The sequence below is a fragment of the Suncus etruscus genome, chromosome 3 (assembly GCF_024139225.1).
Source record: "Suncus etruscus isolate mSunEtr1 chromosome 3, mSunEtr1.pri.cur, whole genome shotgun sequence".
NCBI lineage: Eukaryota > Metazoa > Chordata > Mammalia > Eulipotyphla > Soricidae > Suncus > Suncus etruscus.
The window spans coordinates 99,945,843-100,017,931 of record NC_064850.1 but is presented as its reverse complement, the minus strand read 5'-3'; the positions used below and the strand labels follow the sequence as shown (position 1 = coordinate 100,017,931).

The 72,089-nt window shown below is 35.2% G+C and overlaps 1 non-coding gene across 1 annotated transcript; it reads left to right on the top strand.

Annotated features, from left to right (window-relative positions):
- The first annotated feature begins 52,085 nt into the window (after window positions 1-52,085).
- LOC126005065 (U1 spliceosomal RNA) lies at window positions 52,086-52,250 on the top strand. Its single transcript, XR_007494247.1, has one exon. It is a non-coding gene; the product is annotated as a U1 spliceosomal RNA (small nuclear RNA).
- The last annotated feature ends 19,839 nt before the right edge of the window (window positions 52,251-72,089 follow it).

Below are 72,089 nucleotides of genomic sequence, written 5' to 3'. Positions count from 1 at the left end.
TGCAGGAGTGAAGGTAGGTTTTAAATTAAACAGTAGTTATGACTGAAAATAAGTTTGCACTAATGGACTGATAATCAATGGCAGGTTTCTTTTTACCAAATAAAGTACTTAAACTGGTAAAATTTAAGGGCATCCTTTGAAGGTGAATTACATCCCAAAGTTTTTTGTTGTAGTTACTGACAAGTTGGAGTCAACATTGTTTGCAGCTAGATTAAGAACAGTGCTGATAGGTATACCAGCTTATTAAGTTAGTATTTAAAACTTACTATAAGGCTCAAAGCTGGAAATTATGAAAACTGCCTTTTTCAATTAATATAATTAAATGCTAAATTTTTATTAAAGACTTAAAATTAGTTTCCTAGATGTACCATTTTTAAGATGACAATAAAGTATCATTATAATTAGATAGCATTTTAATATTATTCTGACCAATGTTAATATCATGCTTAAAGTTATCATATGACTGAGATTAAATTTAAAACTGTCAATGAAATTAAGTTCTTATCAATATCATGCACTCACAAAGTTAAAGATGAGTTACATATAAAAGATAGAAGAGAATGAGAAAAATATGTGGGAAATTTTTTGGATGTCTTCAAACTTTCCTGGGTATACATCAGAAAAAAAAAAGAAAAAAAATTGGAAAAGAAGGCCTTTTTAGAAGAGAAGAAGAGTCGGCTCTAGTTAAAAGGTAGTTTTAGAAGAAATAGAAGAAATTATTAAGTGCATTTATTTATCTTTAAATTCTTAGTTGGTAAATTTCTATTTTTGTTGTTGATCAGCTATTACCTGTAATTTTTTATAGATACACAACATGTTTATTTTTACATATCATTGAGCAGAGACTTCAGTAAAACATTACTCATTTTTAGATGTTAGTTATCAAGATGTTTAGACACATTTTTAGTATATTTTTTCCATAAGGTATATGGTAAGTGAGGAAAAATATAGGGCTGGAAAGTTCCTTTGCTTACACCATAATCTCAAGTTAAAATAATTGCAATTTTTGCCACATAAATTGCTAATCCTAGGCCCCTCAAAGGAGATGAAACATGTTGAATAGCCCATAAATAGGGCCAGTCCTTTTGAGCAGTGACTGGGCGTGGGGATGACCCCAAAATTAGTTTTTTCTTTTTTGCTAAGGCTTATCAGTTAGAGAAGTGCCATTTTTATGGTATTTAGAATGGCAATCCTTTTTCCAATGCCTCCCCTTCATGAAGCGAGGGCAAGGACCTGGAGGATCAGAATCAGGGTCAGTTCTATGAGCCGTATTCCTCCTTTCTGGGAATTCTTTATCAGAATATCCCTCCCTCCTGCGGCCAAAATGCCTTGTCCTGCCCCTGCCTCTGGTCTGTTTGGTGGAATATTGATTAAAAGACTGACCATTAAGGGCAGCCGCAAAAGCCATCCCTTGGATGACAGCAGAAGAGACATCAAGGAACGCAGGCCTTAGGAAAATCTTGGATAGTTGCTGTATTACAAATAGGGTGAAGAAGAGACTGACAGTATGGATACTCCTGATCACTTGTTCTCCTATGAAGACCTACAGCTGATTCTTGTCTGAGCTACGATCACGACTATGCTCCACTTCTGGCCTAGTTACCTGAGCTGGTCGTTCTAATTCACATCTCTCATCAACTTCCCGAATCTGTGTCCAGATTATGCGAATAAAAATCTGGATGCCACTAGAGCCATACTGGTCATAGATGTCTTGAATATCCCCTTTTACCAATAGGCAATCCTCCAAACATAAGTACCTCTCTCAAGAAACCAGGGAGTATTGGTGTTTAGAAATCAAATGAATTCCTGTAACTATTGCTGTGTTATTCTAGAACCCTTGGCTCTAATAATATGCTTTATAGTATTAGAGATAATTTGTTCCTTAGAATAACCTTGTTCCATGATACCCGTGTACCTATTCGTCAGTTTTTAGGTGAGGTTCAGGTCCGTGCACCTAAAAAAAAACTGAGGAAAAAAAAAAAAGAAGAGAAAAAGACAGTTTACTCTCCCCTCGAGGGCCCCACGTTGGGTGTCAGTTGCTGCAAGTGGCTTGTGTCTTGCAGCGCCAGTGGGATTTCAATGAATTCACTTCAGGGAGAGTGGGTTGCCTGGTCTGGCGTAGGGATAAATATGAAATATGAAATAAACCACACAGAGTATGTGGGGTCAACATGTCTTCTGTCAGGAGTGCGACAAGTTTATTTTCCAAACAAAGGTTTTTATAGGGGTAAGTCAGTTACGGTGCAGAGAAGAATATTTACAATAACAAGGTAAAGTTAATTGCAAAAGAAAAGGTAACACTCAGGACAGCTTTTAACAACCAACCTTAATTGCAAAACAAGGATTAGGAGGAAGTATGAAATATTTAGAAACTTGATTTTTCTTGGCTGGGCTCTATTGTTTTTGGGGTCAAGCACAGAAAGAAACCAAATTTCCTAAAGCGTGTTGTCCTATTTTCTGAACAGAGTCAATTTCGACCTTGTTCACCAGAAACTTCAGCTGCAAGGACATATTTGAAACATTGCCTTAACTTTTAGGGTTATACATCTCCAGAAAAAGGGTTTTCTTAGTAATCATTGGTGCTGAAATTTTTGAGCCAAATTATTTGATAGAGGCCACAATTTTGCCTGAGATAATGCCAAGAATTTCTTCGGAAATTCCTCAACCATCCATGCAAGGGAATAAGGAGTCCACAGCGGGCCTTTTGAGGAACCCCGTGGGGGATATTTCAGTTCTCCCCACCAGGAAAATCTGAGGATACATCTGGTGGGCTGAATTCCCCTAAAGGTTTATGATGCAATGGCAGTAGAGATAAAATCCAAAGCACAGCTTCAGCCTGTGACATGGTTTTATAGAGTCTGAAAAATGGCTTGTAGCAGTTGCAGATCAGGAAATGTCCTCAAACCGAGAGACTCTTAAAATCCGAATCCAGTAGTGAACAATAGTCAACAGTGAAGGGAGGTGGGATTAATGGGACCTACAAGAGCAAATCAGCAGCATCTGCTGCTGCAGCTTCTTCCCATGCAGAGGCAAGTTGGGCTGCGATGCTGTCCTTTCCATTTGGGAGCTGGCTAGTAGTGGGTTGGAGTGGAGGAATTCCAGTTCCTGAGGAGTTAAGAACTGATTGTAGGGCCGGAGAGATAGCATGGAGGTAAGGCGTTTGCCTTTCATGCAGGAGGTCATCGGTTCGAATCCCGGCGCCCCATATGGTCCCCCGTGCCTGCCAGGAGCAATTTCTGAGCCTGGAGCCAGGAATAACCCCTGAGCACTGCCGGGTGTGACCCAAAAACCAAAAAAAAAAAAAAAAAAAAAAAAAAAAAAAAAAAAAAAAAGAACTGATTGTAAAATGGGTTAAATAAGAAGAAATATCAGACCATTGGGGAGAGTGTGAAGGGACAGAAAAGGATTTGTCAAGTGGTTAGCAGGGGAGGGTGAAAAGGAAGGATTATATATAACAGGGAGAAGGGACCACATAGACAGGCATTATGTACAATGCAGATGGATACTAGATATAGAGGTTTCCACCTCACACACAGTCTCTCTCTCTCACACACACACACTCACACACACACACACACACACACACACACAATGAAGGTCTATCCATAGGTTTCAGTTGAAAGACTGACTCAGAACAGGTCACAGCAATTAAAAAATTTAAAGTTGGCAACTAAGCTGGAAAGATTTTCCAATTCCTAGGCAAATCATCATCGGTGAGGGTAAACTTTGCTGAAGTCAGGCTTTCTGGGTGAGATTTTACATAAGGCATTCTTAAAGCAATCATAATTTTTAGAATACTAACAATATGGTAATGAGCATTGTATAAAGAGTCAACTTCATGAAGTATTGTCTAACAGGTCTTGAGTATCCAGGTTCCTTTTTTGGAAGCAAATTGAAAGCACGGGCATTGTGATATAATAGTAAACTAGTTTGAATTGAAAATAAACTGCAAAAATATACTCAATGAATGAGCGCTGCAGCAAGAATCTATGACATGCAGTTGCCTATACCAATGTTATCTATAGACATAAACATTAGATCATAATAGCAGAAATAACTAAATAAAAAATGAAGGATATATTAGAATATTTATCAAGATACTATAATGAGTTTGAAAGCATTATTACAGATATATTAATATTAAAACAAAACATTCTTATAGTGAGCACTATATCAGAAGTCCATGGCTTCCAAATGCATTCTGCACCTGCTTCTTTGGATAAAAGTATCAGAACATTATTATAGATATTTCTAAAGAGCTGTTACTTGAACACCTGCACAATCTAAACAGCTGTATTAGTTGCTGCAGTTCTCTTTGAAGTATAAAATAGAAAATAAGCTTTTGTATTTCTCCTCTTCAACTCAGTTTGTTTCCTTCTCCTCTCAATACTCTGGAACCAATCGTGTTCAAAACAACTACCATTTAAAACATTTTATTTCTTTGTGAAATTATTTTAAATACCACATATAAGTGATATCATTTGATATTATCCTTCTTCTGGCTTACTTCATTTAACATATTGTCTTCTAGTTCCATCTATATTGCTACAAGTTGCATAACTGATCATTCCTTACAGCTATGTAGTATTCCATTGTATACATGTACCACATTTCATGATCCACTCCTCTGCTACATAATTCTTTCACAGAATTTTCAACAGATGTTCTTAAAACTATGTCCTCTTCAACTCTCCTCTAATGTCTTTCTCTTTTCTTTTTCCTTAATAAAATTTTCCATTCAGTCACCATTAGATATACAATTAAAAAGATATTCATAATTGAGTTTCATTTGTAAAATGTTCCAAGACCCGTCCCTTCACTAGTGCATATTTCCCACCCCCACTGTGCTCAGTTTTCTTCCCTCCTCTATGCTCTATGGCAGACATTTTCCTCTCTCTCTCTTTTATTTTATTTTTAAAAGATAAAAATTTTTTAGTTTTAGACACTGTTGGTTTGCAATATAGTTACTTAAGGGGTATCATGCATATCATTTTTCTTTCTTTCAACACTTCTTGTATAGAGTGACCATTTCCAATACTCCTTACCATAGTAGTTCATTCTCTACCTGACTGTACTCCCCCTATTATCATGCTCCATATTTTTTAATATCCCCAAATGACTGTGATCGTTTTACGTTTGTCCCTCTCCCTCAGACTCATTTCACTCAACTCTTCCTCCTTTCTCCCTTTTCTTTTTTTACAGTAAAACTCTTTCTCTTTTGATCTGTTTGTCTTATAGAAATACCTCATAATAAAGTCCTATTCTTCTGGACTGGGAAGTTATAAACATATTTTCTTCAACAATAATAAATTTGTACGGGCTCAGTGTAGTGGCACAACAGTAGGGTGTTTGCCTTTCACGCGGCTGACCCAGGACAGACCTAGGATCGATCCCTGGTGTCCCATATGGTCTCCTAAGCAGGAGTTATTTCTGAGCTCATAACCAGGAGTAACTTCCGAGCTTCACTGGTGCCCCCCCCCCAAGAATTTTGTTCCTGAGCAGAAGTTTGGTGCCAATTGTGATATTTGTGTAAAATATATTCACATTCACATAGAATTTTGTTTGTTGATAAAGGGGCCACAATCCACAATGATCAGAGGTTACTCCTGGCTCTGGGCTCAGGATTTAAAACCTAGCAGAGCATGGCAGATGCCATTGATGAAACCTGAGTAAGCTGTGAGCAAGGCAAGTGCCCTACCCAATGAACTATCAATACAGTCCCAACAAATACAAATTCTTTTTTGTTGTTGTTCTATGTTGGTTTTGTTTGTTTATTTGCTTTCATTTTGGGCCACACCTGGCGATGCTCAGGGGTTTCTCCTGGCTCTGCACTCAGGAATTACAACTGGCTAGTTTAGGGGACCAGATGGTATGCCAGGAATCAAACCTGCCAACAAGAAGACTACTTAACATATATTGTCTCTATATGTTAGCAATATTTTCCTATGAGAATTCGAAGATATGTATTAAAGAACTTCATTAAAGAAAATAGAATATTAAAAGAAATAGGTCAATAGTTTTCAACTAGAAAAATATATCTAGTTATGTTTTGTTTTTAGTTTTTGGGAAACACCCCATGGTGCTCAGAGATTACTCCCTGACTCTGTGTTCAGAAATCATTCCTGGCAAGCTCAGAGGACCTTATGGGATGCCAGGGATCAAGCCCTATGGGATGCTTGGATCCATCCTGGGTTTGCAGCATGCAAGACAAATGCCCTACCGCTGTGCTATCACACTGAACCCAAAATATATCTACTTTTTCTAAATTGTGGTCCTACATTATTACATTGATTAGAATTTTTTAGACAAGCTTGTACAGTTAGAAATAAATTCTAATCTGGGGCCAGAGCGGTGGCACAGCAGTAGGGTGCTTGCCTTACACGTGGCTGACCTAGGACTGACTGTGGTTCAGTCAACTGACCTAGTCCCATATGGTTCCCCAAGCCAGGAGAGATTTTTGAGCCCATAGCCAAGAGTAACCCCTAAGCATCAGCAGGTGTGGCCCAAAAACTAAAAAAAAAAGGGGGGGATATGTTCTATTCTATTGTTCACCTCTAAAAGGATTACAGAAATAAAAACATCTATTAAATTCTTCTTAGGAAAAATAGATCAAATAGAGTATAATTTTTATTACTTAAAATATTTCAATTGGATCTCTGCTACTCACTATGTGATTAATTTTAATAACAAGTTTATTTCGTTTTGAGATTAAAATAGAAAGATATATTTCAGAGAAACAAAAATCACATGATGTATGTAAATGTGCCTTCAGGTTTTTTTTACTGGATAACTGAATCCAATTAAAATTTATTGGACCTTATTTTTGGACATAAATTCTTGACTTCCTTATCAGGGCAAATATCCCAGGGGATTGCTATAATGGAATTAAAAGTATCGTAGTCACAATTTTTAAGAACTCAAGACTATAACACAAAGCATATATTTTCCAGCTACTGGAGACAAATTTTGATTTAAATAATATAGAAGAAACAGAAAGATTAGATTAATTTTTTCAAATTTAAGATTAGATTAGATTAAATTTTTCAAATTTAACAAGGTTAATTTTTATTACAATCAAATATTTGAATGTAAATTTTTATTACATTTAAATATTTGTAACACTACTTTGATATCTTCTTTAGACAACCTATATTTTGAGGAAGGTTTTAATTTCTTATTGTATAATTAATTCTCACTTTTCTGTTTCAAGCTCTATGTATATAAAGCATTTCTGTTCAAATTTCTGTTTCAGAAACACTTTTAAGATAACAGAATACATTTCATTACCTTTTAATCTGAAATTTAAAAATAGATGTTGGAACACAAAAGAAACATGGATTTTGTTTCTGTGGTAATGCATAAGTTTATATATCCTACTTTCATATTTTTCAGAACAAACATTCTTTGCTTCTTAACTCTTGCATCAAATAATTAAGGATGGGGCTGGATGGCAATGGATGGAGGCCTTTGTGCTTAGGCCCCAGCCACATGGCTTCATCCCCCATCCAGCCAGCGAGTCCCAGGCCCAGGTGATCGGCGAAACTACTCACTCACATGCAGGCATTAGGAAGCATTATTTTTATTCATGCCCTGACCACCACAGGTGTGTGGCCTATCTCATAACCTTTCAAGCATTCGGCCATTCTTAGCCCTGCATCTTATAATTCAGTCATCTTCCTCCGAGAACCCAACAGGGCCAAAAGGCAAAGACCCTTAATCCCCTGGCTTCCGGGTTTATCTACCTATTCCAAGACCCCTCCCAGGAATGGGCCGGGTCTTGCAGGTAAGGTCACACCTATTATCCGGTTCCCAAGACCCCTCCCAGAAATGGGTGGGTCTTAGATAGGTACCCTACACTTAACTAAGTGACATACAATCCTATTGACATCATTCCTTCTCTACAAGTCAATGCTAACAAAACTCTGGTTAATAATACTTTGAACTATTAACTAGTTTCATAAATTTTAAGAAAATGTGTTTTTTCCTTGTTAAATATCAACTGTAGCCTAGTCCTCTAAAAGCCCATTATTGAAAGATCTTAGGGAAAGTTCCCTGTATGGAACCACAAATCCAACTGCCAAAAAATCAATGATGGCTGAATATGTCTGCGTTTACCTCCTCCCACAATCACAGCACATCTATACAAATATTTGTTAAATCAGCGCAGGAACTAACCTCTACATAAAACCCAAACCATTCACAAAGGGACTAAAAGACAGGATGCAGGTAGACACCAGGAAGAGAGTAAAATTTTTGTCATGAAAACCCATTTCGGGAACAGAAACTACTCCTGGGAAAATATTTTTAAGATGTAATAGTTTAACATGGGAAACAGTGGGTTCTAACAGCTAAAGACTTTTTTTTTTGCTGTTATAGTTTTGAGGTCACACACTGTGTGCTCATGGGTTATTTTTGGCTCAGCACTCAGGAATCATTTCTGTAAACCTTGGTGGACCATACAGGATTAAGATCGAACCTGAATTGGCTGCTTGGCAGGCAAATGCACTACTCACTTACCTCTCGACCTTCATCCCCAAACCCAAATTCTTACAGAAGATATAACTCTTTCCCCTCATTTTTCTCTAAGTAAATTTTTTCCTGAAAATTACTAAAATGTATTTTTAAAATGTTCAATCAATAACAATCAAGTAAATGCAAAAATGATGATATATAAATAAAAATCAGTATGTTCTATTTCAAACACCCAAAGATATTTCAATGAGGGAGTAGAACACATGCATTACTGAATTTTACTCCATGATACTGAATGAACCTAATCCTCATCAAACTCTACTGCACTTGGAATAGCCCTGCTAGTACCACTATACAGTCAATATTGTCCTGGTGGCCCTCAGCCCATCCTGACAGCAACAGTATAATTTTTTGAAAAATATTATGCCCATATTATCAGACCAACAACCACTAAAAGAGGTATCTGGGTGTTCAAAACACTATTGAGAAGCCACGACTTCCAATGTTCTAACATTGAAAGACACAGTCTAGAAACAAATGTATGGAGACACTATAGAAAAGACAGAAGTCTTGCACACTCATTTTTTGTATTTAAATTCTTTTATTTTAATACAAAATATTTAAGCACCATGATTACATGATTGTAGTTGACTTTCAGTTCTTGCACACTCTTGATAGAATTATAAACTCATTCAATCATGGAAAACAGTACAAATCTTTCTTCAAAATAGTATAAATAGAACTAACATGTGACCCAGTAAGCATGCTCTTAGATGTAGATTCCCCAAAAGCAAAAATCCTAATCCAATATATGCATATGCATAATATATGCAGTTATAGGTGTTCATTCATAATAGTCAAGTTATGGAAATAGCAAAAGTGCCCTTTGACATATGAGTGGATAAAAATGTGGCATATGTAGACAATAGAATACTCAGCTATAAGAAATGATGAAGTCTTGTCTTTTGAAACAACCTGAAAGAAATTTTGTAGAATCAAACTAGGTAAAATAAGTCAAAATAAAAACAAAAATTCTGTATGATCTTATTGATATGTGGAACATAAAGAAACAAACAAGGAAACAAAGCTAAATAAAAATAAACTCATAGATTCAGACATCAAAATTAAGTATAGTAATAGTGTAGGAGGTACATTATTAAAAGGGCAAAGAAATGCAATTATCTATGTAATTATATTGGTAAATTGGTGGTATGTATAGCATAGTTAAATCTGAATTAATCTTTTAGGTATGAATCTGTACTCCTAAAAGATTTACAGTCTTGTCATTCTTGCAATAATAACTTTCAGACACAAAAAAAAGAGCTGGAAGTTACAGCTCACCTCATGAAGCTCACCACAAACAGGGATGAGTTTAGTTAGAGAAATAACTACGTTTTGAACTATCCTAATAATGAGAATGTATGAGGGAAATAGAAAGCCTGTCTAGAGTACAGGCGGGGGTTGGGTGGGGAGGAGGGAGATTTGGGACATTGGTGATGGGAATGTTGCACTGGTGATGGGTGGTGTTCTTTACATGACTGAAACCAAAGCACAATCATGTATGTAATAAAGTTGTTTAAATAAATAAATAAAAATTGAAAAAAAAGATTTACAGTCTTGTAAGCAAATTCTTAGCTGAATTGTTTGAAGTGTATTTCAAAATTCAGCTAAACAAACATGCCTCATAAATAAAATTATTTTTTGAAAACCCTTTTTAGTGAACTTTAGCTCCAGGATTTGTCTTTTATTTAGTGTCATACTTTCAGTTTAAAACACAGAACTTTATTATTATTAGAACTGCTAAGCCAACCATGCTATGATGGAAAACCTAGATTTTTTTTCTGGTCATATCATTTTCTCCATGCCAAGCAACTACCTTTTCTCGAAGAACTTTAATGTTAGCTTATTTCTGCTTAGAAGTGTTCATTTTACTATACTTTCTCATCTTTCTTGTATCTTAGTCCTTCTAATCATGGTCTGCATAACCTGGACTGATAAAAAGGTTTATTTTATTAGGAAATTAATACTTGAATCTTTAATAAATCTAAGCTCACCTAATTATCTTTATGTTATTATATTGAGGATTACTTTATGTTTATAAATGGATCATAATGTAGTTTATATAAATCCAACTTTCTTTTTTGTTTCTGCTTGAAAATGCTCTACTCTCATCAAAATAGTTAAGCCTGAACTTCTAAATTGTTGTACCTACGGTTCTAATTTAAATTTTAACTGTTCCAAGACCTTATAATTAACTAAAAAGCACCAATGTATCAGTGGGAGGTTATAATAAGATATTTTGATACGGACAAGAATCTCATGAACTATGGGTAACAACACTGGTCTAAAGTACTTCAAATTGGCTCCGAGGTTCTGGGCCAAGGACAGATGTCATGTGGGTGGACAGCTAGTGAAGGTAGTCTAGGCTTTATCCCAAGCTTCCCACTCACTCTGAAGGCAGCAGAATGTTACTGATAGAACCATGACTATTATTACATCAGAAGTGTAGAAAAATATGGAAATGTAAGACAAAAAGTATCAATAAATTCAGAAGGATTCCCAAAATTTTCATTCAGCTAACATTAAATTTTACCTAAGGAGAAAAGCTTCTGCCTTTTAGCCAAGTGGAGACAGATAAGAGCAGGGTTTATAAAATCAGATGCCTGTGCTTCAAGATTGATAAGCTATATAAATTAAGCAATTTCTACTATATGGTTAAGTGTGGAGGGATATGTAAAAAGTACATATGAAAACATTTTAATTGACATTATGTCTCAGTGTTTGGGGGGAAGTATAAAGTGATGTCAGTAAAGTGATTATCAGATAAAAAATCATTAAAGTTGCATAAATGATCAACTAAAAATATGGGTCCAGAGAGATAGCAGAGCAGTAGGGCATTTGCTTTGCATATACCTGATCCAGGACAGAAGGTTTAAATCCCAAATGGTCCCCTGAGCCTGCCAGGAGTGATTTCTGAGCACAGAGCCAAGAGATTTATCTATTTGTAAATTTTTTTTGTCTTCTTTTTAAAGTCTTTTTTAAAATTTAAACACCAATCGTTAAAGATTGTTCACAATAGAGTTGTTTTGTTTTTATACAGATAAAGTTGTTTGTGATTGATTTATAGTCATATGGTGTACAACAGTCATACAATGTACAGCAATTTTCACCAGTGCACATTTCCCACCACCATGTCCCCAGTTTACCTTTAACCCTTTCTTATACCCTCTCCCCTTTCTGCCTCTTGGGCATACATTTTTCCATTTTTCTTATCTCTCTCTTTTTCTCTCTCACTTCCTTTATTTCTTTTAGGCAATTTGATTTGCAGTACATTTCCTACCATCATTGTCCCCAGTTTCCCTCCCATCAATCATCCACTGCCTGCCATCAGGCATTTTATTTCTCTCTTTCTTTCTCTTTTTATATCTTCTTTTCTCCCTCTTTATCTTTTTATCTCCTCCTCTCTATATCTCTCTGTCTTTTTCACACACTTCTTTTTGATACTGTGGGTAGTAATAATTTTAATGAAGAGGTGCCATGCATGTCACTTTATCCCTTTTCAATATTAATTTCTGACAAGAGTGATCAGTTCCAACTATTACTATCATAGTAGACTCTTATCTTCTCTAACTGCACTATTCACTATTTATGGCAAGCTTCTTACCATGGACTGGTCCTCCTGATCATTATATCTATTGTCTCTTGATATTATTACCATACTGTCTTTTGTATGCCACAGAGTAAAATTATTCTGTATTTATCAAACTTCCTCTGATTAATTTTACTCAACATAATAATCTCCATGTCCATCCATGTATAAGCAAATTTCATGACTTTATTTTTCCTAATGGCTTTAACACACCATTCACAAAGATCACAATAAAATGGTTTGAAGACCTTGATATCAGATCTGAAATCCTACAGTACATAGAGGAAAATGTAGGCAAACCACTTTAAGACATTGAAACTAAGACTATCTTCAATGTGGAAATACTATCCAAGCAAGTGGAAGCAAAAATAAACAAATGGGACTACTTTAAACTAAAAAAACTTTTGTACTTTAAAGGAGTAAACAGAATACAAAGATACCCACAGAATAGGAAAAACTACCCATATTCATCTGATAAAGCGTTAATACCTAAGATGTACAAGGTACTGACACAATTAACAAAAAATCTAACCTTACCCAAAAATGGGAAGATGAACAAACATTTATTCAAAGAAGAAATACAAATGGCCAAAAGGCCCATGAACAAATTCTCCACATCACTGCGGGTGTCCGGTAAGCCCCCCGAAGGGGCCCGACCAGCGGCGAGTGGATGAGAGGCTTACGGACAGCCGCACCTTTATTTTGCGAGGCTCAGATCACAACCACACCTGTAAGAAATTTGAGAGAGGTTAATAACAAATGACCCAAGACAGAAAAACCGTTCAAAGGCGTTTTAATGTGATCTTGCATCCTCTTATATAGATAAGGTAAAGAGGGGCAGGCAAAAGGCAACGTCAATCATTCTTTTGGCCATAGGCCACTCCATTATTCCAAATAAGGTATAAACACAGCACAGGTTGGGTGGAACAAAGAAAGTAACATCATTCCCCAAGTATGGAAAAGTGGGCAGTGGGGCAGGGGGCAAAACAACTTGCAAGTCATGCTAGATTAGCAGTTTCCATGGAAACACCCTTTGAACCTAGATAGGGTCTGCTGACCACATTCCTGAGCTCTTAACAGATTTATGGTGGGGCAAGTTCTTAAGAAATAACTTTGTAAAAACAATGTTGCACAGAACAATAATGAATACCTTGTTAACTCAAGTATGCGGGCCAGGGGAGTATAGCTCCATTCCTGGGAGTGGTACCAGGCTGTGTTCCTCTCCCCTGGGCTAAGAAGTTATTTATTACTTTTGTGGCTGCTTTTTTCCTGCTGGCTCAGGGGCTTTGTAGCAAAACAGCACGTAGGCAGTTTGCAGGTGCAAAACTGGAAAATGGCAGAGAGGCTATTGCAAAAATGGCCACTGTCAAGTCACGGTAACCAACACATCACTAATCATCAGAGACATGTAAATCACACATCACAAATAAACAAGAACAACCAGTTCTGATGTGGATGAGAGGAGAAAGTTACTCACTCACTGTTGTTGCAAATGCATCAAGTTTTATTAAGCTTGGATTAATAATTAATTATTTTATTAAGATATGGAGTTTTTTATGATGAGTGAAATGTATCAGAGGAAGATGGATTAACAGAATACTCTCATTCATCTGTGGCATATAAGGAAAATAAAAGCCATTTCTATATCTTGTCAGCAAAGTACTGACTACTTATTTTTGTGGATTCTATTTTCATGGATGTTTTGTTTCATTAAGAGATGTATGTTGTTCATCTTTGTAGAAGATGGGGTCAGTATCTTTCACTTGAAACTGTGCATCTGCTCAATAAAAGAGCTTTGTTTTCTGTAAGCTCAACACAGTATGATACTATGCATTAGATCAACACTTATCAACCCTGTCAAACTTGAGGCCAAAGAAAACTGCAAATATTCTGGTGCTAGGGACCCGAGCAGTGACGCAAGCCATGCGGTGTCTACCCTGCGCGTGCTAACCTAGGACGAACCACTGTTCGATCCTCCGGTGTTCCATGTGGTCCCCCAAGTCAGGGGCGATTCTGAGCACATAGCCAGGAGTAACCCCTGAGCGTCAAACTGGTGTGGATCCCAAAAAAAATTCTGGTGCTGATTCTACTCTGTGTCTGACCCAGAATTCTCAGATTCTACCATATCCACAAAACTGGCTATTTATTCTTCACCTCCTAATAAGGTAAGATCTGAGAACTTTACAGTGTCATGCCTATAGCAAAAAACTGACTGACTGCAATTTTTTCTGTGAAATATACAATTTTATACATTTTAGACTCAGATTAAATAATTTGTGTCTATTTTTCTTTTCCATTTGCCTGATATGAGGTTCTGTTATTGTGAAAGTTAAATTTTGATGACCTCTATTTATTTACTATATCTTAGGATTTTACTTAATACTCTATTTTTGCTAACTTGTGATCACTATAAAGGAAACAAAAATTGTGGATCACTTTGGAAAAAAGAATTCATGCATACTATAATTTATTGTACCCAGATATTCACTAATGATAGCAATATTTTGTTTATAATCCATTATCAACAGTAGTCTTGCTAAATTCCAATGTAATGTTGCTCCAACAAACTTTCAACTTGTACAGAAAATTCAATGTTCTTCTGAAACAGTCTCTGATTCCCTAAGGGTCTTATGTTCTCATATCCTCTCTCTATCTGTCTTCCTGAATAAGTCCAAGTGTTACATTCTGTTCCAAGTAGTCTAGATATTTCTGTACCTCTGCCCTGACATTGACTCAAATATGAATTTCAATTCCTATTTTTGATTTTCATGGAGGAAAAAAAATAACATGAAACTAAAGCCCACATGCAATGTTTATAATATGTAAGAAGAGTTGTTACCATATCAAAAGCATTGCAATTATATTATTTATATTCATATTATATAGAAGATAATATTCTCCAGTGATTGTGATTAATTATATATTTTCATTAATTTATTATATATTTTTATTATGCATCACAGCTATATACAGTACCTTATTCTTTTTGAGCAATCCTCAGGACAATATAAGCCACATCTTTCTGATTCTTTCATCCTCACTCCCTGCTGCAGTCAGTCAAGAAGTCACAAACTGCAGATCAAAGTACAATACAAAAAAGGTAGAACATTTATTCCCCTCATGTTTTCCTACTTTCCATAGACTGGTAGAAGCTATATTGATCTAACAAAGCCAAATCCAGACTTGTACTCAATCTTCACCACTTTAGAAAAAGGTAAGGTATAAAATTCCTTTTAAAATCTGGGTGTTCACTATTTATTGATGACACCCCTAATCAAAGTTCAGATAATAGTCATTTCACGCACAATCTAAAATGAATTGTTTAAATGCATCATCTGTTGCCTTTTAGTAACATACATAATATAGCTACACACTGTTTAATTTTTTACTTAAATTTATACTTTATAATATATTTGAAATATTGCATAGCATTATAAGATAACATACATATAAAGTCTACATCATTATCACCAATATATATTTTTTTATATATCACCTTCATTTGTTTTTATTTTGGGCTATACCAGCTAAACTCAGGGCTTGTTCAAGATTTTGTTCTCAGGTATAACTCCCAATGTGCTTAGAGGACCATATAGAGCTTATTTAGAGGGATGCTGAGATAGAATCTGGGTAGGCCCTGTACAAGGCAAGTTACCTTAGAGATTAACTAATTATCCTTACCTTATTATCTACCCTTCTATTTGTAATTCATATACTTCAATTTCCTTTGCTGCCAGAATCATTACTCTGTCCGCTGTAATAATTTGATTTGTGTTAATCTGTCTTTACTGTGTATGCTTAATTTAGAATTATATATTTATCATATCTTCTTCATTTATCCAAAAATAACAAATAGGCTTTTTCTATTCAATGACTATTGTTAATAATGCTCTGAATGTAAGACTTTATATGTATTTTAATTAGTGTTCTGAATTCTTCAGAAAGTCAAAAATGTGATTGCTGGATTATTAATATTTCTAATTATAATAAAATACTTTCGTTTTGATCTCAGTTTTCTTGAAAAGCTAAATATAGGGGAATTGAGTAACTTGTTCAAGATCATTCAAGGAAGTTTAAGAAAATAATATTAATGTTATATTTGAAAACCCATACTCTTTTAAAACAGTCTGACTCTTGAAAGTGCATGATAGTTAGTTTCACTGATAGATATCTTATATAAGAAAACATAGTTTATAATAAATTTTAAAAACCATTATTTATATTTGTAAGATTTTTTATATTTAAAATTTGAACATCTAGAAATGATTTGTGTGAAATTCTAATCACAAAGTAGCTGCATGCTTATAATAGAAAAATAGATTAATAGAAATGGAAAACTGCTAAGTTGTTCAGGTAAACTGTCTCTGGGCCAATAAATATGCTTTATATACTGAATGGGAATATTTCCCCTATACACACCAGGCATGCTTCATCATGGGAATTACCCAATTCCAAAACTAAACTTCATAAAGTTGCTAAGCCAGCAAATCATTCCATCTCCAAAACTCCCATAGGATGTAGCCACATATGTAGCCATACAACACTTCCAAATTTTATAGTACAAATTTTATAGTCCAGTAGCAGCACTGCAAATTTGATGAGAAAGTTGTTTAGAAGCTCAGCAGAATCAATGAGTGAAAAAAATAAAACTAAACTAGCACTAACCAACTCAGTAAATCCTCAATGACTTAGTAGCATCATTATGAAATTTAACAAAAAGCATGAATTAACTATAATTGATCTATTTTTGACAATTCTTTACCATTTTGTTTTATCAAGCTATATGAACTAACTTTGTTTTAATCTGTTAAGGATAGATGGGAAAATGAAAACTTCTGTGGAAGGAAGGTCATATTTATGGTGGACATGGTGTTAGAACACTGAATGCCTGATACAACTGTACGATGAACAACCTTGCAAATCTGAGTTTTTCATAAAGTAAATAGAAAATAAATTAATGTGGATTTTAAAAATGTATGAAGTCTCAATGTCATGGAGTGTTTTATCTACATGTTGTTCTATATACCTTATGGTTTGGGGTATCAAAGTCTTTTATTCATTTGGATTTGTCCTTTGTGCATTGTATTAGATGAAGGTCTGAGACTAAAGGCATCTTCAAGGAAGAAACAGCACTATCCAAACAAGTGGAAGCAGAGATAAGTACATGGGACTATATGTAGATGAGAAGCTTCTGCACCTCAAAGGAAATAGTGCCTAGGATACAAAAACCACCCACAGAATGGGAGAAACTATTCACAGAATACTCATCAGATAAGGGGCTAATATTGAAGATACAAGGTGCTGATAGAATTGAACAAGAAAAAAAATCTAACCCCATCAAACAATGGGGAGAAGAAAACAACAGACATTTCCTCAAAGAAGAAATACAGATGGCCAAAAGTCACATGAATAAAAGCTTTACATCACTAATCATCAAAGAGATGCAAATCAAAACAATGAGGTACTATCTCATGCCACAGAGACTGACACATATCACAAAAAAGAAGCAAACAAACAAACAAACAAAAAACAACCCAAGAACAATCAGTGCTGGTGGGAATGTGGGAAGAAAGGAACTCTCATTCACTGCTGGTAGGAATGCCATCTAGTCCAGCCTTTATAGAAAACAATATGGAGATTCCTCAATAAACTGGAAATTGAGCTCACATATGATCCAGCTATCCCACTTTTAGAGACATACTAAAGAATTCAATTCAAAAATGCCTTCCACACACATTTATTCACTGCTGCTCTATTTACAATAGCCAGTCTCTGTAAACAGCCAAGATATTTTTCATCAGCTGAATGGCAAAAGGATATGGTACATATACACAATGGAATATTATGCAGCTGCCAGGAGAGGTGAATTCATGAAACTTTCCTATACATGGATGTACATGGAATCTGTTATGCTGAATGAAATAAATCAAGGGAGAGAGATAGACAGAATAATTCACTTATTTATGGGTTTTAAGAAAAATAAAATACAGTATTGTAATAATGCTCAGAAACAATAGAGATGAGGGCTGGAAGGACTGGCTCACAATATGAAGCTCACCACAAAGAGTAGTGAGTGCAGTTAGAGAAATAACTACATTGACAACTATGGTGACAATTTAAATGAGTGAAAAAGTAGAAAGTCTCAAAAACAGATGAGGGAGGGAGATTGGGGACATTGGTGATGGGAATGTTGTACGGAGGTTGTGCTATTTTTATGACTGAAACCCAATACAATCATGTTTGTAATCAAGGTGCTTAAATAAAGATAGTATTAAAAATAAAGTAAAATATAAAACAAGTATTGTAAATCATAGAATCTTATTGAATTAATGAATAATTAAAAAATAAAAATGCATAAAGTCTAGGAAGAATGAAATTCAAGAATTTCAAATTGCTTAATTTTTGGATTGAATAAAGCAGATTCTAAAAGCAGGATTATCTAAATCTCAATTAATGAATTTAAGACTAAAAATAAAAACTAATAGTCCTATAGATATTTAACATGGGGTAAGGCAGTTTCTTTGCATGGAGCCAACCTTATCTTGATCCCAGTACCACATATGGTCTCCTGAGCATTTCCAGGAGTAATAGTGAACACAGAAAGAAGAGTAATCTCTGAGGACAGACAGGTTTGGCCCCAAAACAATATAAAATTCAAAAATTAAAAATAAGATAAATTTATCTGTGAAACACTTTAAACAAAAAAATACTTGAGGTGAGTGTTAAAAGTTAAAGAGCACACTCTATAGAGATAAAACATATTCTTGAAAATTATTTTAAGTTCTCTATATTAGAATACAAAAGTAAGTTTCAGCAAGTTAGGAAAATACATTGGAGTTGTAATCAATTCATCCAGGAAGATGAAATAATGTATGGTCTTAATGGTTTTTCAGGAGCACAAAAGATATTGCCATTCTCTGCATAACTATTGATTAAAATAAATACCATTGTTAATAAAGAGGCTGATAATAGTCATCTTATACAAGTGTGAAATTAAAATCAATTTTGATATATATAGCCATATTTAGTATATCCTTCAGTCTTTTATTTTATATCCTTCAGTCTTAATGTACTAGTTCTCCCTAGATAAATTTTATTTATATGTGCTTCTAAAATAAGTTTAAATTAGTTGGTTATTTTCTAAGATCAGAGTCCTCTTCTTTATATATAGCATGAAAATGTTATATGTACCTGTTTATACATGCAGACTTATACATAAGAACATATAATCTAAAATATACAAATACATATAAAGTTTTGCTAGCTGGAAATAGTCAGATTGTATGCCAGAGAAAAGTGGTAAGGTGTTCGCCTCACATAGTTCAAATACCTAGGGCCACATAAGTCCTCTAATCACAAATAGGTATTACCCCAAATATAAGGGCAGAAATATCTTAAAATAAAATAATGATAGGATTTAAAATAAAAATATTTAAATAGTAAGTAGATCTGGATTAAATTCCCAGTTTTCTATAGAAAAAGTTTAGCCATTAGTTATCATTTCAAAATATTTTGGGGAAATAGAGATGTGATATTAGATTATTATATTTTGTCTGAATTTTCTACTATGTCTGACTGATGAGTAGTCTGTAAAAGCAAAAATGTTCAACAATAAAAGCACTTCCTATAATAAATGGTCAAAAGGCATTATAGTAAAAACATAAAAAGGTCACTTCAGATACCATTAAGGTTCTATAATGTATCTGTGCCAGAGTACTGGGACCCCAAACAAAGAAATTGCTGAATTATAAGCACAATCTCAGGGACTAGAGTGAGTCATACCCTAGTCTGTCTTATCCTGCCTGGCACATATTATCCTGACTTCACGCAGTTAATCAGTGGGGGTCTGCAAGACTGAGATGCTATTAGGTCATTGTGACAGGAAGCAGAGCCACTCATATTGAGAAAGGACAACTCGGCTCTCTTTTCCAGCATTTGGTGCTCCTAATGTCAGTAAAGGTTGAGCTGTTTGTTCCTTCCAAACAAGTATCTGCGGACTGTGCCTCTGAATCACCTCCCAAAGTTTCTGTAGTCTGTACTGAGGTTAGAGCACTTCCTGTTCCTTTCACTGTGATCCTTCCTTCCCATGTGTGTATATGTACAAATTTATAAGGTCCTTAATTTTGCTCTGTTGTTAGTGTCAAAATTTTATGTCACAGCTCTCACTTTAACTATATTAATAAAAATATATGTTCTAAAGTTCTCTATATTTTTTCAGGAAATGAGATACTTTCTTGTGTTTTAAAGGATAAAACTAATCACAGCTTGAAATGGAAAATTGAAATAAGAGAACAGGGCCAGAGTGATAGTTCAGCAGCAGGTAGATGCTTGTCTTGGATGTGGCCTACCAAGTTTCAATTCCAGTCATTCCATATTGTCCCCTGAGACCAACCTAGAAGTAAGCCTTGAGCAGTGCTGTGCGTGATCCAAAAATAAAAATAAAAAGCATATATATATATGTATATATATATATATATATATGTATGTATATATAAAGAGAGAGTGATATATAGATAGATATACATACATGCATACACACATATATATGCATGCATAAACCAGATCAAAAGTATACTTAATTTTAATTATCAAAACATGTTAAATTATTCTAATTTTTGATGGTTATCTTATCCCTATATATACAAAGTATAAAATCATCTGTGTACATTTCCATATTAATTGGTACTTTTTATAGAAAAACGACAAAATACTAAAAAATAAACATTTTCTCTTAAATTGACATTGTTAAATAAATAAAAAAATTAATGTTAATTTCTTTAGCTAACCACTGTCACTATGACATAAAAGAATTATTTTGTATTTGATTTTGGTAAACTATTTCAAGATTCTTCTATTTAAAAAGTTTTTAGTGGTATTTTACTAACATTTGATATTCAAAATTTGTTGCATTTTGCAAATATAAAGGGAATTATAAACAAATGTTCAGGAGATAGAAATTATAAGCTTCATATAGAAAATAGTAGCACAGTCAGTATTTTTAGTTAATGATGTGAATTTCATCCTGATCAAGAATATGAGATTTGTAAACTAGTGGTATTTTTCAACTTCAAAATATAAAAATCTTTCTTAGATATTTTAAAACAGGAAGCTGCTGGTGCGGGGACCAGTCGTGCAGCCCAGAGGGGACCGTGCGCCTGTACATCGCGCTGTGAGCGCCGGGGAGTGCCTTGGGGAAAGTGACCTGGGACAACCCGCCGCTGCCTCGATTTACCTCGTGGACCCTGGAGAAGACCCCCCCCTTCTTCACAGGAGCCCCTTTTCCTGGGCACCGCAGGATTGGCCGCAGCCGGTCGAGCTGCACCTGGTTTAAGATTGAAGGCATCTTGTCTTATTCAATATGAAGTTGTTCTGATAAAGGGAGAGACGTGGCAAAAGCTGGCTCCCTGTGTGTGACACCAGGCGGGGAAAATCCGCGAAAGTACACCGGCCCAGTGGGGCTCAGCTGTGAAAGACTGTGAGTGTGACCTGTCTATGTCTGTCTACTGTCCTCTTGCGTGAAACTCTTGCGAGTGGGGCAAAAAGAGGCTCAGAGGAGGGGGCCGCTCCACTTCGCTACGCAGCCGTGCACTCTTTCTAAGGAAAGAACACCATTGCAACAAGAAGGAAAAATCACACTAAGAACGGCGCTATATCACAGAAGCAAACATTTCTCTCTGGACTGTCTTCTCTGTTGCATGCTCGGGCCTAAGATTTGACCCAGTGTGAGGCTTCATCCACGGAGGACTCCCCTCCCTTAGAGGCAAGTCAGCCCATACAGAAAGGGAGGAGCCAGAGGAGTGTGCTGCCTACATCATATAGACAATGAATACCACCACAACACGTAGAAAAACCCACAATACAAGTGTGACAATGGGGAAACAACGCAGGCCAGCATCAGACATAGAGAATGAAGATGACAATTCTGAGGACCAGATAATGACTGAACAACTAATCAACCTCTCAGATAAGGACTTTAGACTAGCAATATGGAAGGTGCTCAACAGACTCCAAGAAACCATGGATCGAGTTGAACAGAACACTAATAAGAACCAAGAAAATATGAAGGCAGAAATGACAAAACTCCAAACTGAAATAACATGTCAACTAACAGGACTGAAAAAGTCAGTAAACGAAGTGAATGACAAAATGGATAAGCTCTGGGACAGGGTATCAGAAGCTGAGAATAGACTTGGTGCTGTGGAAGATGAGATACATAACAATTCCATACAGCAGGAGAGATTGGACAAAAAACTTAAAGCAAATGAGCAGACAATGGAAAAATTAGTCAAAGAATGGGAACAGACGAAAATAGAAGTCTATGATAAGATCAACAGAAACAACTTAAGAATCATTGGAGTCCCAGAGACCCAGGAAGAAAATTTCCAGGAAGAATCAATGGTCAAGAACATCATTAAAGAGAAACTTCCAGAGCTAAAGAATATATGTGATCAAATCCTGCATGCCCGAAGAGTACCAACCAAAAGAGACCCCAGAAAAACCACCCCAAGACACATCCTAGTCACAATGACAAATCCCACAGATAGAGACAGAATTCTGAAAACAGCAAGATCAAAAGGGGAAATCATGTTCAAGCAAGCTTCCCTGAGATTTACAGCAGACCTGTCACCAGAAACGCTCAATGCCAGAAAGCAGTGGTGGGATATTGTGACAAGACTGAATGAAATGAATGCTTCACCCAGAATACTATACCCAGCAAAACTCACTTTCCGGTTTGATGGAAGAATACATGGTTTCACAGACAAAAAACAGCTCAGAAACTTCACAGACACAAAACCAGTCTTAAGAGAAAAACTGAAAGACCTAATCTAAGACAAGACTACCCAAAAGACACACCAAATTTTGAAATAAAGATGGCGTTAAATCCCAGGACAATTCTTTCTCTCAACGTCAATGGACTAAATGCACCAGTTAAGAGACACAGAGTGGCTAAATGGATCAAAAAACTCAATCCAACCTTCTGCTGCCTACAAGAAACGCACCTGAATAGTCAGAACAAACATAGACTCAAAATAAAAGGCTGGAAAAAAGTTATCCAAGCAAACAACACCCATAAAAAAGCTGGAGTGGCCATACTAATATCAGATAATGCAAACTTTATACTCAGGAAGGTTGTAAGGGACAAAGACGGACATTTTATATTAATCAAGGGGTACGTAGAGCAGGAAGAATTCACTCTCCTAAACATATATGCACCGAATGAGGGGCCAGCAAAATATTTAATACAACTGTTGACAAATCTGAAAAATAATATCAACAACAACACAATAATTGTGGGGGACCTTAACACGGCATTGTCAACACTGGACAGGTCAACCAGACTGAAACCCAACAAGAATATACTAGACCTGAGGAGAGAAATGGAAGAAAGAGGCCTAGTGGATATATATAGGACACTCCATCCCCAGAAACCTGGATACACATTCTTCTCCAATGTACATGGGACATTCTCCAGGATAGACTACATGCTGGCACATAAAACATACCTCCATAAGATCAAGAGGATAGAAATTTTGCAGGCTACCTTCGCTGACCACAAGGCTCTGAAATTATTTGTGAACTCCAAAGGGACTCAGAAGAAACACTTTAACACCTGGAAGTTAAACAGCCTCATGCTCAATAACCAGTGGGTCCGAGATGAAATCAAGGAGGAAATCAAAAGGTTCCTGGAAACAAATGACAATAAAGACACAAACCTCAGAACTTATGGGACACAGCAAAAGCAGTACTGAGAGGAAAATTTATAGCTTTGCAAGCACACATCAGGAAGGAAGAAGGAGCTTACCTGAGTAGCTTAATGACACAGCTAATAGAACTAGAAAATGCTCAACAAAAGGACCCAAGAATAGGAAGACAGAAGGAAATAACAAAGCTGAGAGCAGAAATCAACGAAGTGGAAACTCAAAAAACAATCCGAAAGATCAACGAAAGCAGAAGTTGGTTCTTTGAAAAAATAAACAAGATTGATAGACCACTGGCAAACCTAACAAAGAAAGAGAGAGAGAGAAACTTGATAACTCGTATCAGGAATGAAAAAGGAGAGATCACTACTGATATGACAGAGATTCAAAGGGTAATCAGAAACTACTTTGAAAAACTCTACGCCACTAAAAATGAGAACCTGGAAGAAATGGATAAATTCTTGGACTCTTATAATCTTCCACGGTTGAAGGAAGAGGATGTAGCATATCTAAACACCCCCATCACCATTGATGAAATTAAAACAGTAATCAAATGTCTGCCGAAAAACAAAAGCCCAGGTCCAGATGGATTCACTAATGAATTCTATCAAACTTTCCAAGAGGAACTACTGCCAATCTTGGCAAGACTCTTTCATGAAATTGAACAAACAGAAACACTTCCAAATAGCTTTTATGAAGCCAACATCACCTTGATACCTAAACCAGACAGAGACGCTACCAAAAAAGAAAATTACAGACCAATATCACTGATGAATGCAGATGCAAAGATCCTCAACAAAATCCTGGCAAATAGGATTCAATGCCTCGTTAAGAAGATCATCCACTACGATCAAGTAGGTTTCATCCCAGGAATGCAAGGCTGGTTTAACATCCGTTAATCTATCAACATAATACACAACATCAATAACAAGAAAAATAAAAACCACATGATCATATCAATAGATGCAGAGAAAGCATTTGATAAGGTCCAACACCCATTCTTGATCAAAACTCTCAGCAAGATGGGAATGGAGGGAACCTTTCTCAATATAGTGAAGGCCATCTACCACAAGCCAGTGGCAAATATTATCCTCAATGGAGAAAAACTGAAAGCCTTCCCTCTAAATTCTGGCACAAGACAAGGCTGTCCTCTCTCACCACTCCTATTCAACATAGCACTGGAAGTACTTGCTATAGCGATTAGGCAAGAAAAGGATATCAAGGGAATCCAGATAGGAAAGGAAGAAGTCAAGCTCTCACTGTTTGCAGATGACATGATACTCTACTTAGAAAACCCTAAAGACTCTATCAAAAAGCTTCTAGAAACAATAGACTCATATAGCAAGGTGGCAAGCTACAAAATTAACACACAAAAATCAATGGCCTTTCTATATACCAATAGTAATAAGGATGAAATGGACATTAAGAAAACAACCCCATTCACAATAGTACCACACAAACTCAAATATCTTGGAATCAACTTGACTAAATATGTGAAGGACCTATACAAAGAAAACTATAAAACTCTGCTCCAAGAAATAAGAGAGGACACACGGAAATGGAAACACATACCCTGCTCATGGATTGGCAGGATTAACATCATCAAAATGTCAATACTCCCCAAGGCATTATACAGATTTAATGCCATCCCTCTAAAGATACCCATGACATTCTTCAAAGAAGTGGATCAGACACTTTTGAAATTCATTTGGAACAATAAACACCCTCGAATAGCTAAAGCAATCATTGGGAAAAAGAATATGGGAGGAATTACTTTTCCCAACCTTAAACTTTACTACAAAGCAACAGTTATCAAAACAGCATGGTATTGGAATAAGGATAGGTCCTCAGATCAGTGGAATAGGCTTGAATACTCAGAAAATGTTCCCCAGAGATACAACCATCTAATTTTTGATAAAGGAGCAGGAAATCCTAAATGGAGCAGGGAAAGCCTCTTCAACAAGTGGTGTTGGCACAATTGGATAGCCACTTGCAAAAAATTAAACTTAGACCCCCAGCTAACATCATGTACAAAGGTAAAATCCAAATGGATTAAAGACCTCGATATCAGCCCCAAAACCATAAGATATATAGAACAGCACATAGGCAAAACACTCCAGGACATTACAGGCATCTTCAAGGAGGAAACTGCACTCTCCAAGCAAGTGAAAGCAGAGATTAACAGATGGGAATATATTAAGCTGAGAAGCTTCTGCACCTCAAAGGAAATAGTGCCCAGGATACAAGAGCCACCCACTGAGTGGGAGAAACTATTCACCCAATACCCATCAGATAAGGGGCTAATCTCCAAAATATACAAGGCACTGACAGAACTTTACAAGAAAAAAACATCTAACCCCATCAAAAAATGGGAGAAGAAATGAACAGACACTTTGACAAAGAAGAAATACGCATGGCCAAAAGACACATGAAAAAATGTTCCACATCACTAATCATCAGGGAGATGCAAATCAAAACAACGATGAGATACCACCTCACACCCCAGAGAATGGCACACATCACAAAGAATGAGAATAAACAGTGTTGGCGGGGATGTGGAGAGAAAGGAACTCTTATCCACTGCTGGTGGGAATGCTGTCTAGTTCAACCTTTATGGAAAGCGATATGGAGATTCCTCCAAAAACTGGAAATCGAGCTCCCATACGATCCAGCTATACCACTCCTAGGAATATACCCTAGGAACACAAAAATACAATACAAAAACCCCTTCCTTACACCTATATTCATTGCAGCTCTATTTACCATAGCAAGACTCTGGAAACAACCAAGATGCCCTTCAACAGACGAATGGCTAAAGAAACTGTGGTACATATACACAATGGAATATTATGCAGCTGTCAGGAGAGATGAAGTCATGAAATTTTCCTATACATGGATGTACATGGAATCTATTATGCTGAGTGAAATAAGTCAGAGAGAGAGAGAAAAACGCAGAATGGTCTCACTCATCTATGGGTTTTAAGAAAAATGAAAGACACCCTTGTAATAATAATTTTCAGACACAAAAGAGAAAAGAGCTGGAAGTTCCAGCTCACCTCAGGAAGCTCACCACAAAGAGTGATGAGTTTAGTTAGAGAAATAACTACATTTTGAACTGTCGTAATATTGAGAATGTATGAGGGAAATGTTGAGCCTGTTTAGGGTACAGGCGGGGGTTGGGTGGGGAGGAGGGAGATTTGGGACTTGGGTGATGGGAATGTTGCACTGGTGATGGGTGGTGTTCCTTTTATGACTGAAACCCAAACACAATCATGTATGTAATCAAGGTGTTTAAATAAAAAAAAATTAAAAAAAAAAGATATTTTAAAACATTTTATCATTCATGTGCATTGAAATATCAAGACATTGACATCTTCCTTGGAACCATAAGTAAAGTGGGTTTTGGGAGTCTATACTACTATCAAACACTCTTTCAACAAAAGTATTTGTAAGACAGGTTGTATGAAAAGTAAACATAAAAAATGCCATGCAAAGAAAAAATAAAACACTTTAGATTTAATAAATCACTATTTGTTATTTACCACCTTAAATAAAATAATCTATTGTTTTGACCATATGGAAAAAATGACTATAGAATATCTGAATAGCTAATTTTCAAGATTAAGATTCCAAGATTAAGGTTAGGGCAATAGTGCAGGAGGTAGAACACATGCCTAGCACAAAGCTGACCCAAGTTAGATCCCCAGCAGCTTATATGATCACCTGAGTGCTACCAGGAGTGTTCCATGAGCAGAGCCAACAGTAAACCCTGAGCATTGCCAGGTATATGCCCCCAAACAAAACATTATTTTTAAATCTGAATTTTTGTGCTTTGTGTTATCTTATTAATCTAGCCTGAATTTCATATGAATTGAATTACATATTAAATTTTAAATTTTTATTTCGATTCTTGGGCTGGAGAGAGACAGAGAGAGAGAGAGAGAGAGAGAGAGAGAGAGAGAGAGAGAGAGAGAGACAGAAACAGACAGAGAGAGTATAGCATACATGTAACCCAGGTTTTGATTCTTGATACCACATATATAGCCTCCCAGGCTTTGGCAGAGTGATCCTTGAGCACAGAGTCAGGAGTTAGACTTGAGCAAAGCTGAATTTGCCCCTGTTAAAAACTACTAAATTCTTGAGCCCAGAGAGATAGATAGCACAGCGGCGTTTGCCTTGCAAGCAGCCGATCCAGGATCAAAGGTGGTTGATTCGAATCCCGGTATCCCATATGATCCCCCGTGCCTAACAGGAGCTATTTCTGAGCAGACAGCCAGGAGTAACCCCTGAGCACCGCCGGGTGTGGCCCAAAAACAAAACAACAAAACAAAAACAAAAACAAAACAAACAAAACAAAAACAAACTACTAAGTTCTCTATTAATGTATTTTGTATGGGTGCTCATTTGTTTAAAAATACAGTTAGAATATTATCAATAACTTAATATTATCCTTTTTCTTCCTTAGTAATATTACTTGAACCAATGCTGTACAGTTTCTGAGCAATATCATCAGGCTGGCATATATTTTCAAAATGATGGGAAAGGAAAGAAAACGTTTTATTTATTATTTTGTTGCATTATATAAGAGTTGGAAGAACATTGTTGATAAGACTGCAAGGATGCCCAAAATCTTAGTAATTGCACAAGATAATTCTTTACTCCTATTCTTATAACTTCAAGCTTTCTTCTTCATATAAATTTTTCTCTGCTACTTATTTCTGTTCCTGTCTTCTGTACTATATTCTCAGTTCTAAATCAATTAACCCTAACTATTGGTTACTAAACCATAGTGTATACAGATGTATATGTACACATATATACATTTATATCTATGTAAATATATTTATACTGATATACCTAACTACATTTAGATCTACATATATGTGTGTTTGTACATACATATAAATTTATATATAAACACATTATATATGTACATAAATTTGAGCGTCACACCTGACTATGCTGAGTGAATTAGTCCTGACTCCATATGTGCTCAGCTATTACTTCTGGTATAACTTGGAGAACCATATGAAGTGCCAGGGATCAAACTCAGGTCACCCACATTTAAGGCAAGCTCTCTAAGCAATTTACTGTAGCTTTAACACACCTAGTATTGCTTTTTTTTTAATACTTTACACTATATAACAGTACACACTTAATTGACAACAGTAAAATCTTTTTCAGTTGTTTACATGCCATTGTTTATGCTTTAGTTTTACTAAACTTAATCTTAAAGATGTTATTTTTAAAGTATCTATAGATCCTATGCTTTGTACTAGAATCAGTGCAAAAACCAAGACCACCAACTACAGAAGACTGATTAAACAGAACTTCTAGAACCGTAAAGAAAGACTTCATTCTAGGCTCTATCCTATGATCTGTGCAAATACCAAAATCTCTAATTACAGAGGTCTGATTTTACCATCTATGACTGAGCAGAAAGTTTCCAGACATTACAAAAGGACCTAGGGGAGAGTAAAAGAGTTTTTTGCTTGTTTGATTTTTGCCCACCCCCCTTTATTTTTTCTCTCCTTTTAACAGAACCACATAACTTGAACCATCTTGGTCTGCCTCACAAATTGAGGGGGAAATAATGGAGGTTACCAAGACCAAATAGTCATATGAACATTGAGTAGAAATAAAAATGATCACACTTAGGTACTAAATCCAAAGCCAATGACAGCAGGATAGATACCCAATCTACAACAAGCTAGACACAGAGGAGATCACTTATACTAGCAGCCAGGTGGGGCAAAGCAGGGGAATATGGATGCATAAAAAAGATTAGAAAGAGGGGGAAGGGGAGGAATAGAATAAAAGATCTGGAACTAAAGTATCTATAGAAATTGATTACTCCACATCTATCAACAGTAAAGAAAGTTATAGCACAATATGTATTTTATTGTTAAATACATACATAATGATAACTTTACCACTTCTCATATTTTCTCTTGTTTCCTCCACCAATCATAATTTCTTCCCTATCCTATTCCAAGCCCCCTTGGGTGCACATTTCTTACTGAATACCAGTTTTCAATTTCTTTGTTTCCACTATCTTTGAGCATTTGTTATTCCATCATTTGTTTCTTTATAGTCTGCATATGAGAAATATCACCCTGTGCTTCTTTCCCTCTGATTAGCTTCACTCAGTGTGATAGTCTTCAGGTCACTCTGTGCCATAACAAATTGTTTGATTTTATCTTTTTTTATGATGAATAGTACGCATTGTATATATGTGCCATTGCTTCCTTATTCATAATCTACTCTTGGACACTTGAGCTATTTTCAGATTTTGGCTACTGTGTATAGTGCCTCAAAAATACGGATGCAGGTTTTATTTTATCTTAATTATGGGGTTGGGGAAGAGCTTGAATATATTCCAAGAAGTGGAATTCAATTAGGAATGTTCACACTGTTTTCCATTAAAACCCAACCAGTTGATATTTTCACCAGCAGATAATGAGTTATTTTTTTCTCTTCATAAACAGCAGTAATGGTTTTTCTTGTCTTTTTTTGATGTGTACCAGGTTAAGTGGTATTCATGAAAGTATCATGATTGTATGAATATTACCAATGTTTTTAGTGTATATATAATATATATTTGGTTTTTAGGCCACACCAAGTGATGCTCAGGGGTTACTCCTGACTATTCTCTCAGAAATCGCTTCTGGCTTGGGGGACCATACTGTGATTCGTCCTAGGCTAGCACGTGCAAGACAGACACCTTGGGGCCGGGCGGTGGCGCTAAAGGTAAGGTGCCTGCGCTACCTTGGAAGGACCGCGGTTCGATCCCCCCGGTGTCCCATATGGTCCCCCAAGCCAGGAGCAACTTCTGAGCACATAGCCAGGAGTAACCCCTGAGTGTTACCGGGTGTGGCCCAAAAATTAAAAAAAACAAAAACAAACAAACAAACAAACAAAAAAAGACAGACACCTTATGGCTTGCACCACCACTTCGGACCCAATAATTTTAATTTTACTGTATTTGTAGTTTCAAAATTAAATAACATATATAAAATGTATACTTTACAAAAACTTTGGAAACTTTCGTGAATATTTGGAAAGGTATTATAAAATGCTAAACTTTTTATTATATTAAACGTTTATTATAAAAATTCTAAACATGTATTTAATATGAAAAATTAAAATAAAAAATTAAAAATCAGTTTTGCTCAGTTACTTATACATTGAACTAAAATATAGATTTATTTTAATGCAATTATTAAGGAAATATTATTACAGTAAAATCACAGTCCATCAAACATTTAAAAAAGCAAGTCACTCAATTTTGCCCACTGGCTTTGTTATTTGATTGTTTGGCTCAGGCCTCAGAAGAGTGGGCATCGCCCACATACACCTGAACAATGGATACCATCGATGGAAACAACCACAATTGTCTTTAACATTACCAGGATCCAAGCCTCTACCAGGGAAGAACTACCACTGCTTTGGCTTTGACTTACTCCAAAGCGTGCTCCCAATACCCATACGACTCAGCAACAGTCTGCATGCAGGGCAGATCGTTCCGCATTTAATGGTATGCTGAAACTAGAGGATGCTCCACATCAGCCTGACATCGATGAAAGAAATGCACAGAATCCAGAGTCTTTAAATATAAGAATTTGATACCAATAATAGCTAAAAGTTGAAAAAGTTTCACCGCGACCATGGATATTTGATGGCTATAACTTTTGCTAAATACTTTCTTATTCAGTGATGATCCCCCCCCCCATGTTTTTTATCTTCTCTTTGTGAACTGCTCAATATGGAATTTGGTGTGAAAGAATCCCTCAGTTTAATACTTATGTTTTAACCAAGTCATGGGTCTTGTTGGAAATGTTCTTATGCCCCCATATATCTGATAGCACCACGTGGCTTTATATCTTGTTTGCGTAGGCACACTAACATGGGAAAATACTATACATACCAATAAGTTCTTATCTAATAGAAATGGGAACACACAAATCTTGTAGTGCAATGAGACCTTACACCCTGAACATTGACATAAAGACCTGGCACAGGCCTCAGAAGAATGGGCATTCTCCATTTACCCCTTGATCTACAGAAGACATTTACAAAACATCCAAGGTTGTATATAACATCACCCGGAGGCATTCCTGTACCAGGGACGACCCTACAGCTGCTCTGACATTGATCTACTCAAAAGAGACACCCCTTAACACTGAGAAGACAACAAGAACAATGACCTGCTTACTGGACAGGGCTTGCTGTATTGCCCCTTTATGGTGAGGTTTGTCTATAACATCACCTGGAAGCAATCCTCTACCACGGAAGACCCTACCACTGCTCAGACATCGTCCTGCTCAAAAGAGACTTCCCTTAACACTGAGAAGACTTAACAACAACAACCTGCTTACAGAACAGGGCTTCCTGCATTCCCCTTTCATGGTGAGGTGAAACGAGTAGGCACTCCACATCATGACTTCAATGTTGGACATGCAGATTCCAGAATCTTTAATACAGAAACATGAGACCAACAACAGAGACTGTGTGATAAGTGTGTTGGCGCTACGGACAATGTCTTGGAGCGAACGATAACTTTCCTGAGGCCTAGAGCTGGTCTTATGCCAGGAAACTTCAGGGGTAGGATCTCTTTGTATTTAGGCCAAGGTTATTCCTTTCCATGCCTCTCATATTTTGGTGGGCCTATGCAAACAACAATTGCCACTCTAACACCGTTTTTACTGTGCTCCTTTGACTCTAATCCTTAAAACGCACCCACTTAAAATTTGAGGTTAACTTAAGCTAATATGCATGTACATGGAAATGTAAAAAATACTATGCCTCTAATGTTTAAGGAGTTATGTAAGTTTGATGGCTTTAGATTGCCTTGTGTGCTGTTAAGAAATATTATAATGTGCTACAATCTGGGGACTTGAGGGACAAAGTAATTGCACATGGATTCTGTTTTATTTATCTTAACTTTCTTTGGTGCAAGTTCAAAGTTAAGATATCAGCAAGGGGACTTCTTCTGATAATTATGTTATGGGTGATTGTCCTTCCACTGTAACTTTACCTTATCCTCTTTCTTTGCATCTTTTGTTCTCATAATTCATAATAAAAAATTATAACAAAAAAAAAAAAGAAAGAAAAAAAATATATCAACTCAGGTTGGACAGACTGGTATGCCTGGGACCCAGAGTCGGTCTTATGCCAATAAACCTCTGTGGTGAGGCCTTTTTTGTAATCAGGTCAAGGATTTTTTTCCATTTTCCCCATTTTTCTGGACCTATGCAGACAACGGCGATTACCACTATCACACCTTTATTATTTTTTTACTCTTATCCTTTAAGGAAAAAAAAATACAATTTACTGAACTTAAAAACAAATAATGGTGGGCCCGGAGAAATAGCACAGTGGTGTTCGCCTTGCAAGCAGTCGATCCAGGACCAAAGGTGGTTGGTTGGAATCCCGGTGTCCCATATGGTCCCCCGTGCCTGCCAGGAGCTATTTCTGAGCAAACAGCCAGGAGTAACCCCTGAGCACCGCCGGGTGTGGCCCAAAAACAAACAAACAAACAAAAAATAAACAAAAAAAAACAAATAACTGTAGTAGAATGCCTGTCTCGCATACAGACAGGGGATGAGAAGAGGGGAGGGGGTATTGTTACACTGGTGAAGGGGGATGTTCTGTTTATGACTGTAACCCAACTATGATCATATTACTTAAATAAAAATTATATTTAAAAAAATAAAAAATAAAATTTTATTGTAATTTTGAAAACTGCAATTTTCAAAAATTTAAAGATTTCAGTAAAGTTTAACAACTGAATTGGACAAGATTTCAAATAATTTTAAATACATTTTTTTTATTTATAACCAGTTAGTAACTAGAGAGATAGCTCATAGTTCTGGAATAAATACTCAATATGAAGGTGGCCTAGATTTTATACCTGGCACCACATAGTACCCCCAAAGTGTTAGGAGTGATCCCTGAACACCAAGTCAGCAACCAACTGCTAAACACTGACCTGGGATTAGAATACCACCAATCACTACTGGGTACTGTTAAAAAATAAAGGAAAGTCATTTTCAAAAAAAAAAAAATAGCAAGTCACTGAGTTAATACTGTTTATGATAATTTCCCCACAAAATATTATTTTAACCATTTCTGGTCTGAATGTAAGCGTTCTTTCATATGTTGAAAAAGTATATTGTACCAGAGAAATATTACAGAGATCAGACATAGACTTGTATATAGTTTAATGCATCATACTCATGGCATCTTAACATTACTTGATGTAATTGTGGTAGCTGAATATCACTGGGCTCTAGAGATTATCATTATCTGTCCCCAAATTGAATTTGAATAGAGGTTGAGTACTACAGGGAAAGAAGCTAAGGATTCCTGAGTATTTCTTGGGAGGCCAAAAATGTACCCAGAATTTGTGATCCATTAGTACATTGTAAAATATATGTGATGTATTATAAAAAAATGAATCACTGAAGAAGCTAATTCTTACTGACATTCCTTGTATACCAACTTAAGAAGCACCTAAAATAAATGAGGCAGTAATACATTTTTAAGTTATTCAAAATAATAACTGCATAAAATTATATATAAAATTATATATATGTATGCATTCATGTATATTACTTGTATATAACATTTGAAAATATACAATTTTCAGAATGAATTGAAGCAGAATGAATTATATAACCTTATTTTAAATTGCTCAGAGCTAGAAATAATATCAGTTTACTTAACTTCATATTATTGCATAGTAAAAATATTGTGCCATGCTTTTGTGGGGAAGTAACAGCCAATAGAATTTGGGCTTACTCCTGGCTCTGTCCTCAAAGGTCATCCTTGAAGGAATGAGGGAACCATATGGTGTTATGTGTATGGACAGAATCTGGGTACAACCATATGCAAAGCAAGTGCCCTGTCTGCTGTACTATCATTTAGTCTCATAATCGTTTTAAATTATTTTTCGTATACAACATCAGAAACAATAGAGAGTAGAATGAGATGTGTGGAATTTTAAGCTGGACATTTGTAGATTCAAATTAAATTTGTAAATATGAACCTTTAATCTTGTTTCCTCCTGAAATTCAAAAGCATATATAATATGGTACATTATTTCTCTTTCATTGAGATAGACATGAAATAATAAATTATTGGTGCTAGATAAGTAGCACAGAGAGTAGGGTGCTTGACATGCATGCAATCAGCCTGAGTTCAAGGTTCAATCCTCAGCTTTCCATATGGTCCCCCCAAGCACTGCCAGGAGTGACTCCTGAGTGAAGAGCCATGTCTGTGGTCTCCAAAAACAAAAAAAAAATTTTAAAAACTAAAAACAAAATATAATATGTATTCAGCATTACTCATTTGCTCATTATTCTATTGCACTGTTCAGCATTTACTTAACTATATTGCTGTGATACTGTGTTAGTTTTTTAAAATTCATCAGTAAACAAAATGAAAATATTATTATGTTGAGGTTATCATTATGTAGGATAAAAAGTGATAAGTATTATAAAGAAAACAAATAATGCAGAAGAAAGGTGATATGTAAGGGAGAGTAGCAATTACAATTGTGTTCACCAAGGTAATGCGATTTGAGCAGACTTCCTTCACAAAAGTGAGAAAATAAACCGTAAGGATTCTGGATGAGAATATCTCAATCAAAGTAGACAGAAAGTATGCATCCCCAAATTGGAATAATTGATGTGATTGTTCATATGTATATGAGTATTGAGGAACAATAATGGACAAAATCAGCTGAGGCTGAATCTGAGTAGGGTTTTTTTTAACAGTTTATTGCAAGGATTTGGACTCTTCGAACAATACAGAAAAATTTGGAAGGTCTAGCACAAAGAATTAAATTATTTGATCCATAATTTTAGAAGATTCTTATATAGTTGAGTATATGGGTTGTTTCCATATATTGACTATTTAAGTGTAGGAATGAGCACCTATCATTTCAAAATAAATGTTTTTGTGTTTGGAAGATAGAACCAAGAGTAGTATCACTGAGTCATATGGTAGCAACAAATATCCAAAGACAATAAAATGGGAGGACTGACACATACAATTGAGTTGGGGTTTGGGAAAAGGATTTGGGATTTGGGGGGATAGGGAGATAGTTATACAGTGGGATGGGTGTGGTGTTGAAACTGTGTGCTTATAAATCTACTATTAATAATGTTACAAAACATAGAATCACGACTTTCAAAAATATTTAAACAATGAGGTTTTGGAAAAAACAATACAAGAGAGACCAGTAAGAAACTGAACATGCCAGAGAGATAGCATGGAGGTAGTACATTTGCCTTGCATGCAGGACAGTGGTTCAAATCCGGCATCCCGTATGGTTCCCTGAGCCTGCAAAGAATGATTTCTGAGTGTAAATCCAGGAGTAACCACTGAGCACTGCCAGATTTGACCCAAAAACAAAAACAAAAACAAAAGGCAAAAAGAAACTGGATGCTACAGCTCAGGTAAGGGCTAATGGCTGGTGGTGCTTAAACCAGAATGAGAACAGAGCAACATACTTTAATGCATTTAAATGATAGCAACTTTTCTTTTGTAGAAATTTTATGTAAATTGTGATAGAAAGCAAGCAAGAAAATAATTAAAATGACTTTGATTAATGTTCTTAGACACTTGAAATAATTATTACTATTATCCTAGATCTCTTACTATTTTTGTTTAATATAGAATAAGATTAGCAAGGGTTTCACAGTACTGATGGGATGCACTTTCACAACTTATAATGCATTTGCTCAAATGCTAAGGCTGAGGATATGTTGTTAGGATAAAGTGTGAATGAGCAAATCCTTTCTTGAATGAAAAGACAAATTCTGAGTAAAAATGCATAAATTTTTCTCCTCACTTTTAATAAGCTCCATGACCATGTGAAACAATTGATAAATGCTGTGGGAAAGCTGAGACAAACAACTCTATTAATGCAGCTGTGTGAACTTTCCTACTAATGGCTTCCTATCCAGGTCCTTCTCTCCGAGAGGGTAAAATAGCTCATTTAATTTAGGAAAGCAATTTTTTCCTAAGAGTTCTTGAATCAAACATTCAAAATAAAAAAAAGTTTTGGTACTATTCAACGAGTCTTAGAGGCAATGTGAGTCACCCTATAAGATCTACATTAATTGATGTGACAATAAATTTCCAAGAGCCCTCTTCTACTGCTGTCTCTGATTGCAGGCAGCATTGAGAGTTGAAGGATGATGACATACTAGAGCTATAAGCTTCCCACAAGCATCCCAGGGACAATCTTATTGGCAGCACACTACAACCATCTGATCCAATTAATGATTAACTCTTTGAACCCACTTCAGGCTTTAATCACTTGAGTTTGGCAGGAAATGCATTTCATTAAGTTCCAGGAAAAAAAACAAGTCTAAAATAAAAAGAATCACTGAGACTTATGTTATATTATAAATTAACCAACAATGTTTTCTTTAATCTAAATTTTTATGTTTGCAACTCATTAAATTATTACGTACAAGGATATGTTTTTATATAAAGAAAACGTGCACTGTGTACTGTAAATACTTAGATAACCAAGGAAAATATTCCCAAGAACAAGTAGAAACAGTTTTTGTGTTTATGTAAATGAGGTGTATATTTGTATATGTGGTCTGAACGAGAGAGAAGCAAAACATTTATTGGCTTTCATATAGTGTTTATGAGGATCTAGCATATCATTTTATGGTTATGCCTTGTACACATCTGTTTCATGAAGAGTTATATAGCTCAAAATGAATTGGAACTGACAGAAATGAAGAAACAAATATAAAACTTAACATGTTATATAAAATACTAGTGGTAAAACATGAATTTCCAGATAAAATATAGAATGCTCCATTCAAATTTTAGTTAGAAAATGTTCTTTTCATATATAAGTATATTATTATAAATATTTTATTTTAGACTGTTAGTATTGCATACTTTAATTTAATTAGTACTATAAAATATTTACCAGTATATATACTATAAAAATACATAAATGTATATTATATTTATGTAAATATAATATATATTATATATTTGTGTATAAATAAATATATAAAATATAGTATTTTATATTTATTATTTAATTGTGTCTTAAATATTACATGGAGTATACTTAAGCTAAAAATTATTGTCTGTATATAATTTACATATAAATAAGAAAAGTATATTTTCATTCCCTTGATTAAAATAGAACATTTAGGGCAAATCAACACTTTACAGTTTACATTTTACAGAAAATTGTGAAGTTTGGACCTAAAATATAATTAAGATTTGATCTTAGGAATACTATATGGTCCCCTAAGCCCACCACCAGGAGTAATTTCTGGGTGCCGAACCAGGAGTAACTCCTGAGCATTGATGGATATTGTCCTAGAACTAAAAAATAAAAAAAGAAAAGAAAAATTTGAAGCTTGATCTATATCAATATTATTTCTAGTTAGCTATCTGTTGTTTTTTTTGACATTATTTTTTTGGGAGAACCCCACTGGTGCTTAGGGATACTCCTGGCTCTGCACTCAGGAATTACTCTTTTTGATCAGGGAACCATATGTGATACCAGAAATTGAACCTGGGTCTACCTTTTGCAAGTGCAAGCACCTTATCTGCATTACTATCTTTATGGCCGAATCTATCTGTCCTTGAGCACAATTCTAAACTTGAATCTGCTTTCCTGGTTGTCAGTTAAGTCCCTTACATGCCATTAAATCCAATTACATATGTATATACGTAATAAGTGGGGAGAGAAGCTGTGAAATATGGGGATTTCTGAAAATTAGCCTTGAATATAAAAGGAAGTCTGTTCAGAGATGTGTGTTCCCTGCTGTTATGAGTTCAGGATGAGCTAAGGAGAAAGTTATCAGGTCAAACAACCTGTTCTTACAACGTATATATTTCGAGGCTAACGGAGCCATAAACATTGCAGCCATAAACATTGCAACCGCTATCTTTACATACTTTCTGATTTAATAATGCCATGACCATTGCAACCACTATCTTTACATGATTTCTGATTTAATGATGCTACGTACCTTGTGACTGTTGTTGTCAGATACCTTGTAAAAAAAAGTCTATTGCTCTGACAATACTTCCTTGTGAGTGGTCTGTGGCTCCCAGTCTTCCCTCCTTTTCCTGAGTCTGGCCTCAAAGGCTACAGGCTGGAAGGCTGGAAGAGACCCTTACTCACCCTTGCATGGGCCTCATCAAGGGTCTCCAGCTGACAATAATAAATATTTACATATTCATATATGTACACATTCAAATATAATATATATTCAATATTTGAACATACATGTCCAAGTGTAAATATATATGAATATGTATAAATATATAATATGTATAAACATATATATATTCAAATATAAAATACCCAGCTATATAAAAATCTTCAATATGGAACAGCAAACAAAATACTACCAGTTGGGGCCTTAGCGATAGCACAGCAATAGGAATTTGCCTTGTACGCTTACAACCCAGGACAGACCCAGGTTTAATTCCTGGCATCCTATAGTCTCCCAAGCCTGGCCGGACCTATTCCAGAGTGCAAAGCCAGGGGTAATCCTTAACAGCCACTGGTTTGGCCCCCAAACCGATAGATAGATGATAGATAGATAGATAGATAGATAGATAGATAGATAGATAGATAGATAGATAGTCTTTGTTTAAAATAAATACTACCAGTTGCCACTAAATGATCACTTACCAGAAACTATATAGAATTGTCTGGTTTAAAAACATTGATGATAACTCATAGAATTCCAAGTCACTAAAAATTGAAGGCAATTTGTAGGAAAGAAAGAGTACAGCAGGAAAAGCATTTGCCTTGCACAGAGCCAACCAGGTTCAATACTCAATATCCCAAGCACCACCAGAAGTGATTCATGAGTGTAAAGCCTGGAGTAATCCCTGGCTAAACCTCCCAAACAAGAAAAAAAAAGAAAATTAAAAACAATTTGTATTCAAACTTACAAACATCATTAACAATTGTTTGGTTGTAATAACTCTAAGATCTAGATAAAAAAATTTAAAAAATAGAGGACTGTCTTATAATATACATTGTTATGAATAAATGTCAGTAGAGTTTATTTAGTCTATAATTTCTAATTTAAAATAACTGTAAGGACAAAGTTAGCATCACTGGAATAAGAAGTCACCTCTAAGGGACAAGTGCCACAGTGCAGACTGAGCCATCCTGGGAAATGTATAGACAAAAGATTCAGATCCAAGTTAGACTTTATAGATGTATGTCTCAAAGTATTGAATGTTTTATGTGAAGAATAGAAAATTCAAATGCCATCTTCATCAGGTAAATCCACCAGACTCTTCCAGAGCACCTATATTTACAGTCAACCACTGCTCTGCCAATGAAAGGTGAAGGAATAGCCCACCTGCCCTATTTTCACAATTAACCCACTGGCTCTTGGAGGCCTCAAAATGCATCACAAGTCAAGGTGCCTCTTAGTGAAGGAAAAAATTCCTGTGACATACAGGACCAGGATCAATGAACAAAACTCAACCTCCAGTTTATTTGATGATCACGTGGAGTTAGAAAGAAAGTTAAGTTGCAAGGAAGAGAAAATGCCAAGCCTGAGTTACAACCTGTAAATAAGTAGGTAGGCAACAAGGATCTACATATCACACACCTACCATGAAAAGAGTTAAAGTACACAACCCATTAATAAAAAAAAAAAGTAGTAGAAAAAGATTGAAAAAGGAATGTGAGATATTGCTAACAATGTCAAGAAAAACAATCTCAGAATTATAAGAGTTAAAAAGGAGAGAAAAAAGTGAAAGGGAAAGGATACTGATTAAAGAATAATAGCTTAGAACTTAAACAATTTGAAGATGAAGATTGGTGTATTTATGAAAGGAGTGGCAGCAAAGTATATTCAAAAGAACAACACTAAGACATCATAATCAAGTGGCAAAATTTTGTTGAATCTGAACTATATGTCTCCTTCTGGCTCTAGATTCTCATTTTATTTTAAATGATCTTTATATGGAAATTACTGATCTTGATGCTTTCAATATGCAGTCTCTAGCTTTCGGATTGTCATTTTAAGTAAAATAAATTCTGGAGTTTTTCTAGTTGGGGTCTGTTTGTCCTGGGCTTCTTGGATCTTAGTGCCTTTTAATACTCATCCCATTTCAGGGACTTCAGTGAGTTTTTCTCTTGAGTTCATTCTATACTTCTCTAATATGCTGTTATTTTCTTTTAGGCTATTTTCCACCTTTTAGTGTTTTCTACAAGTTTATTTCATCTCATTTTGAATTCCTTTATTTTTGCTCAGATGCTGTTTTGAACTTCTATTGAGGTTTTTTTTTTTAATTACCTATCATGATCTTCATTTCTGCTTGTAGTTTTCTTATTTCAGTCCTACACTACTGCTTTGCTAATTGGCTATGTTGTTGCTTTTTTGATTTTATTAAAAATCCTCAGTGCCACTAAAGTCATTGTCTTTGAATTTACTGAGCTAGTTTTTGCTGTTTTAGCCATTGTGTTCCTGTAAATTATCTATTTCAATTAAAATATTAACTTTTATTGCATTAAATTATTTTAATTTCCTTATTTACATTGGTAAATATCATATAGCAATCACCAAAACTTGACTTTTATTGTTTTATTTTCTTGATAATTTTATTTGCCATTTCTCTAAATTTTCTGGGAGCAGATAATATAAAATAAATTTTTGTGCCTACTAATGGGACAGGCTGGAGGGGGGAAAGATGAAATGAGAACATTGGTGAAGGGAAGGTCACACTGGTGGTGGGATTGATGATAGAATTTTGGATGATGGATAACTTTGTAAATCATGATTGAGTTTTAGTCATGCAATATACAACACCCTTTACCAGTGCAAGTTTTCACCAATGTCCCTTTTCCCTCCTGCTCTCCCCCTGCCTTCTCTCTCTCTTTTTCTCTTTCTCTCTCTCTTTCTCTTTCTCTCTCTCTTTCTTTCTCTCTCTCTCTCTCTCACACACCATTTTAGAAACTGTGGTTTGTATTATAGTTAGAGAGGAGTATCATGCCTATCTCTTTATCTTCCTTAAGCCCCCAATTCTTTTGCAAGGTGATCATTTCCAACAAGCATCATCATAGTGGTCCCTTCTCTGCCCTAACTACACTACCACTATTTGTGTGAAGCTCCAGACTATGGACTGGTTTTCCTGACCCTTATCTCTATTAAATATAAGCTTCTAAAAATAATAGAAGCTTGATATGAATAGAAGATTTATCTAAATCTAAATTTTCACTGCTATTCTACAGAATAAATGCTCAACTTGAAATATTACAGAACTGAATCTATATATGTGTATTATTTAACTATATATTATACTTAAAAATAGATCAAGCAGCTATGAGATTTTTATTTCTAACACTGAAGTTATCTTATAGTTATGAAAGGGGAAAATTGATTTTATCATATATCTAGGTCAAATTTGGCACCTATATTTTAATATAAAGTCAAACATTTTAAAATTTTTGTTATAGTAAGACTTTTCTTCATTTAAAATAAATCTTAACTTTTCCTGCAGTTATCATAATATTCACAATATGCTATGTCCTATGAGGAAAAAAAAAACTTTCTTAGCATAGCCCCATGATGTCTTGTTGAATGTACCTAGATTTTTCTGTTGCCTACATTTCATCAGCTCTAACATTTTTTATTATCCATTTGAAAATGTCGGTAAGTTTTCAAAGAAATTCATAAGCTATTCATAAGCTATTCATAGCTTATGCTATATAGATGACCATGAAAAGTTCAATTAGTTCAAATTTTTATTTAGTGCTGTTCTTTATTTATTGTGTCTGTTTTGTTTCATTTATAAAGAAAGCAAGATGGTTTTTATTTATAAGAATGAAATTTATATGTTTAAAAAGATTGAGAAGGGGAAGGAATATTGTGTTCAAGAGAGAATACAAGAGTGAATAGCAACAAAGATGTCATAGAGACAAACAAGTAAGACTTGTTCAAGGAAAAAATATGGGCTGGAGAAGGAAAACTATGCTTAATGCAGTTCTACTGCATTAAACAAAAATACATATGTCTATATAAATCTGATGAGAGAATTCAGGGTTAAAGCACTACCCTTGCATGTGTCCTACTCTAGTTCCATTTTGAACAAAGCAGGAGTGACCCTTGAGGAGAGTCAGAAGTTAGCCCCGAGTAAAAGTGAAATTCACTTCTGAAATAATATATATTTATATGAATATAATGTCTAAACACAAAACAATGAGTTTTACTACTTTATAGTACAGCCTGCTGTCTATAAAATTTATCAACATACTCTAAGGAACAATGATCCAAGTTACTAGTTTTTTAAAATATATTTCCTATAGTTGCAATAACAAATCATCAAAAACAATATATTAAAATGAAAGAAGTCTTTTCTCAATGGTTCTTCAAGAAGGAAGACAGAAATCAAGGTGTGAGCAGGGTTTTGTTCCAGCTAACAGTTTAGGGGAGTCTTCTAGTCCTTGTCTTCCAGCTTTTAAAACTTGTAAGCATTTTATAGCTAATGGCTACATAATTCACATTTCAGCCTCTATGACTACATTCTTTCCTTTGTGTGTCTTTTGTAATGACATATAATTAAAATGAGGACCTATTCAAATTCAATATGCATTGCTCATCTCAAAGTTATTATTTGCACATACAATGAATATTTGTTCACTGGCCCCGAGTTATAGCATTCATGATCTCAGTTCAAACTTAGTAGATATTAATATAAATATGTAGTCTATTTTACTATATTTGTCCCTCTTTTATATCCTGCTCCAGCAAATTGGTCTAAAATTGAACCAGTGTAAATTCACCAATATAAAACCTTTGCATATTAATTTATAAATTATTTTCACAGACTAGTAAGCAATATAAAGTAGCACATTTGTAGATATGCTCATTTGCATAAACTGTGAGACACTGTGTAGAATGATGAATGGTGGTTTTAAATTCTCAATTTTTCAAGAGTACATGCAATTAATTAACGATTCCAATAAGCAATTTCTTATATAAATAATTTTTAATATTACATTTGCAAATGGATGAGGACATTTATATTTGGAAGAATATAATTCATGGAGAAACATTCAAGTTTCAAATTAGGAACTATCAACTAAGTCACAGTTTAATTTGGTTTATCCAGAAACCAGACAAGATTTCTCTTTAACTTTCATTATCCACTAAAATTCTCACTTGTGTTTACTTACTCTACTCTGAAGGCAGTCTTTTTCTCAGTCATAATACTTAGTCAAGATATATTAATTTATTTTTTAAGTTGAGAAAAGAAACACATATCAAATTAAAAGAAGAATAAAATAAAAACCACTTATTTCTTAGAGAATTAAAAGCCCTCTTTATATAAGTTTGAACTTCCATAAGTTTGAACAAATGTGGAAATTAACATTTTCCTCAATACACAATATCGTTTCATTTGAATTCAGGGATGTTCAAGCCAATGTTTTCAATTTTTCCTCCAAAATCTTCTCATCAGGAACAAATGGCCTTAAATCAAATGAAAAGTTTATAGATCATTTTAACTTGTTGAGTTGTTTCCAAAGCTTTCCATCATCACAGACAATGCTGCAATGAATAAAGGGTTTTTGAATTGGAGGGTTTTTTTTTTCTTTTGTTACTCGGAGTGGGATTACTGAATTATATAGAAATTCTAATTTGAGCTTTGAAGAAATTTCCACACTGTTTTGCACATAAATTTGATGAGGTTACATTGATGAGGTTACAATAGTGTATCTGAGGTTCCTTGATGTTCCTAAAGCACATGTTTTGGCCTCTCTGCTCTAGGCCGCTGGTCTGAGGTTGTAACTCATTTTCTTTTTGTTTTCATTGATAATCAGTTAAAATTTTTATATAGTTTATGTAGTTGTCTTTCTATGAGTATTCATTGAAAATGTGAATTTTTAACTATTATCCTTGTTTTTGTTTTTATAATTAAAAATTAATTTAATATTATCTTTATTTAAGAACCTTAATTACAAACATGATTGTAGTAGAGTTTCAGTCATAAAAAGGACACCCCCCTTCACCAGCGCAACATTCCCATCACCAATGACCCCTCCTCAACATCCCCCCCCCCGCCTGTATTTGAGAGAGGCATTCTACTTATCTCACTCATAGAGACTGTCACCATAATTATCAGTGTAGTTATTTCTCTAACTGCACTCACTATTCTTTGTAATGAGCTGGTCCTTCTGGCCCTCATCTTTATTGTTGTTAACATTATTAATACTGTCATTTATTTTTCTTAAAACCCATAGGTGAGTGATAATATTCTGTGTCTATCTCTTTCCCTCTGACTTATTTCACTATGCATAAAATTTTATGTACAGCATAATAAATTTTATGTATAGGAATATTTCATGACTTTATCTCTCCTGATGAATGTATAGTATTCCATTGTGTATATTTTAGCAATTGGTCTGTTGAAGAGCATCTTGGTTGTTTCTAGACTCTGGCTATTGTAAATACCGCTACAGTAAATATAAGTGTAAGGAAAGGATTTTTGAATTGTATTTCTGTGTTTTTAGGGTGTATCCCTAGAAGTGGTACAACTGGATCATGTGGGAGCTCAATTTAAATTTTTTGAGGAATCTTTATATTGTTTTCTATAAAGGCTGGACTAGATGGCATTCCCACCAGCGTCAAATAGGAGTTTCTTTCTCTCCATATCCCTGCCAGCACAACTTGTTATTGTCCTTTGTGATGTGTGTCAGTCTTTGTGGCATGAAATGGTACCTCGTTGTTGTTTTGATTTGCATCTCCCTGATGATTAGTGATGTGGAGCATTTTTTTCATGTGCTTTTGGCCAATTGTATATTTTCTATGAGGATGTGTCTATTCCACTGATTTGAGAATCTGTATTTATTCCAATACAATGCTGTTTTAATGACTATAACTTTGTAATGCAATTTAAATTTGGTGAAAGTGATGCCTCCAGTATTCCTTTTCCCAAAGGTTTCTCTAGCTATTTGTAGGTGTTTATTGTTCCAAATAAATTTCAGGAGTGTTTAATCCACTTCTATGAAGAATATCATTGCTATCTATAAAGAAATTGCATTAGATCTGTACAATACTTTGGGGAGTATTGACATTTTAATGATGTTAATCCTACCAATTTATGAGTAGGGTATGTGTCTGAATTTCCGTGTGTTCTCTCTTATTTCTTGAAGCAGGGTTTTATAGTTTTCTTTGTATAGGTCTTTCACATCTTTAATTAAGTTGACTCCAAGATATTTGAATTTGTGTGACACTATTGTGAATGGAATTTTTTAATGTCTACTTCTTCTCTATCATTATTAATGTACAAGAAGGCCATTGATTTTTATGTGTTAATTTTGTAACCTACCACTTTGTTATATAAATCTATTGTTTCTAGAAGCTTTTTGGTAGAGTCTTTTGGGTTTTCTAAATATAGTATCATGTCATCTGCAAACAATGAGAGATTAAATTCTTCCTTTCCTATCTGGGTGCCCTTAATATCTTTTTCTTGCCTAATTGCTATGGAAAGAACTTCCAGCACTATGTTGAATAGGAGTGGTGGAGAGTGCAGCCTTGTCTTGTACCAGATTTTAGAGGAAAGGCTTTTAGTTTATCTCCATTGAGAATTAATCTTTGCCATTAGCTTGTGGTAGATGGCCTTGACTATATTGAGAAAAGTTTCTTTCATTTCATATTGATGAGTGTTTTTATCAAGAATTGGTGTTGGACCTTATTGAATGCTTTCTCTGCATCTATTGATATGATTATATGGTCTTTATTTTTTAGATATGGTATATTATGTTGATTGATTTATGTATGTTAACTATCATTCCTGGAATGAAACCTACTTGGTCATGTTTTATGAACTTCGTGATGAGGTGGTTGAATCTTATTTGCTAGAATTTTGTTTAGGATCTTTGCATCTGTGTTCGTCAGGAATATTAGTCTGTAGTTCTTTTTTTGCAGTATCTTTGGTTTTGGTTTCCAGGTGATGTTAGCTTCATAAAAACTATTTGAGAGTGTTCCTGATTCTTTAATTTCATGAAAGAGCCTAATAAGTATTGGTAGGAGTTCCTTTTGAAAGGTCTGAAAGAATTAGTTAGTGAATTCATTTGGGCCTGGACTTTTGCTCTGGAGAAGAATTTTGATTATCTTTTTAATTTTTTCTGTAGGAATGTGTGTGTGGATATGCTAGATCATCCTGGTTGAATAGTATTAGAATATTAGAATCCAAAAATTTATTCATTTCTTCCAGGTTCTCATGTTTCATGACATAGACTATCTCAAAGTAGTCTCTAATTACTCTTTGAATCTCTGCAGTATCTGGTGTGCTCTCCCTTTTCATTTCTAATATGATTTATTAAGTTTATCTCTGTTTATTTGTTAGTGTTTTATCAAACTTGTTTATTTTTTCAGGAACCAACTTTTGCTTTCATTGATTTTCAAATTGTTTTTTGGGTTCCACTTCATTGATTTATGCTTTAAGCTTTGTTATTTCCTTCTGCAATACCTATTTTTGGTTCCTTTTGTTGATCATTTTCTAATTCCAAATTTATCTAATTTATTGGTTAGATTTTAGCATAATATTCTCTTACAATTATTTGTTTTTGTGATACTTCTATAATTTATTAACTTTAATAACAATGATGACATTTATTATATTTTATTATTTTTACTTCATAATTTTATTACAAGTTTTATCCTTAGATAAATGGATAAAGAATATAGGTTACATATGTTTATACCTCTCTAAAATATTATAAAATAATAAAACCTTACCATTTATATCATCTTGGGTGGAAGTTGAGGATATTTTGCTAGATGAAGTTATATACATTTTAAAAAGTACCCATTTTTTCTCTCATGCATGGAATCTAAAACAAAAACAACTCATAGATTAAATTGCTGGTTGCAATTTAATGGATGGGAAAGGAAGATTGAATATTGAGGTGACTCTTAAAATACCGTCTCAATTATTCTATCCTTAAGTTATAGTGAAGCAATATACAGCCTAGAAACTATTATCAATAATACTGTATTATGTATTTAGAGGCTGCTGAGAGAATACATTAAACATTTTATGTTTATAAGAAAAACATTTGTTGGGACTGGAGAGATAGCATGAGGTAGGGTGTTTGTCTTGCATACAGAAGGATGATGGTTCAAATCTTCGAATCCCAGCATTCCATATGGTCCCCAGAGCCTGCCAGGAGCGAATTCTGAGTGTAGAGCCAGGAATAACCCCTGAGTGCTTGTGACCCAAACAACAACAACAACAAAAAAAAAAAAAAGAAGAAAAGAAAAACGTTTGTGCAATATACCCTTACTTATAGAAGAATGAATAATATTTAAAAATACCATAAGTTCTGGGGAAGATATCATGGGAAATGTTTTTTTTTTACATTGCTCTAGCTTCTATGGAAAGTAGTAAAAAATTTTTTAAAAATAATTAATATATAAATTACGTATAATCCAAAATTCACAAAAATTATTCTTAAACATGTACTAAGATATCACAGAAACACTAATCTTAAAAATGTATGCTTATGTAAAATCTCAGCAGTAGATACAATAACCAATTTGTGTAAATTTAAGTGTCTAATGGCAGATGGGTAGGTAAAAAATATGTAGCATATTATATGCAAAGAAAGCTATTATGATTTAGAAAAGATGAACTCTTGCTATTTGTCACACTTATATGGTATTGGTGGAATTATGCTAAGTGAAAAAAGTACTATAAAGAACAAAACAAATTAGTTCATTCAAATGAATTAAAGTAAGATAGCAGTAGATGCTTTCACTCATAAGCAAGGTAACAGAGATAAATACAAATGTTAAACTCTGGCATTAGTTGAAAAGTTTTTAAAGAAAGAGAAGGTTCATACATTTTAGTTGAAAATTATTGATATATATTGTTTCATATATAGGAAGAGTTATAAAACAATACTCCCCAATTATATTCAGTGTTGTAAAACTATATTATTTAACTTTATGTGCATCTATGTGGTGATACATGTTAATTTGGCACATGGTATTAATCATTTCGGAATAAATATAATCTTCAAGTCATAGTTTTCCCTTAACCTAATAAGTATGTCTTAAATGCCTATCAAAGTTGTGTCAGTAAGAGTACATCTGCAACGCCAAATTATTCTTCAAGATAACAGTTTAAGTGTATATAAATTCAAATAGCAAGCTAATGTCTAGTGAATAAGAAATAAAAGCAAAATAGTTAGAGTTTAGATTTTGGTAATAGCCCAAACAGTCAGAGCAATATAAGTGAGTAGTTCTATTTAATTAGTCTTGTGAGTAATGTTTTATATAAATATTTACTCTAAAACATTATTTTATACCAATTAAGAACCATTAATTAGTTCTTGTAAATGAATAAATTCATATTACCCCTCCTCTGTACTTATTTCTAGAATTATCTGAGTAAGATAAGAATTGTAACTTGAAATGTACTGGTTTCATTCCTAGGGTCCTTTTAAGTAAAATAATGTTGCTATAATTTTTTTCTGGAATGATAATACCATGTATTTTAGTGTAAAAATACTTTTTAGAAACTTAGGTGTCAATTTAACATTGTAACAATTTAGTGTCAGTTTTAAATTTAACAATCTAAATAGTCCTAATCCAGAAATGTATAATTATTAAGACATTTAATTCTTAAGAAACTTGTTATAGAAGAAATGCTAAAATGTAATAGAAGAAATTTGTTGATGACTTTCTGATATAATGAAACAGTAAAATATACTTCATTGAACTTTTATTCCTCTATACCATTTGATTTCCATTCTATTTGTTCCAAAGCTAATAGACATATTGAAAGATCTTCTGATTATGCAAAAATATTTTATATTATATATATTTAAAATGCTCATATTGCTAATTATGGCCTCTCAATGTATCTTTCCCCAAGCTTTACCTTTAGTAATATGTTTAGTAAATGCTTTGATGGAAGTGTCTAAGTAAAATATTCATTAATAAATGCTATAACAAAGAAAAATTATTTCAAAATCACTCATAAAACATGAAATTCTGAAATATAAGAATAATCATGCCATAGAGTTTTACAGAACTATAAGAAGAATAAATAGGGGCTGGAGTAATAATACAGCAGGTAAGGCATTTGCTTTGCACACAGCCAATCTCTGTGCTTGATCCCATTGTCCCACATGGTCCCTAAGTCCAGCTAGGAGTAAACTCTGAGTCCCATCAGGAGTGATCCCATAGCACAGCCAGGATGTGACCCTAAAACAAGAGAAACAACAACAAAAACAAAAAATAAAATCATATGGGAATTTTAATACTTAAAGATTGAACAATTTTTATATGTAACATGATTCTAATTAGTTTAAGAGATGCAACTTTATGTTCACAGTGAATGTAGTATAAAATAAATTGAAATTTTAGAAAATTTTGCATTAAATTAGCAATTTAAGGAATAGAATTTTTATGAATACCTTTAGAATCATTATTACTCTTAAAGTCAAGATAATTACATTAAAGTAGAAAGTCAAATTGTTATTCATAAATAATCTATAAAATAAAATTATTATTAATTTAGTACTTGAAAATAACATTTATATACACTTTAAATAATAATTAAATTCCACATGTTATAAAATGTTATTTATATAAACAGATGTTTTATCAATTGTTACATACTTTCCATTGTTGAAACACAGGTAAACTCACATATACTTGAGAAAAATAAAATAGACAATGATCATGTTTTCCTAGAAACTCAGACTGCTTGTGTTGTAAATTAGTTTTCCAACATACAGCAGAACAACTTGCAAAATTGAATCCTGCAGACACCTCTAAAGACTCAAATCATTTTTCAAAAACACCCATTTCCCTTTTCCTGGCTGACAGTAATATTTGAATTTTACCTAACCTTTGAAGGCTTCCTTGGGCACCTGAAAATTAGATCCAGGCTTAGTCACAGTTAGAAATATTCCCAGAAGTTTGACACTAGTAGTTTCACATTATTTGTAATTTTTGTCACAGTTGTATACATAGATGAAGTTCTATAATATTACAGCTTTTAAATCATCTCTATATCTTACACTTATTCAAAAAACAATTTAGAAAATGAAATTATTGATTATTTTATGTATAATTTTGCATCAAAATGAGCTCTTATTTTTTAATTGAATGTGTTCGAGTTGTGTTTTTCTGTAATCTCCTCACACAGCATTTTATAACATAATGGTACTACTTGGTTCAATACTTTAATTTCTTCCCATTACATTATCTTTTCATTTATAAATAGTTCAGTTCTGCTACATACCACATTTGTTTTTCTTTAAAAGAATATGGGATAAATTTCCCATAGATTTATTGATTATATAGTTTCTATATATGCCTATCTTAATCACAAAGTGAGCAATAAAATAAATTATGGATTTAGATCATTAAAATGAATCAACATTAGCTCATCAAAGAAAACATATTATGTAAATACAAAATAGCACTAAAATAAAAATCTAGTGGTAATACAAAGTTATTTGTAAACTCCATACTCATGCACAGTTTCTCAATAATCAAATTTTAACTTAATTTTATTAGATTGAAATAAAATTTTTTTAAAAATAAATCTATTGACTGATAAAAAAATATTAGGTATAAAATAAAGTTGGATAAAATTATCCCAGTAATTACAAAGAACACAACTCTGTAAAGTGTTATAAAACATCTGAATTTTTTTCTGTTTTGTCATCTGTTTTAAAAATAATTGATGAGCATTACTATCTTAGTTTAAGGTGTATACTATGATGATTCGATTAACATATATTTAAGTAATAGTCACAGTAGATTTAGTTAACATTCATGTTCTTAAATAGTTACAATAAATAGAAGACAATAAATTAAAAGAAAAAATTCTCTTTATAATGGAAACATATTTGTCTTTTGACTTTTTAAAGAAACAGAAAGGACTGAATAAGAAACAGAAGGATTGCATGAAAAGTGATATGGTAAGAAGAGTTTAAAAATTAAATAAAGTTATGAAACCATAGAAAGTGACTTAGTGGATGCCGGAGTGGTGGTGTAGCGGTAGGGCCTTTGCCTTTTACGTGGCTGATTTAGGATGGACCAGGGTTCAACCCCTGGGTGTCTCATATAGTCTTCCAAGCCAGGAGCAATTTCTGAGTGCATAGCCAGGAGTAACCCCTGAGCATCACCAAGTGTGGCCCAGAAACAAAAAAGAAAAAGAAAAAGAAAAGAAAAGAGAGAAAAACAACAACAACACCAAAAAAAATACCTTTACTTACCTGGCAGGGGAGATAACCATGATCATGAAGGTGGTTTTCCCAGAATGGGGCTTATCCATTGCACTCCAGGTGTGCTGACCCCTGCGATTTCCCCAAATGTGGGAAACTTGACTGCATAATTTGTGGTAGTGAAGGACTGGGTTCGCGCTCTCCCTTAAAAAAGAAAACAACAAAAAAAAACAAAAACAACAACAAAAAACCCAAAAACAAAACAATAACTGACTTAGTGGAAATCATCATTGTTAAAACATTATGTGGAACTTTAAAACAAAATTATAAAACAATAATTTTTCAAATTTTCCTCATAAAAGAGGAACAGTGGTATGATTTCTCAGTAATTAAAAACAACGTGAAATAAAACTGACCACAAACCCTTTTATTCACATTAGCAAATAGTCAGCACATATTTGTTTCTGAGAAATTGGAAAGAAACAATTGGCACCTCTAATTTTTCTCCAAGAAAAATTATTGTTGAATTTAACAGTACACATAAAAAATAAATAAATAAATATGTGTGTATATAATAATAAAGATATTTTACATAATGCATACATAATATAATATAATATAATATAATAAATATAATAAATATAATATAATATAATATAATATAATATAATAATATATAATATAATAATATATATACATAATATATAGGCAAAAGTAGTTTACAGGACACAATAGAAAGGAGAAAATCTAATAGAACCTATTGCTAAAAACTGAGAAAGGATATCAGGGATCTAAGCAACATTTTGAATGTCTTTGGCCTAGTATGCAGTTAAACAAAAACTCATTCAGGACTTGTTTTTCAATGCTAAGTATCAACCCAATGTTTTCAAACATCTGAAGTACATTTCTCAAATTGCGTCCCACACATATACTTTAGTTTATGCGTAGTTTAGAGTAGTCACTCTGCTATGCTATCTTTTGGTTGACTTAAAGAGTATGACAGATAATACAAACTGAGGCCAGAAACATAACTGCGTGTAGGGCAATTGCATTGCACATGGCCAGCCTGAATTTGATCCCTGGGACCCACACAATCCTGAGCAGTGTTAGGATTGATTCCTAAACTCAATGCCAGAATTAAAATCTGGTCACTTTCTGGTACCACAAAGCTCAAACAACAGGCCCAGCACTGAATTATCACCAGTTATCACCTCAAAATTAAAAGGACAGGAACACTTTCAAAACTCTATTTCAAATGAAATCCTAATATCAAAAATAGACTAAGACAATGGACATTTAATATTTGAAATTTTATTTAATTTAAAATTAAATTAAAATTTAAACTAGGCTAATTAAAACAGACCAATAAATCAAATCCATTTAAATTGTACATCCTTTAAGATTTTTATCAAATCACATCTATCAATTAATTACATATATATGCATGTGTATATGTATATGACAATATAAACAAATAAATTTATTCTAGGAAAACAAAATTGGTTTAATGATTTTTATAATTTAATTGAAGAAAATGCATTACGAGGGACCCCAAGCCCGAGTGGAGAGCGGACTGGGTGAGTGGCTTTCCCCCACGTGGGCACCCTACCCTGCAGCTGCCCCGGTACCACAAGCAACCCACCCCAGGGACCCCAAGCCCAAGCAGAGAGTGGACTGGGTGAGTCCGTTCCCCCCATGTGGGCGCCCTACACCCTGGCTGCCCCGGCATCCCAAACAACCCGCCCCAGGGACCCCAATCCTAAGCGGAGAGTGGACTGGGTGAATCCCTTCCCCTCACATAGGCACTCTACCCTGCGGCTGCCCTGGCACCCCAAGTAACTTGCCCCAGGGACCCAAAGCCCTAGTGGAGTGATGAGGAAAACCCTGCACCTGACTGACCCACTCTGCAACACTGGGACAGGCTAGGACCAATAGACTGGGTGAGATTGAACCAGCCACCTGGACCTTTGGGTGACCTAGAGCAGCCTACCCCCCCTGAGCCCCGGAGTGGACCTGGGACTCCCCAAGGGCTGAGGGCAGCAGCCAGCAGGGTTTGGCTGAGGGAATTTCTTCTGCTGAGGCTCGGAGGGGGCGGAGCTCCATTAACTTCCAGAGAGAGCAGGGAGAATAGAGAGATAGGCTCAACAGCACCTGCAACCATTATGGCCAGGAGCGGAACTGCACTGGCTGACAGGAATAAGTAGAAGAAAATTAACAAGACCCACTGAAGAAAGGCTGACCTCCAGGTAGCAAAGGTGGGGAGAAAGAGCTAAGCTCAACAGTGCCCTCGACCAGCAACTGATTAGGCCACGTAAAGAGCACAGGAGGAGCCAAACCTCAGCGAGCTCACCTAACAGCAGCCCCCTAGAACCACCCTCAGGGAGGGGACCCATACCCACACCACAGGGGACCAAAGCAGGCTGAATTTAGAAGGCACAGCACTTCAAAGCACACCAATAACTGCAAAGAAATATGGGTAAATCAAGGAGAACCCTAATATCTGGAGATACGGAGACAAACCCTAGCAAGTTTCCAAGTCCACCAAAATGCACAGATCCATGGGAAGGAGACCTAAAAACAACCATGAGGAAGGAAATGCAAGAACTGATCAAAAAAATGAAAGAAACGCTAGCTACCGAGTATAAGAAATCTATGGATGAACAAATCAGCCAAATTAAAGAAGAAAACTTAAAGAACATGAGAGAGTCCATACAAAAAGAATTGAAGGAATTAAAAGACAAAGTAACAAGCCTTACAAGCAGAAACACAGAGTTGGAGAAGCACATTGAGGAACTCGAAGGAAAACTGCAAATAATAAATGATCAAGAAACCAACAAAGAAATAAAAGGCAAAGCACTGGAAGGAAAAATCCAGTATCTAATGAACAAGGACAAAAGAAACAATCTAAGAATTGTGGGTATACCAGAAGGGGAGGAAATAGGGAAAGGGGAAGAACAAGTAGTCAGGGAGATAATAGCAGAGAACTTTCCCACCCTCTGGAAAGAAACTTCAGTGCAAATCCAGAAAGTGAAGAGAGTCCCTAATAAAATAGACCCTAATATACGAACACCAAGACATATAGTAATCCAAATGACAAAAAAACAAAGAGAAAGAGGAACTCCTTAAAGCAATAAGGGAGAAAAAAATACATCAAGTACAAAGGAAGGGACATAAGAGTTAAACCAGATCACCTATTTGAAATGATTCAAGCAAGAAGACAGTGGAATGACATATTTAAACAACTGAATGAAAGAAATTTCCAACCCAGAGTCCAATACCCAGCAAAACTTTCATTCATATCGGAGGGAAGACTAAAAACATTCTCAAACAAGAACGAACTAGAGCTATTTGTGCAAATAAAGCCAATCCTAAACGACCTACTCAGAGATGAATTACACAATCTAAACCCCCAATTGTAACAAACCACTCCACACAACACAATTGCACAACAGTCCTCTCTCTCAATAATCTCCCTAAATGTTAATGGACTAAACTCTCCAATTAAAAGACACATTGTAGAGAACTGGATTAGGAAAAATAAACAGGACTTCCGCTGTCTGCAAGAAACACACCTACAACTACAGGATATGCACAGGCTTAGAATAAAAGGATGCAAAGTAATTATTCAGGCCAATGGAAAACAAAAAAGAGCAGGGACAGCCATTCTTATATCAGACCAAATTGCATTCAACCTCAATAAAGTGATCAGAGACAAAGAGGGTCACTACTTACTGATCAGGGAAATATTAGATCAAGAAGTACTAGCCCTGGTCAATATCTATGCACCTAATGTAGAGCCAGCAAAATATGTGAGGTAACTGATTGCAAACCTGGAGAAACACATGAAGGGAAATGTGATAATAATAGAGAACCTCAATACTCTACTATCACCACTGGACAGATCCACCAAACAGAAAAATAGCAAAGAAATAAGAGCTGTAAATGAAAAATTAGAAGATCTAGGGCTAATAGACTTATATAGAGCATAATACACATTCTTCTCAAGCCCACATGGAATCTTCTCCAGAATAGACCATGTCTTAGGATACAAAGCCAACCTATATAAGACCACAAATGTAAGGATCATTAGAAGTACCCTATCAGATCACTATGCAACAGAGGTCAAAATGACTTCAAGAAGAAGCAATGGAGAAAAACTAATACCTGGAGATTAAACAACATGCTGCTCAACAACAGCTGGATCAAAGAACAACTCAAGGAATAAATAAAAAGATTCCTTGAGACAAATGATAATGAAAAGACAACTTGTCAAAATTTGTGGTACACAGCAAAAGCAGTAATTAGGGGGAAACTCAGCAATACGGGCCTATATCAAGAAAGAGGAAAATGTCAAAATCAACAGTTTAAACGATCACCTCAAGGAACTGGAACAACAGCAGCAGAGAAATCCAACCACAACCAGAAGCAAGAAATAATAAAAACCAAAGCAGAAATAAACAACATAGAAACTAAGAAAACAATACAAAAATCAATGAGACCAGGAGTTGGATTTTCGAAACGTAAACAATATAGACAAACCACTGTCAAAACTCACCAAAAAAAAAAAAAAAAAGAGGGAAAACACCCAAATCAGTAGGATCACAAATGAAAGGGGGAGAGATTACAACAGAATCCCAATAAATACAACATATCATGAGGTCATACTATGAACAACTATACTAAGCTAGACTAGAGAACCCAGTAGAAATCGACAGATTCTTGGAAAAATACCATCTTCCAAGACTGGAAAAGGAAGAACTAGAAAGCCTAAACAGACCAATCACTTCAGTGGAAATTGAAGACGTAATTAAGGAACTCCCTAAGAACAAAAGTTCAGGCCCAGATGGATTTACAGGTGAATTCTACCAAACATTCCGAGAAGACCTACTACCACTTTTCCATACGCTCTTCCAAACCATAGAAAAAACAAGAATCCTCCCCAATTACTTTTATGAAGCTAATATTACAATCATTCCCAAAGATGGCAAAGACACCACCAAGAAAGAAAACTACAGACCAATCTCACTAATGAACATAGAGGCAAAGATACTCAACAAAATCTTAGCAAACCGAATCCAGCACTTCATCAAAAAGATCATACATAATGACCAAGGGGGTTTTATACCAGGAATGCAAAGTTGGTTCAACATATGCAAATCAATCAACATTATACATCACATCAACAACAAGAAAGACAAAAACCACATGATCATATCAATCAATGCAGAGACAGCTTTTGACAAAATCCAACACACTTTCATGTTAAAGACACTCAGCAAAATAGGACTAGAAGGAACCTTCCTCAAAATAGTTACATCTATCTATGAAAAGCCTACAGCCAACATTATACTTAATGGAGAGAAGCTAGAAGCATTCCAACTAAGGTCAGGAACTAGGCAAGGCTGTCCACTCTCTCCACTCTTATTCAATATAACCTTAGAAGTCCTAGCAATAGCAGTCCGACAAGAGAAGGGAATCAAAGGAATCCAAATTGGGAAAGAGGAACTCAAACTATCTCTATTTGCAGATGATATGATGATATACATCGAAAACCCTAAAATGTCCACAGTAAAACTTCTAGAAACAATCAACTAATACATCAAAGTGGCTGGATACAAAGTCAATACACAAAAGACAGTAGCATCTCTATATACAAACAACGAAGTCGAGGAGAGAGAGAGAGAGATTAAAAATACAATTCCATTTAAAATAGTATCAAAAATATCAGGTACGTAGGAATCACCTTACAAGGGAAGTGAATGACCTATACCAGGGAAACTTCAAAACACTTCAGAAAGAAATTGAAGAGGATCTAAAGAAATGGAAGAACATCCCATGCTCATGGATAGAATTAAAATAGTCAAAATGACTATCTTACCCAAACTACTATATAGATTTAATGCAATCCCTATCCAAATTCATACATCATTCTTTAAAGAATTAGAAAAATTAATCAAAAAATTCATCTGGAACCACAAAAGACCCAGGATAGCCAAACACATACTGAAAAACCTTACCTGAAACTATACTATACTGTAGTGATCAAACAGCATGGTACTGGAACAGAGACAGGACCTCAGACCAGTGGGTCAGAAAAGAATTCCCAGACATAAACCCCCATATATACAGCCAACTAATATTTGATAAAAGAGGCAAGAACTTGAAATAGAACAAAGAAAGTATATTCAACAAATGGTGTTGGTACAACTGGAAAACCACATGTACTAAAGTGAAAACTGAAACATACCTCACTCTTTATACAAAAGTCAAATCAAAATGGATCAAAGACCTCGAAATCAGGACCGAATCTATAAAGTTTATCAAGAATAAATTAGACAGAAAACTCGAAGACCTATATATCAAAAAGGTCTTCGAAGATGGAGCACCAATGGCCAGAATTTTAGCATCAAACATAAACAAATGGGACTACATCAAACTAAAAAGCTTCTGCATGGCAAAGAAATCCTACTTAACTCAAGAAGACAGTTAACAGAATGGAAAAAAATCTTTTCACTCAACATATCAGATAAAGGGCTGATATCTAGAACATACAAAGCACTCAGAAAGCTGAGCCCCCCAAAACTAAACAAAGCCATAAAAAATGGGGAGATGAAATGAATACACACTTCTCAGAGGAAGACAGGAGGATGGCCAACAAACACATGAAAACATGCTCACCTTCACTCATCATCAGGGAGATCCAAATCAGACAACAATGAGATACCACATTACACAAGTGACGATGGCTCACATCAAAAATAATGGAAACAACCTCTGTTGGTGAGGATGTGGTATGAAAGGCACTCTCATCCACTGCTTGTAGGAATGACCCCTAGTCCAACACCTATGGAGAACAGTCTGGAGAGTGCTCAAAGAACTCAGAAGTGAGCTGCCATTTGACCCAGCAATCACTCTTCTAGGTATATACTTCCAAGTTGGAAGTACATTCATTCCAATTTACGTGTGCACCCCACTATTTATCGCAGCACTCAGTATAATAGCCAAGTCTTGGAACCAACCTAGATGTCCAACAACAGATGAATGGATCATGAAGATTTGGTATTTATACACAATGGAATACTACATGGCAGTCAGATTGATACAATCACAGACTTTGCAACAATGTGGATGGACCTAGAACATATTATGTTAAACGAAGTAAATCAGAAGACAAAAGATAAACACAGAATAATAGCACTATTCTGAAGCACCTAGAACAAAACCTTATATACAACTACTACTCAACTATCAAATAACAGGGTATAACAGGGTAGAAACTCCAAACCCAGTATTACTCAACGTATACCCGGGAGCAGTGCCCAAAACACATGAAAAAGGAACAACACAAACTCTTGACTACACATTATATCACAAAGAAACCAGCAACAGTAGAAACAGCAGCATAGAGAGAACAGGTAAGTAATAAGTCTTCTACTACAAAGGCCCATAATAATCCTTTAGGGATATTATACAAGATCACAGGTAAAATATACCACGGGAAATCACTGACTCCAAAGGAAACATCCCATAACACTATGTTTTAATGCATTAATCTTACTATATTTTAAAATAACCTCTCAGCTTTTCTGTCCACAGGTCTTCTTGGATACAAAGGGTGGACGGAAAAACTAAGATGGCAGCTCGGGGCTCAGTCACACAAGATACGATACCCAGCTTGCACTACGAGAATGTCCCGAGAAAACTCTTTAACATACACTTTATCTCTAGGTTATACCTTCTTTTAGGATTTGAAGCATGTGACCAGTCAGACCACCAAAGCAGCAACTGTGACATACAGACTTATACTACAGGCCCTACTCATCGAACACATTCAAGCAAACTAGCATTCCCTTGCTATTTTCTCCTCTCTTCTCACTACTTTCTTTTTTCTTTTTTTTTTCTTCTCTTTTCCTTTTTCCTTTTCTCTTCTCCCTTTCTTTCTAATGTATTTTCTCTTTTCTTCTTTTCTACCCCTTCCATATACTTTCCCCTTTCCCCCCTTTGGAAATCCAACTATCCCTTCACCCCTCAATCCCATCCAGACCTCCCACCGTATTAAAACTTTTCACCCTTAGTTCTTAATCCATTAGGCATCAAGACTGACCTCCTACCCCCAAAGAACCAGTACCCAGCACCCAAGCGAAGGGACACCCTGTCAAACCCACACCTCGCCCCCCACAAGAAAAGGCAACCAACTCCCCTGCGGACTCATGCTGCATGGCCCTCCCTACCAAATCCCTCTACCGTGGACTGTTACTTGAAATCGGACTTAGCTCTAAAAGTATCCCTAATGCATGAACTCTTACAAGACCTCCCTGCCACAATTCCTTTGCCAATCTCAAGAAGGTCAGGGGGAGTGATGGAAAGGTGCCTGGGAACCCACACACCACAAGAAAATCCCAAAAGACAATGGGGAAACCTATATTTGTAACATAAGTATAAGACCGGTATAGCTCCACCTCTTTACCTGCTTTTCCCCAAAAGTAAGGTAGTCTCATGCATCACATGGTTTCTATAATTATTTTGTTAATTCATTATTTTTTTTGTTTTGTTTTTTTTTGTTTTTGGGCCACACCCGTTTGACGCTCAGGGGTTACTCCTGGCTATGTGCTCAGAAATCGCCCCTGGCTTGGGGGGACCATATGGGACGCCTGGGGATCGAACCGCGGTCCATTCCTTGGTAGCGCTTACAAGGCAGACACCTTATCTCTAGCGCCACCTTCCCAGCCCCTAATTCATTATTTTTAAATGTTTGTTCTACATATACATATGTGAACATATGTAATATATATGTGAACATATGAACATATATAATATACGTTTATTCCTATTTTTATCTTGTTTGGATGTGTGACCCGTTTCTGTTTTCTTCTATGTCCATTCCCAAATGCACCGACAATATAAAGTAGCACCATTTCTCCCTGCAAAGGCACACTAAAAAAAGGGGAACTCTTACATATAAAAAAAAGAGCTCTTATCTACTAGAGAGAAGAACTCATACTTGTTTACAATACAGGAATATCTCCCACCTTGAAAATATGTCACGCGGACCCAACTTAGACCTCAGGTAATTAGACACCATCTGTCCAGCCTTGAACCCTGGATTCCAGACATAGAATCAACACAGTTCTTCACAACAGCTACAGGAAACAAATCCCATCTGGGACATCCTTAATACTGCTGGGCCACCAACAAGTGCCAGCTCTATTATGATATCCTGACAACAAAGAAAATGGGAACAACTTGACCTAAGAATAGGTTATCCTACCTCACCAGCTAACGATAAGACAAAATCAGAAGACTTGTCACCCTTTGGACGGTCCAAAAGCCAAGATAGCAATTTACAGATGACTGGCTGCTAGAACCATGACTGGACTGAATATATCTTGAGGCCAATAAAAAAGCCCTAGTCTAGGGTTTGAACTACGACCTGCACAACAACCATGATCCCCAATTCCAAAGGTCTGGCAGAGACAATCGCAACGGAATGGGGCTTCTGGAAACACAATGAAAGACGCTATTCTAGGTTCCATCCTAGGATCAGTGCAAAAACCAAGACCACCAACCACAGAAGAAGGATTAAAATGACACTGAGGGAACAGAACTTCTAGAACCACAAAGAAAGACTTCATCATAACTCCCACTCCTGGACCTGTGCAGATTTTGAGATCTCTAGATACAGAGGTCTTATCTCATCACCCAGAATGGAGCAGAAGTTTTCCAAACACCACGAAAGCACCACTAGTAGAGTAAATGAACCTGAATGGAGTCTATAGTTAATCCCGTGACAATATACCCCAAGGGTGGAGAAACCCCATAGTGCTTAGGCCAAGTGAATTCCTTTTCAAATGACCCCAATATTTACTGTGCCAGTGCAGGAGGGAAAAAAAAGGTAAAAAGCTCAAAACATTTTTTCTTTTATATATTATTTTTTCTTCATTTATTATTATTATTGTAATTATTATTATTATTTACCTATCTACTTTTTGTCGATTTCTTTGTTTTGGTGTGGTTGGTTATTGAAATTGTTTTCCCCATTTATATTTATATTGTTTTTTTTTTTTCTTCTTTTCTTTTCTTTCTTTAGGTGCTCTGCCATGTTTTTTAACTCAAGACCATGGCTTTTTTTGTGGTGCCTATCGTTAACACTGGAGTGCTCACTGGATATTTTACACTTCTTTTTGTACTGTTGGGGTGTTTCACCTTCTTTTTCTCCTTCATCTCTCAAACCAATGATGAGCCTCTAGAAGGATTCTGCCCATTTTCAGCATATTAGACTTTTACCCCCAGTTTATTGCTTTTCTCTTCTTCAAAAAAACCCCACATAACTTGAACTATGTAGTCCCTCCTCCTAGTTAGAGGGGGAAATAAGGGTGGCACCAAGACCAAGACTACTAAGTAGTAGCTAGGTACAGAGGGGACCACATATTCTCGCAGCCCCAGGGGTGAGGGAGGAGGAATGGGAGGTAGGACGAACATGGAGGTGTAGGGAGGACAAATCAGTGATAGAAACCCCCCTGATTTTATGTAAATATGTATCTATAATATTGTCAACAATATGTAAACCACTATGATCAAAATAAAATTATATTATTAAAAAAAGAAAATGCATTACATAGCTGACATAGTTGGCCATGATACTTTTGCTTCCAGATAAGTGAGAGCAAAGTTATTAAAGAAACAGAAAAAAAAGAAAAAGAAATAAAAAAGAAGTATAGTATCAAGAACATTTGTAAAAATTATTGTATCTCAAATTAAGTAATTAATACAAATGTAAAGGTTTTAGTAAGCTTTTGTTGTTAGCTGTTCATCCTGTTAAACTGATGTAATTCTTTCTGTATGGTTGACAGCATCATACAAATGAAATTGTCCAGAAATTTAATGTACTCTTACTAATACTGTGTGTTTTAAGGGTGTGTTCTCAGCTGCAAAGCCTGGAAGAAGGAAGACTTCTCTGAATTCGGTTCCACAGCTAGCCTGTCTGACTGCATATACCTTTTGCATGCTTGCAGATAGATTGTGGTGGAAGTTCCTGACCCTGTTTTATCTCCCTAACCTTGTGTGAATTATTTCCTGAGTCAAAGTTGCTTCCAGACCCAGGTTCCCCAGTTCACTCAGAAATGGGCCATGAGGTTTCTACTACATCTTATAGTCTATAAATAATCAAAACAAGTAACTAACAAAATGTACTTAACATTTACTGCATATAAATTATACCATAAGATCATATATCATATAATACATACATAAATACATAAATAACATATGATTCATATAAGTATATAACACAATATAATACCTAGTGCAGCATTAAAATCTATGCTGGACAAAAACCATTACCAATCTCAAAATAAGTTGTGGTTTAAAATGTGAATAACTAAGCAAATAAAAATTTAAAAGGAGATGTTAATTTTAAATATATTTTCTATTTCTCAGAAAATATTGTAAACATAAGTACACTTCTATGCCTTTATTAATATTATTATGGGAAAAGGAACACTACCGTTATAGCTCCCCTGAATTCAATACCTGGCTTGTGTTCTTTTGAATATCAAGGGGTATGGCACTTGAGAACTAAAAGCCTCCAGGGTGATTTGACTATTTCCTAGCACTTAAGTGCCTAAGTACCACTTGGATCCTCTGGCACTGGCATTAAAAAACCTGGGACTTCTGATAACCTTTAGGGAGCCTCTTGAAAACAGAATATTTAACCACTTAGTATCAGAAATAATTTGATGTTGATTATTAATTTATAGTTAATCTAAGTGCCAAATCCAAACTCTTTAGTCAGGTATTGCCACAAATCTAAAATAAATAAATAATTGTATACATAATATCACAATTTCTGAAAGTGTCAGATTATATTAGAGACATTATCTTGGTAAGCAGTGAAATTTATGCAAGAAGAAAAAAGAGAATCTACAATATATATAAAGTTATATATAAAGTTATAAATATAACTTATAAAGTTTTATTATTTATAAGTTATATGTAATATATGTATATAATTGTATATATGTCTTTATATATAAATTTATATATAAATAAATATATATCTAAATATAAATATATAAATTTAGGCAATTATATGCATTAAACTGATATGTGAGTAAATTTGAAATAAAATAGCACATTTTTGGAGAAAGAGATTAGAATGTTATCTGAGCACAAAATTCTATAACAAATGAGTTGCATTTTAATGACATAAACTCAAACTGCGAATTAATAAAGTAAATAAAACCATTTGTTAGAATAAGAAGGAAAGGCATATAGAGAAATGGCTGTTTGGCAGAAAGGAGTAGGCCTTTCATAGACAATATTTACAATGACTAAATTTTTTAAAATAATTTTTATTGAGTCTAATGTGATTTACAAGTCTTTCACAGTTATATTTAATGTACATATTGACAGTGAATTAGGGCAATTTCCACCACCAGTGTTGAACTCCCTCCACCACTGCTGAAAGATTGAATCCCATACCTCCACCCTTAGCCCCCTGGAATGCTAGTGTAACGTGTTCCTTTTATGTATAGCTTGTTGTATTTGGCTCTCTTGATTCTATTGTCGTTGACTTTGAGTTGGGTATTTAGGTCTGATCACTTTTTATTTCCACTCAATGCTCATAAGACCACTTTGTCCCTGATACTATTCACCTTTTTTTTTTCCTCTCGATTTGTAGAAAGCTATAGAAATATGAGGCAGAACAAGATGATTCATGTTCTATGGCCTGGGGGTTGAGAGTGGGAAATATGAGATGCAGGGTGGGAACAGGGGTGGAGGGAGGGCAAATTTGGTGATGGGAATTCCCCTGAATCTATGTTAATATGTACCTAAAACATTACTGTAAATGACATGTAAGTCAATATGGTCAAAATAAAAATTTATAATTAAAAAAAAGAAAGAAAGTTAGTGGAAGCCCCTGTCTAGAAACTATAAATATAAATTTAAAAGAAGAAAAGAAGGAAAAAAAGAAAAAAGGGGGGATTATGTGGCAAGTTTTTTGTTTGTTTGTTTTGCATAGGCACAGTAAGAATTGAGAAAATTAAAATTCCCTTGGCCTAAGAGATACAGGGTGTCTCCACCCTTGAAGAGTACTGTCATGAGACAGACTTCAGGCTCTGGACATGTTTACAATGACTAAATTTTTACTTTTATTTTATTAATAATATCTTTATTTAATCACAATGATCACAAGTATTTTAATAGTTGGTTTTAGTTATAAAAAATTATCTCTCCCTTCACCAGTGCAATCTTCTCACCATGCCTCCCCACCCCCTGCCTTAAATTTTTAATTGTTCAACCTAATTTCTGAAAGGTTCACTGAGCAACATAGATCTTATCACAAAATTTGTATAAATTTTCTACAGCTATGTAAATATAATTATACAGTTATCATATTTTCATGAGTTAACTGTTATTGTTTTAACTTCACGGAAACAATAAGTGAATAAACAACAATCACTAAAATAAGAAATTTTACCAAATGCAATTAAAACTTCTCAGAAAACTACAAGTGTATTTCAGAATGTGGAAAGAAAGATAACACACACAAACACATTATATGTTGAATTTCTTTCTGAGATCAAGACAGTTTTCCTTTTCTTCTCCAAGTGTATAGGTTCAAATTGAAATGGATTCAATTCCACTATTTAGATTTCAGTCTCTTATTCATTTAATATAGCAACTGCTATTTATAATTTCTGTCCTCTTCATTAAAATAATGAAACATTCTATATTAATCTAATTGAAGTGCAAAGGCAAATATTCTATAGTACACATTTTAATTAAGTACCGTATTTGCCAGCGTGTAAGACGACCCTTCAACCCATATAAAACTTCCTAAAAGTTGGGAGTCATATTATATGCTGGTATATGGCATGCTGAAACTTGTTCCAGCTTCAGGAACGAGTGATCCGCACCCCTCTTACTTTTAAGAAGTAACTTACTTTTAAGATTTGGAAGTTTTTCATGGGTTGAATGGTCATCTTATATGCCGGCAAATACGGTATGTGATAACTGGTCTCAGCTAGGCTTATTCTTAAATACATTTATATATGTTTTTGAATATTTTTTGCTGGTGATTAAATTTATTTATTTTAAGGCTATTTATATAATAATTCTTTATATATTTCCTCTAAAAATATTTTTTGAATTGTGAAATGTTACTGTAAACTCAGTTCCAACTTTTATTCAGACTAGCACTTTTGTGAACAGCTATAGCAGACACAAATTTGGATTTCCTTCATGTGGCTAGATGGAACTTGACAGGTAAGAACTTGAGGCCTGTTGAGAGGGATCCAACTACACTAAAACTCATAGTGTAGCTAAACACAGAGCACACACTCTAACTTCCTGAGTCCTCTAAACATAAAGTTTTCCCATAAACACAGAGCTCATACCTTACTTTCCTATAATCTGATTGATTGAAGTATACTATAAGTATACCATTCTCACTTAAAATAAACCAAGTAATCTTCCCAAAGTCGCTCCCAGATAATTTGAGTCTATGTGTTCAACTTCTGCTATCCTGCCTCACACTAAGCCACTTGGTCATGAACTTGTCCCAGATCCATGACCCCTGGCTTTCTTCTACACATCTAGTACCTAGAGTGGGACAGGAGACAAGCAGTAATTGGTGGTCTTTGAGTGGGTGAGTCTCCCTATGTTTTTTTTTTACCTGAGAGAAACTGGTCCACCTGCCCCAATGAGCACCATCCCTTTGATGGCCTTAGGTTTCATTTCTCTATGTGTTGAGTGACAATTTCTAAACTTTCTTGTCGTTTTCTGTTTTAGCCTTTTTGTATTTTCTTTTTAAATAACTATTGCAATAAGTAGTTAAAACTATGTTGTTAGCTTCTGCTAAGTTTATTTTTACTTCTGTTGACTTGATTTCCAAATTCACAAAAGCCTGCCCAGCAGCTGGGGCTCTTAAGGACAGAGGGCAGTGAGATGCATGTGAACAGTTGGCTGGCCCAGAGAGATAAGAGACAACTGTGTGTTTGTGCCTGCGAAGTATAGGAAACAATTAGGTGAAGACTAATGTAGTTTTTAGCTTTATCTTTATTTGCTGGCTCTAGGTTATAAAACATAAAATAGAACACCAAGCTCTCAAGGACATGACTAGCCAGGTCTTTCTCAAGACCTTCCTCCTGCCAGCTCTCAAGGAACATCCGGAAGAATAGGCCTCATATTTCACAGACCACCAGGGTACAAATACCAAACATAGCTCCAAAAGACAACTGGAAGGAGGCTATAGTGAATGACGCCAACTGGAGGTAAGGGGATCCTGCACCTTTTCCAACATCATTGATCAGTTTTAAAGTGTAATGCTTATGTGAACTTATGAAAATGTTTGGAATTATAATCTCTTTATCATACAAAATTCTATAAGAATCTAGAGACAACAAAGCTCAGGGTTCCTCCTTTGACCAGTACCTGCTGTGCCAGGTGGCTGTTGGGGAACCCCAGAGCTCTGGATATAAACTCTGAGCTGCTTTTGCATCTCTGAAGGTTTCGAGTCTTTATTGAGGATCTGGGCTTTTCCTGGGACCTGGGCATTCTTGGACCTAGGACCTTTCTCTCACAGGTCCATGCTTTTCTGTTCCCTTTTACATGCCTTAGTGTCTCCTTACCAGCCATGGGGATTTCTTCCTCTAGGGAGGAAGCTATACTAGTTTGCTCAAGTTCTTCACCAAGAAATGTTCTGGTAGACCACCCAGGAAATCACCCTGTGTCTAGAGCCTAAAAAGGTTTATGCTAGGGACACTTGGCAGTGTGTACAATGTTTAGCAACTTGTGCCCAAATTTGGGACCAGAAAGCCTTCTCAGCTCTGGGCCATCATTTTTGTATCTAACATAGTCTTTCAAATTTAGACTCCTTTCCAGTTCATTATGATCCCCTTCCTATAAGGAAAGCATTGAATATAAGGTCCCCAACCAACTCCTACAGGAGGAAATGCTGCATTAATTAGTCTGGGAATGTGTGAGCCCTGAGTGTAGAAGGGCTTGTGAGGGCATGAGGCACCATCACTGTCAGGATTAGATTGCTAGAACATAGGATGTAGGAATTGTCTCCTACCAGGCAGATACCAAGGCTATGACCCTTCAGGAACAAAAGACTGGTATCAATAAATATCCCTTTAGGCTATGTTTTGCCTTCAGGAATAAAGATCATTTGAAAAGGGTGTGTTGATACCAAGCCTTGAATTAGTGGGAGTGGGAGTTTCTATTTTCTCCTATATCATCCCCACCCCCTTAGCATGGTTTGACCCAGACAACAACTCTGACCCCAGCAATCTCTCCACAAATCTGCTAGGGCAGATTCTTCAGGAGATCTTGAGAGTGTCTCTAATGCTAAGAGACTTCAGGTTTCCATGCCTAGGAACCACCCCCAATTTCACCTGTCTGGAAAGAAACTACTTCTATTTTAGGTCCAACATGGTAGGGCAATCATCAAAGCCTCCTATTATTTTTGCAAGAGATATTATCCTATTGCTCTGTTTGAGGTAGAGCCTCAAAGGGCAGTCAAGCCTTCCCTTAAAGCAGAAATTAGAAAATCCCAGCAGAATCGGTCAATGGCAAAATTTAAACTTAATGATAATAAAAACTCCAATAAAGATATGTTTGCTTTAACTCTAGTGGTTTAAGATGTTGCAGAGTACTATGATTAGCTTTTTTATACTACATTATTAATTAGGTTGCCCATTTTTGGAAAAATGCATGACTTGGGGCTACTATCACTATTTGTTCTAAACCTCTACTTGGTCCATCCCAGAGAGAGACTAATAAAGTATACTATTCTATCCTCCCAAAGATAGACAATATTCTTTGCTGCTCCAGGTCTTAGCCATTTTAAATGGCATTCCTCTGTCTAATTGACAAACCAGTTAAAGTTCTTCCGTCCAGGTTGCAGAGCAACTTAAGGGTAAGCCAAGCCTGATAATTAAATTTTTCAGACCACATTGTTCATTAGTTTACCCAGTTCAGGGAAATGCATGATATTGTTAAGGTAACTTAATTCCATGTCAATTTTGTCACCAGGTATCAAACTTATTGTTGACGTTAAGATAGCTTTATCTATAAGTGTAAGATGCTTAATGGTTCATGGTAAATCTTAGTGAATGTTTTCCAAATGCAGTGATACTTGATGTGAATATCCAAAAGCAATTTGTATATTTATAGAAGTTATTTAATGTTTGAATTGAAGAAGGTCCTAAAGGTTAATAATTACCACAGAGTACAATCTTGTCCTGCTAGATATAAGAATGTCTAGCAACTTGTTTTTCTATAGAACTGATTTAATGTTTATATTGAAGAAGATCTTTTATAAGTAAAATAAATTAAAATTATTTCTTGCTAGTTGTAAGAATGTATACCAACTTGTTTCCAAATTAAGTATATCAACAGAAATGTTCTAATATTTTTGTTTAGAGAAATCTGTGGAAAATGAACAATGATATTTTAGACTCATGTTACAGTGATCTTAGAAAATTGGACCTTTGGAAATTACAGGAAATCAAAGTTTTCCTGATGGAATTAAAACTATGTGTATAATTGTTGTTCTGTGTGTTCTGTAAATTGAGAACAAATTTGTTGCTTTAACTTCTGTGTCACCATTCCAGAGAGCATCTGCTAAAATAATAAACTGTTGTCCTCTCAAGGATAGAGAGGACCCTTTGCTGCTCCAGGGCCTGATCATTTTAAATGACATTCTTCTGTTTAATTGATATGATCTTTTACAACTTAAAACCCAAACCAGTTAATTGCCTGGATGCCATTAAAATAAGGTACAAAAAAATATTTAACTGAGGCTACTGTTACTATGAATCCTAACCTCATACATTTTGTATGGAATCCACTTAGGCCATCTGGGTGAGAAAAAAGTCCTTGAATTACAAAATGAATGAGCTTAAGTAATTCATTTAGATAAAAAACACTTTTACATTTTTTGAAACTCCTTTATTTTTGTTATGTTTAAAAATGCAGTGATATGACAAAAGCTGAGTGGCTTGAGAATGAAGAATGCAAAATCTAACCAGTCAAGCCTACCCTTACAGGCGGTGATTACTTGGAATTAGAAATTACAGTAACTAGTTTAAAGTTTCCTTACTATCCCTTTGGCAGAGACTGCTAGGACAGCCTTTCTCAGTAATTAATAGTATATTAATTACCTGCCTCAGAGCAAGAGAACTTTTAAGGCTAAAAAATCAGTCTTAGTTTGACAAACGAGTTCTTACTCTCCAGCAATGAAGTGCTTTGATGCATTTCCATGTAAAATAGGTTGAGGTAAGAGTGTGGTGTGTGACTTTAGGAAATGTTGGGGCATATTTCCAATCAGCTGACAGGAATAATTTTGCCCTGGATTCTTTCCTTTTCACAGCCTTATGTCAGTTTTATCCCTGCTACCCTTGATAGGCCAGAATAATAGCTGGAGCAAATTAATTGATCAACTGTGTGCTGTGTGGTGCCACCTTTATGTTTGTTGTCATTATGTCTGTCTGTTTTGTACCTAGGTAAAGACTTTTCCATCCCTTTACACCTCACTTCTTGGCCACTGCCAATATCCAGAAACCCAAGATTGTGGTTTTTTTTTTTTTTTTTTTGTGCTCCCCTACCTGGCTATTATTTGTTGCTGTCCCTATGAAATGACATGACTCCATAAAATGCCACATAAGTAATGATACAAGAATTGCAGACCCCAATATTCCTGCAGCTCAACACACTTTGTGCCCTGGAGCACCCCGTACTCTTTCAGCTAGCTTTGTACCACTTGAATAAGAGGACTGCCACTTGCAACCACATGGATTGGCTTTCTGAATGGGGCCCTGGCACAGGAATTGATTGTGGCCTGGGACTTTGCCCAGCAGCTGCATGAGACCATTGACACTTTCATTGCCTACCTAGCCACTCTTCAGTGACAGATTACTTCCTTGACTGTAGTGGTCCTCTAGAACTGACATATCTTGGACTTGATCACAGCAGAAAAGTGGGCGATATGTGTCTTTCTTGGGAAACAATATTATTATGCCAATGAATCAGGGATAGTAAAGAATACCATCTACTGAGGGATAGATACAAGAACCAGGCCATATACCCTTGGTTCCCCAATGGCATACCTCCATGGGTCTACTCAGTTCTCACCTCTATAACGCCCTGCCTACCAATTCACTGTCTAAAGCTCCCCAACCCATGAATCTTTTGCTCTATGGCCCATTGAAAACAGGTAAATTGCAAATATGGTAAGAATGGAAAAGTTTTACTAAACACCTTTTACATATTTAATACTTTGTGGCAATGTTGTTGTTTTCATATATCCAATAAAACGGGATATCTTACTAAATATGGTAAAGGATTTCCCATCTATTATACCTAGAAACTCCAAAATTCAAATGTAGAAGGTGGGTCTTACAGAACTTTGAACATCTGCCATATTTGTTTGACTTAAGCTTCATTTGCTCTGAAATTGGCTTTATATCTTAACACCCCAAAATACATGTCCCTTTGAAGGCCTCAGATGGACACTAGGGCAGAATGTGTGCCATGCTGGCTATGACAGAGGGCATATGTGAATCAAAGGGCTCAAGTTCATTGGTATGAAGGAGATGTCTTAAAGTGACAGCCACTAACTAGAAGAAAATGGGTAAAATGGCTTCTCTATCTTCACCAAGATCTAAAAGGACACTTGGGTTACACATACTGAAAGACTGACCTGTTGCCTATAGTTGAAAATACAACCAAATGCTTTCTGGAAAGGACCACATTGTTCTAAGATAAATCTAATTTAAAAGTTCCTATTTATTTTCTCCAGGTTCTCATGTTGTGTGGTTTTACATTAATAATCATAAGAGAGATGTAATTAAAACAAAAATGAGGTACAATCTCATGCACACATGAAACTCGCACACATCACAAAGAACAAGAACAATCAGTAATGGTGAGAATATAGGGAGAAATGGACTCTCATTCACTGCTGGTGGGAATGCTGTCCAATGGTGGAATGCTGTATATGGAAAACAATATGGAGATATCACAAAAAACTGGAAATTAG